Source organism: Petromyzon marinus, unplaced genomic scaffold (genome assembly GCF_048934315.1).
Source record: "Petromyzon marinus isolate PM22_M1 ecotype Great Lakes invasive population unplaced genomic scaffold, UKy_Petmar_22M1.pri1.0 PM_G_Scaffold_9, whole genome shotgun sequence".
In the NCBI taxonomy this organism is placed as follows: domain Eukaryota; kingdom Metazoa; phylum Chordata; class Hyperoartia; order Petromyzontiformes; family Petromyzontidae; genus Petromyzon; species Petromyzon marinus.
Window position 1 is genome coordinate 3,794,261 of NW_027423046.1, and position 72,089 is coordinate 3,866,349.

Consider the following 72,089-nt stretch of genomic DNA (forward strand, 5'->3'; position numbering starts at 1 on the left):
AGATAATAAATTAAATGAAAAATAAAAAAATTGAAAATGAAGCAAAAAACCCACGACGTTTCGATCTCAACACAAGTGGTCTTTATCTTATTAAATTTAATCTGTTATTTTTATTTTCTATCTACGTGACTTTACTGAAAGAACCAACAATACGTGCGTCAATGTATCTATCGGTCAAAGACGCTAAGCGCGTGCCTCTGTAGACTCTGAATGTGTGGAGGGGAACACCTTCACCACGGGGAGAGAGAGACAGAGACACGGATAGCCTCGGCTATGTTGATGATCCTTGATTCATTACTTGGTGAAGTGAGGAAGAATTAATGCTGAGCAGATGAAAGTGGTCAGGCATGGTTCTGGTCACACCACCACCTGTTTTACTCATGGCAGTGTGTGACAGTGTCAAGTTTGTGTATGCAGTAAAGTCTATTAACTCTGTTGAACACGGAGGTTATATCAAAACAATAGTTTATTTGAGTTTTCCACTGGAACTCTTTATACGAATGGAAACAGGAAGTTAACACAGCACACACATTCAGCTGAAGTCGGACCTGTTCATCCCCAGCATTCAAAGACATAGCATGGATTCACACCTGAGTTGCGATTGAACGTTGATTTATGCATTTCTGCATAACACAAATAGTATTGTTTTCAACACCCTTTGCTATGTCAGCTGAATTTAGCTTTCATAAATATTCCTTTTGTAGTCAGACAGCCGAATTTGTGTGCTTAGAGTTTTGAGTTAACATTCATCTTGAAGATATGAAGGCTTCCAGGCATATTAATGACATTTACCCTCTCACTGTGTCCCATAACAGCCCGTGGAGAGAAACCCTTCAGGTGCACTCTGTGCTGGAAGGCATTTGCACGTTCATCAAATCTGATGAATTTGGGAAACTTTTTCACTACATCATGAATATATTAATAAGTATAGACGTGTAAGTCACGTGTGCATTCCTCTGTGCCTGACGTGTAGATGGTGTGGATATTCTTTTTTTCTGTCTGCAGCTGACGCTTCCTCTGCAGAATTGTTCTGATGGAGCAAAGGCACTCAGCGCAGCTCGGTACGACAAGTCAACAATGCGACCAGCGTGCATACAGCACGGACCGGACTGGAAATCTGACACGGCACCAGAGAACTCACACGGGAGAGAAACCCTTCAAGTGTACTCTGTGCAGGAAGACGTTTTCAGATTCATATAATCTTGTAACACACCAGAGAACACATACGGGAGAGAAACCCTTCAGGTGCACTCTGTGCGGGAAGGCGTTTGCACATTCATCAAATCTTAAAGTACACCAGAGAACACACACGGGAGAGAAACCCTTCAAGTGCAGTGTGTTGGAAGACATTTTCAGATTCATGTAATCTTGTAAAACACCAGAGAACACACACTGGAGAGAAACCCTTCAAGTGCAGTGTTTGTGGGAAGGCATTTTCATGGTCATCTGCTCTTGTAAAACACCAGAGAACACACACAGGAGAGAAACCCTTCAAGTGCAGTGTGTGCGTGAAGGCATTTGCACAGTCATCTGCTCTTGTAAAACACCAGAGAACACACACGGGAGTGAAACCCTTCAAGTGTACTCTGTGCGACAAGGCGTTTTCAGATTCATATAATCTTGTAATACACCAGAGAACACACACGGGAGAGAAAGCCTTCAGGTGCACTCTGTGCGGGAAGGTGTTTACAGTTTCACGAAATCTTAAAGTACACCAAAGAACACACACGGGAGAGAAACCCTTCAAGTGCAGTTTGTGCGTGAAGGCATTTGCACAGTCATCCGATCTTGTAAAACACCAGAGAACACACACAGGAGAGAAACCCTTCAAGTGTGCTCTGTGCGGTAAGCCGTTTGCAGATTCATCAAATCTTCGAAGACACCAGAGAACACAAACGCATCAGAAGATCCACAAGGAGCGGAGTCGGAGTCTGAAATCAGCTTGTGAAAGTCAAAGTGCCGCAATGAGCCCATCCCTCATGAAACACGAACCGGAAGAAAATCCCAGCTTGGACACTTTAAAGGTATCAAGGTGAAATATGAAGAGGTGATGGTGAAATGTGAAGATGATTCATTTCCAGAATGGGACCTTCACATTGATGAAGGCAACGTGGAGCAGGAGGAGAATTCTGACTGAGGCAGAGTGAGGCAACTCCCAGCAGTTTGTGGAAGTGGAGGAGTGGGTGGACTTCCTCCTAGACAATACAAAGTCAAGTGGAGACCTGGTAGATGTGTAAGCCAGAGACGATGTCGCTACAATAGATGCACCTTTGTCACAGGCCTTTAATGACAAGAACGTGAAGTTGAACACTTTGTGGGCCCATGGGTTGGGTAGATCTCTAACCAGGAGCAAGAGCCAATAAGCTCCCAAGCATTCACTATGTTATAATAATTGCTTTTACACGGTGCTTGCTTAATCGCCTCAGCAACTCGGAGTTTTGTGTCGTACCTCATCACAAACACTCAAAGAGCATCCCCAAGTGGCAGCTGCCCCTGTGTGGCACAAGGTGGTGGCCCTGCACCGGCCTGCATGTGGACAAGAGCCTGTCAGTAGGGGGCGATGATTGATGCGTCATCTCAGTTGTGTAGTTTGTAGGTAATGTTTAGAATTTGCTACATTTTCACTCAGACGCCAGCATGCAATGGCCTACTCGTTTTGAATGACACAATAGTATGTTTTACATTCACTGTGAAGCAGACTGTGCAAAAAAATTTCAAAGCTTCTTGTTAATACGATGTAACGTGATGCAGTATATTTCACTGCAGTAATTCAATTTTGTTAATATGCCTGTCAATAATTTAGAATGTATACTTGTCTGGTTTTGTGCATACTTGTAACATTTGATCTATAAGGGTCAAACATTTATTAAGTGATGTTAGGACAAAGTGTGTGTGTGTTTGAAAGTAACCTGTACAGAGAACTCAGGTGAGACCCGTTGTTCTTGTGATATAGGTCAAATGGTGTTTTTGTGTTCCACGAAGCATCTGGAGCAACGCATTGTCTTTGAAATAGGTAGCACGCTCGGATCATTCATCAGTTACAAGGCATACCACTTAAAAGTTACACGTATAGGAGGAGGTACATTCTCTACAACACGAATTGTAGTTTTGTCTTACGTGTTGACGTAGATTTTGTCTAGCTAGGACTAGAAATGTGCCTTGCTGATTCACGTCTGGATGTTCGTTACCTATCAATTGAAGCAAACCCCACTGCTGTTGTTGAGACGCTGTGCACCAATAAGGGTCCAACACATTGACGGCCTTCGGGCCAGGAAAGCCACAACATTTGCAAACGAAGGACGCATTCACGCAAGTACCCCATGCTCCGTTTTGAAGTTTTAAAATGAAACATCTTTGAATTGTGTTGTGTTTTGAATTGGATAATTTGTATTTCTTCATTAAAAGCTTGTATCAATTTACATCTGGAAGACTTCATTGAAAAGGACATTTCGTGTGAATTTTCTCTCGTCGTTAAGTAGACGGCCTTGCCGGGGGTTCGGTTCGATGCGGACTTTCATTTGTTTGGGAATGTGGGATCGAGATAAGGCGACACGGAGCTGGCCGTGCGGGAAGACCGCCGTCTGCAGATCGATTCCAACGTAATCGAACGTCTGTCCCTGCGCCTCCGTCGTCCATGCAGGGGGTGCGTAGGTTTGCAGCGCCCCCTGCATGAAAACAACGGAAAGTGCAGCGCTCATCACAGATAGATAAAGTTGTGCGCTTTTATTTAAAATGTTATTCTTTTATAAGGTGATGTTGAAATCGAAAAGTGTTTGGCCAGTTGATGATTTCAATCAGATTTATTCATTTATTATGCACCACATATCTGAGCTTTTGTGGTCCTGTTGAGCTAAAGTTGGAAAAGTCCGTGACTATAACTTCGCTCAATATTGTAAACGTGTTTCTATTATTTAGTTATTGTTTAATACAAACTACTTCAAATAGTGGGTTTCAAGATGTACTTGAATGGCACGTTCGTTGTTCCGGTGTTTAATGGCTTGGACGTCGTGGCAAATGGCTTCCATCGATGTGGAAGTCAATGGTGGATGATAATTTGACATTTAGGTGTTGATTTGGAGTAGATTGTTTAACTGTTGCATATCGGGTGGTGAAATGCTTTGCCGAGTACCTGAACTGTTTGACCAAGTGAATTCATGAAGAGTTCGATACGAGTTTGAGCATTAATATTCTTGCGGAACAACAAAGGTCGGATATTTTAAAGATTCCTGACCGTACGTTTATTGCGACAATGTTCAAGGGGAACACGTGTGGAGGAGAGTTCCAGGTGAGGTCTCCCCTTACCTGGCAACCATGGTGGCTGTCCGCTGATCACTCTCACTCCGTCACAGCTACGAGCTGTAGGGACGGGACGCTCCACCCTGGCGCTGTTTTAATTCACAGCACCACGAGCGGAGAGCCTCATCCCTGCAGTTCCCTCCTGTTGTGCCGCAGCGTTTACCGCGTAACGAGGCAATGTTTTCATGAGCAGTGCGTTCCACTACACACCCACACGAGCGAACCATGTGCAACAGTGTGCGTACATACAGACACGAACAAACACGCGGGTGCACATACACACACGAGCGCTTACTTGCAAACACGGACGAGTGGAGATGCACACACGGGTGTGGTCACCACCTGGCTAGCTACACTAGTCACGTGATAACTAGTATACTAAACTATACACTACACTATACACTACAATAAACACTATTATACACTACACTATACACTACAGTACTATACACTACACTATACACTTATACACTACACTATACACTACTATACAATACACTATTATACACTACACTATACACTACACTACTATACACTACACCATACACTACTATACACTACACTATACACTTATACACTACAATATACACTACTATACAATACACTTCACTATACACTACTATACACTACACTATACACTTATACACTACACTATACACTACACTACTATACACTGCACTATACACTACTATACACTACACTATACACTTATACACTACATTATACACTACTATACAATACACTACACTACTATACACTACACTCTACACTTATACACTACAATATACACTACAATATGCACTACACACTACTATACACTGCACAATACACTACAATATACACTACTATACACTACACTATACACTAAACACTATTATACACTACACTATACACTACTATTCACACTACTATACACTACACTATACACTACACTATACACTATTATACACTACACTATACACTACACTACTATACACTACTACACACTACACTACACTATACACTACAATATACACTAAACACTATTATACACTACACTATACACTACACTATACACTACTATACACTGCACTATACACTACTATACAATACACTATTATACACTACTATACACTACACTATACACTACACTATACACTACACTACTATACACTACACTATACACTACTACACACTAGTGCTGCACTAGTCCCCAAACTGCAAAGACAAAGGCTCCCCAATGTAGACTGACGCACCCACAGACCCACACATGGACCCACGGACTCGCACAGAAACCCACGGACTCATCGACTCCCACTGGGCGTGCGCTGTTAGCGAGCACCGGTGAGGGTCGCGATGGAACAACACCAGGGGCTGGTGTGGACAGAACCACGGCTGGCCGCTCATCTTTCCAATTCTGATGTTAGCACCCCCACCCACATCACCACCTCCTTAATTATGGCTGAGTCCACCTAAGTGACGCTCAGGACTGCTTCAGGTAAGGGGCCGACCTTAAATGACGTCACGTGATTTTAGAGGATTTTTGACCCCCTCCAATCGTCACACAACGTCACAAAAAGTCAGACCCCTCCCCCTCAAATATGACGCCACAAAGCTCTGCCCCCCCCCCCCCCCAAAATATATAAAACATGCTTCAAATCGCTTTAAACTATTGTTGTCATTGTAGTGCGTAGTTAATGTGGCGCTGCACTCTGATGTTGTAGGAGAAAACATTTATTAAAATGTCTAATTATGCAAACCGACACACCTGAAGACGACCGTTTGTGTTATGGTCGAAACGTCGTGAGAATTTTTATTGTTTTATATATTTTATTATTTTGTTGTTTCCCTTCAACGTGACTTTACCGAAAGAACTAAGAATATAAGTAGAACGTGTTGTCTATTTAAAGTTGCGCAATTTGATGTGACGTCACTTTTCTCAAACCCCCCACCCCTTGTCACACATCGTCATAAGCGTCTGACCCCGCCCCCCCCCTCTAGGTGCGTGACGTCATTCACGGACGGCCCCTAATTGTCGCTGGCATTGGCCGTGAGCGAGAATGGCGCAGCGCCGCTAACCGCTACGCCGTGATGGTGCCCTTACCTGCCTGAACGGAGACGCGGTCAGACGATGCGTGAGCCGTTGGTGCGGGCAGGACGAATGATCTCGGGCGTACCTCCTGACGTGGAAGGCGAGGGAGGTCGGAGTGCGCGTGTGAAGAGAGACGGCAAGGGGCGGGAGGAGAGGGGGGCGATCGGACGGAGCGGAAGCAGGAGGACGAGGGCAGGAGAGGCAGCGGAGCCGTGGAGGAGTCTGGGCGCGCTTGATGGTGAAAGTTGACGTGGACGCACGCTGCGGAAGAGAAGAAAATCTTCACGCTCGGCGCCACACACAGCCAGACTTAGCTCACCTCATCCGTCTTGCTGACGATGTGTAGGACGACTAGACTCTGATTGTCTTGTAGCTCTGTGGAAAGAAGGAGAGGTGTCTTGGGTCAAACAAGGCCCTCTGCCACCGGTGTGGGCGGGGGGGGGGGTACCCTAGTGGAGGGCTGAGCGTGGGAGTGAGTCGAGGGGAGGGTGAGTGGTGGTTGACATGAATTTGAATTCTTATACATGCTATGTATTGTAACATTTATTGTCGTATGGGTTTACATATGGTAGAACATATAGGCTATTAGACGAGGACCAATTCAGTACTAACATCGTTAACACAGACCCAGATCGTCATCAGGGACCCACATCGTCAACAGGGATGCTCGCCGCGTCAATAGAGACTCACATCAAAAGGGACGCTCACCTCTTTAATCCGGACCCATATCTTCAATCGGGACCCACATCGTCAACAGCGACCCACAACATGAATATGGACACTCACCTCGTCAGTAGGGACCCACATCGTCAACAGTGACCCACAACATGAATATGTTCACTCACCTCGTCAGTAGGGACCCACATCGTCAACAGTGACCCACAACATGAATATGTTCACGTTTTTGTTTGTTGCGGTTGCACCCGAGTCAAGGGCCGCACGGCTCACAGGGCTCTACACCTGACACGTGAAACTTAAATTAAACTGAAGACGACGTCTCGCCAGCATGCGTCTATCCTCCATGTGTGGTTTCTGTCACACGACTTCCACGATTTCGCCTGAGAGTCTCCCGCCGCGTGCCCCCATAGGTCTTCTCCATCGGTCGCTCGACTCGCGTAGACCGTTCATCCGCGTGGTCCATGTGGTCAAAGAAGAAGTTGGTACCAGCCAAGGCAGCACAACGCCAGTAACACAGACTTATGTTAATGGTCGATAAAAGTGAAGTACAGTACGTCATAACCCACTCATTTCAAATGTTTTGCCTCATAATTCGTCGCTATTGGTCACAAAGAACTTGGAATTGCTAATGCTGTGCCACCTCAGGTTCTAAGGCAAAGTGAAATGTCTGCTCTGGGCCGATCAAGGACACCATTTCTGGGATGAAAGTATCACATTCACGACACGTGATAAAGCATATAAGCAGTATGCACTGCTGTCACCTTAGCAGGTACCCACCACAGTCAGTATGCACTGCTGTAGTGAAAGCAGGTACCACCACAGTATGCACTGATGTAATCATAGCAGGTACCACTAGTCAGTATACCTGCTGTAATCATAGCAGGTACCACCACAGCAGTATGCACTGCTGTAGTGAAAGTAGGTAACCACCACAATATGTACTGCTGTAATCATAGCAGGTACCACCACAGCCAGTATGTACTGCTGTTATAGCATAAAAAAAATATAACGATACTATCATAGAATGTTAACTAAACGAGCATAAATTTTTAACTAATTTAGGATAAACATTAAGCTTAATGAGTATGGATAAATGTACTGCATTAGCATACATATTACAATTAGTTAGCATACCAAAATTAGCATAGGACAACCGTTGACCAATCACTGCGCACCATCGCCGGAGACGCGGCCAGGTTTGCCTCTCGACCAATCGGATCGCTGGCCCTCCCCCCCCTTCCTACTTTGGCACGCGGCGACCAATCAGATCGCGGGAGGACGCTACCATTTTTAATGCCCTACACGCTGAACGCCGCGCGCCATGTGCGTGTGGGTGTTTAGTTTTGTTTTAATTATTTTAATCTTTAAAGTTCGCGACTGTCAAGGTAAGCTACGTTGACTTTTTTTAAAAGCATTTTCTCAAGAGAACCGTTGTTGCTGCTGCTGTTGTGAAAGGCCCGGTACACCCTGAGGCCTTGCCTAGACTAGGACAGCCTTGATGTCACGTGGGTCCACACTCTTTGCGTCTTTCGGTGAAGTCACGGAGGTAGAAAATAAAATTTATTTATTATTGAATTTAATGCATTTTATTTTATACCTACGTTAAATTTAATTTCAAATTTTAATTAATTTAATTAAAATGTATTTTATACCTACGTATTTTTTTAAATAAATGAATGAGTTTTTATAATTTAATTTAAATTTATTTTATACCTACGTTAAATTTAATTTAAATTGTAATAAATAAAATTTTATTTAAATTTATTTTATTTCATACCTACGTTAAATTAAATTGAAATTTTTAATAAATTAAATATATTTTATTTAAATTACATTTTATTTAATACCTACGTTTAATTTAATTTTTAAAATATATTACATTACTTTATTTAAATTAATTTTATTTTATACCTACGTTAAATTAAATGTTTTAATAACTAAAATTTATTTTATTTTAATTACATTTATTTTATTTCATACCTACACATGTACAGTCATTTTAACTGCTCTGATTGCTACAAGCTAAGTGCGGCCTGGAAGCGTATTATTAAGTAATACATTTTACAATTACAATTCCTTATAGAGGAACCCCCTACTAATGAACTGACTACGTATCTATATAATTAAAAGTCCGCACGCAGATACCGCAAAAGCGGACCCCGTTGTCACTGATATAATTTGATGTACGTACAGCAGTTGCTGTACAGCAGTTGCTGTACGTACATCATTAAAATTACACCGATTGCAATATGTCACCAAAGACACAATTTTAATTTGACCCCCGGGTCTGATCGCGTTAACTGTGCAGGTGGCGGGGGTCGAGAGGTTACTTGCACGTGTGTGCAGCTTGTTGAATATTGACGTGCGATGACTTGTGGAGAGGAAGAATTATGATGATGGTGGCGATGCAAGTCTTGAAGTCTGACGTTGTTCTCCGAGTCGTGTAGCCTACCGCGTGCGACTTTGGGGATTGCGTAATGTCATTTTAGTTTCCTCTGTGGAACTTTTTATTTTGTTGATTCTCACGATGTAACTGACGTAGGGCGGGCTTGGGAGCGGCGTTGACGATGTGTTTTGGCGTTGCACCAACCAGCACCTTTGCATTCAGAAGTTGGAGGTGCTTTGATTGTTACAGCGAGAGGTGGAATCATCACCGCCATCGTCATGGGTTTAAGTGGGCACGGAGCCCGTCAAGGGAATGGGTAGGTAGAGGAATGGGGTTGGAGAGTATACACAACTTGCATTTCTAGTCATTTCAACAATTTATGGGCATGCGCATCATTAACAGTGTCCTGATTGATGAGCAAAACAAAATCGCAATTTAATCATGAATCTATTGTCATAAATGAGTCCGAAATATCAATCAATAGTCATGCTCAAAACCGCATTCCTATTGTTATAAAAAATAATTGTACCCCCCATTCATGATGACAATTCCAATGTGGTCATTATGATGCTCAGAATTACACTTATATTCTCAGAATCATGAACATTTATTAAAACAGCAGTGTGCTCAAAATGCTCATTTAACAATTGCAACATGTACACAATCGATTCGAAGATTCTAATCAAAGTAAGTCCTATGTATCGTGGTGTTTTCATGCTTATCCATTATTGCGCGCCCCCCCAAAAAAATATACAAAAGTCTATTTTTATAATGTTTGCATGGTGTACAGTCTGGAAATTACCCCAAGGGCAAATTTCAAGCTTGGTGCGTGTCGGGAAGTACGCTAAACATTTTGAACAGACACACACATTCACAACTTTGCCTTTGATGTATATGCAGATTAGTAATAAATTGTTCATTTAATTACTTTCATGTTGACGGATTGGAAATAGGAATAGCACTGTCTCACCACGGGGCTTATCGCGTGGTATCTGGGCACTTTATTTGAAACGTAAACCCCACAGTGTGTGAGTACAATTCCTCGCAAGTTGCGTCCACAGAGACAGACAGACAATGACGTTTCTAGGTAAGAAATGAATCTACGTGTCGAGTAGAGACGAGAGAGCCAAGAGGTCACCTCGGGAGACGGGGCGGCTTGGCAACCTTAGTCACATGACTGAAGGAGTGTGGGCGTGCCGTGCGTGTGTGTGTACCATGTGTGTGTACTGTGCGTGTGTGTGTACTGCGCGTGTGTACTGTGCGTGTGTGTGTACCGTGTGTGTACCGTGCGTGTGTGTGTGTACCGTGCGTGTGTGTGTGGGGGAGCGGTAGTGTAGCGGTTAGCGCGCTGCGCTATGAACCTGGCGAACCGGGTTCGATTCCCGCTCACGGCCAACACCAGTGACGATTATCTGAACCGGTCCCAGGCCTTCCCTAGGTCGACTCAGCCTCAAATGAGTACCTGGTGCGGTGGATAAAAACATTGCCACTGGGGAGACAAATGCGGTCGGGCGTGGTTGCTGGCCACCCACCCCCTCGTGTACCGTTCCGGCCTTCTCGCTAACAGCACTTGCCCCTACAGTCTGTCAAGGCTATATGGGGGATCTTTGTCTTTGTGTGCGTGTGTACTGTGTGTGTGTATTGTGTGTGTGTGTACCGTGTGTGTGTACCGTGTGTGTGTACACTGTGTGTGTGTACCGTGTGTGTGTGTAGTCTAGCGGTTAGTGCGCTGCTCTACAAACATGACGACCCGAGTTTGATTCCCGCTCACAGCCAACACCCAGTGACGATTCTTTAGGATATGTTCAAACGAATGGTTGTTTGGGTTGCGTTGTGTTCATTAAAGTTACTTGCAATTCAAATACAGGTGTGTTGTTGGTGGTTGTGATGCCAGACGATAACATTGCGAGGAGCAATGCCTGAATCCTTACCCTTGGGGTTCCTCTAGAAATGGCAAAAAGCCACTGAAAGTGGCCACGTGGAGGAGAGGCTGCTACTCTGTACAGAGCTGGACCGGTACCGCCTGGATCTCTGTGGCATGCAGGAGATCCAGTGGACTGGCTCTAGCTCCAATCATCATGAGGGGTGCAGAGTCCTCCACTCGGGGCAGGAGACTGCCAAACAACAAGGAGTGGCTCTTATTCTGAAATAAGAATGAAGGCGGCATGGGAAGCTGGCGGCGAGGTGTGGGAAGCTGTAAGCCCCAGGCTACTTTGGGCTCGCCTCCCCATCAACAGGAGGCAGAGAATGGTGGTGGTGGTGGCTGCTTACGCCCCCACCGAAGATGAACATCAGTGGAGGAATGCAGGCATGCCCGTGGATTCAGATTCCTTCTATGACCTCCTGTCACAGGTGTTAGCTAAAAGTGGCCCCTCGGGATAGAGTCATCCTGTTGGGTGACTTCAATGCCCGAGTTGGTCATGATGCTGGCACCTGGTCTGGAGCGATTGGAACAACTCAATAACAACGGTAGGAGGCTGTTAGACTTCTGTGCAGCCTGTGGGCTTGTCATTGCCAACACGCTGTTCTGGCATCTGTGCATCCAGACAACATCATGGATTCACGCCGGGTCCAAGCAAGAACATCCGCTGGACTATATAGCAGTGGACCAGCGAATGCACGCCCATGTCCTTGACACCAGAACCTACAGTGCTGCTGACCTCACTGACCATTAGCTTTTCATATGTAAGATCTGTGGGCTGGGTAAATCTGTGAGCAGGAGCGAGAGATAATTAAACTCCCAAGCATTCACTACGTTATAAACAACATTTTCACTCATAAGTCGCTTGCCTAATTGCCTCAGCAACTCGGTGTTTCGTATCGAATCTCATCTCAAACAATCGAAGGGCGCCCCTAAGTGGCAGCTGCCCCTGTGTGGCACAAGGTGGCCCTCCACCGGCCAGCACCTGGTATAATTCTCTCGGTAGGGAGCGATCATTGACGCGTCATCTACGTTGTGGAGTTTCCGGATAATGTTTTGGAATTACCACAATTTTGACCGTGACACCAACATGCAATGACCTGTGCGTTGTGAGTGACACAATACTCTGTTTGACATCCGCCGTGAAGAAGAACAGCGCATATTGTGGTGAATGTTACTGGGGTGGCCAGGTGTGCCTGTCGGATTTGAACTTTGAATCTCTGCAACAAATAGAGAATGCGCTACCATATTCCTGGTTCTTTCGGTAAAGTCACGTAGATAGAAAACAAAAAATAAATAAAATAAAAGATTAAAAAATGATAAAATGTAATACAAATAACAAATAAAAAAATAAATTAAAAATAATAATTAAAAGATGCCATGGGTCGACTGACTCAGATGACTGGCCAATGCACCGCCTTTGCCCTCCACTACACACTGTGTGTGTGTATGTACGTACACTGTGTGTACGTACATACATACACTGTGTACACACACACAGTGTGTACACAGTGTATGTATGTACACCTTGTGTGTGTGTACACACACACAGTGTGTACACACACACAAGGTATTCACACTCCCCCAACCCCGTCCACCGCGCTCTTGAGCGTGACGTCACCTCCGCTTGGGTCACTGCCGATATCAATCCAGTGGCAATCCTTATTTGGGCAAAGGTACGCCCAGTGACTGGCAGTTCATTAACATAATGTATTTGTTGAAGCCGTCGAGTGTTTATTGCGACGGGTTCAGCAGCCACGCCCCCATCCCTCGACATATGGCCCGGACTCATTAACATAATTTATTCAATTTTTGATTTAAAGCTTTCGTGACTGCAGTAATTCATATTCTTAGTTTTTTCGGTAAAGTCACGTTGAAGAGAAACAACAAAATAACAAAATATATATAAAATATATATAAAACAATAATATATATTTTGTTATTTTGTTGTTTCTCTTCAACGTGACTTTACCGAAAAAACTAAGAATATAATTTATTCAGTTACAGAGCTGCTCATTGTGGGAGGGGCGTGTTTCTTACCCCAGAAGTGACGTCATGTTACCTGCTTACCCGCGTGACGTCGCAAACAGGAGGCTGCCGATCCACGCTTGCACTGAAGTCCGAGGTGAGAAATTCTCAAGGTGGTCGTGGTTGTTGTTGTTTACCAAGGTAGAGCCTCTCTCTCGTAGGGATGTCAGTTGAGTACCAGCGAGCATGGGAATCGATGTCCAGGTTGGAACTTTACAACGCGGGGCCTAGCCACGCGGGGCCTTGCCTCCTGCCCTCGCCTGATTGCATTCACTTTAATTATCTCGCTTAAGTTTAATTTGTCTTCACCCGGCTCGCCACTTTGTAACTTTGTTTTATTGTAAATATTCACGCAGTTTTTATTTTCTTTTGTTAGCAGGCCAAGCCCGCTTGAGCTGCTATACCGCTCTTGTTATCAGAAGCGACCTGCCCACAACAACACAAGGTGAGGCTTTGTCAACGTGTGTGAAAGTTTTGACATAAAACTTTGGTGACTGTAGGAATTAATATTCTTGGTTCTTTCGGTAAAGTCACGTAGATAGAAAATAAAATAAAAATAACAAAAATAAATTGTAAATAAAGCAAAAAAACACGTCGTTTTGATCGCAACACAAGTGGTCTTTATTTAATGTAATTGTATTATCTGTTATTGTTATTTTCTATCTACGTAACTTTACCGAAAGAAACAAGAATACGTGTGTCAATGTCTATCGGTCAAAGACGCTAAACGGAGTGACGCGCAAACTCCAAATATACAGCAGGCGTCAGGGTCGGGATCGAACCCACGACTTCCTGTATACCAAGTGAAGTAGTTAACATCTCACCACGGAGAGAGACACGCAAACTCCAGTTAGCCTCGGCTGTGTTCGTTGATCCTCAATTAATTACTTGGTGGAGTGAGGAAGCATTCATGCCAAGCAGATGAAGGTGGCCAGGCATGATTCTAGACACGCCACCGCCTGTTTACCCAGTGACAGTGTACAGTTTGTGTTTGCAGTAACGTCTATTAACTCTGTTGAACACGGACGTTATAGCACAACAATATTTTACTTTTGTTTTCCTCTGGAACTCTTTATAAGAATGGAAACTGGAGGTGAACACAGCACACACATTCAGCTGAAGTCGGAATTGTTCATCCCAGCATTTAAGGACATCTGAGCCTGGATTCACACCTCTAAGTTGCGATTGAACATTAATTTATGCATAACCGAAATTGTGTGCTCGGAGTTTTGGGTGAACATTCATTTTGAAGATACGAGGGCTTCCAGGCATGTTTATGACCATTTGCCCTCTCATTGTGTGACATAACAGCCCTGTGATGAATTCGGGAAACTTTTTCACTGCATCATGAATATATGAATAAGTATAGACGTGTAAGTCACATGTGACTATATATGCATTCCTCTGTGCCTCGATACTGACGTGTAGATGGTGTGGATATTATTTTTTCTGTCTGCAGCTGACGCTTCCTCTGACGCTTCCTCCGCAGAATTGGTCTGATGGAGCAAATGCACTCAGCGCAGCTCGGTATGACAAGTCAACAATGCGACCAGCGTGCATACAGCACGGATCGGACTGGAAATTTGACACAGCACCAGAGAACTCGCACAGAAGAGAAACCCTTCAAGTGCAGTGTGTGTGACATGGCATTTGCACAGTCATCTGTTCTTAAAATACACCAGAGAACGCACACGGGATAGAAACCCTTCAAGTGCAGTGTGTGTGGGAAGGCATTTGTGCAGTCATCTGCTCTTGTAGCACACCAGAGAACTCACACGGGAGAGAAACCCTTCAAGTGCAGTGTGTGTGGGATGGCATTTGCACAGTCAGCTGCTCTTATAGTACACCAGAGAACACACACGGGAGAGAAACCCTTCAAGTGCAGTGTGTGTGGGAAGGCATTTGCGCAGTCATCTGCTCTTGTAGCACACCAGAGAACTCACATGGGAGAGAAACCCTTCAAGTGCAGTGTGTGTGGGAAGGCATTTGCACAGTCAGCTGCTCTTATAGTACACCAGAGAACACATACGGGAGAGAAACCCTTCAAGTGTACTCTGTGCAGGCAAATGTTTGCAAATTCATCAAACCTTCAAGTACACCAGAGAACACAGAAGCATCAGAAGATCCACAAGGAGTGGAGTCTTAAATCAGCTTGTGAAAGTCAAAGTGCCGCAATGAGCCCATCCCCATGAAACAAGAACCGGAGGAAAATCCAAGCTTTGACACTTAAAGGTATCGAGGTGAAATGTGAAGAGGTGATGGTGAAGAGGTGATGGTGAAGACCGAAGAAGTGAAGGTAAAATGTGAAGATGAAGATTCACCAAAATGAGACCTTCACATCGATGGAGGCAACGTGAAGCAGGAGGAGAATTCTGACTGAGACAGAGCGAGGCAACTCCCAGCAGTTTGTGGAGGTGTGGGTGGACTTCCTAGACAATACAAAGTTAAATGGAGACCCGGTAGATGTGTAAGCCAGAGACGATGTCGTTACAATAGATGCACCTTTGTCACAGGCCTTTAACGAAAAGAATGCGACGTTGAACACTCAGGTCCTAGGTTCATCCTGCAGAGTAAGAGCGAGCGGATAGTCTTTGTGGACCTGTGGGTTGGGGAGATCTCTGACCAGGAGCGAGAGCCAATAAGCTCCAAAGCATTCACTATGTTATAATAATTGCTTGTACACGGTGCTTGCTTAATCGCCTCGGCAACTCGGAGTTTTGTATCTCGTCTGAAACACTCGAAGAGCATCCCCAAGTAGCAGCTGCCCCTGTGTGGCACAGGGTGGTGGCCCTGCACCGGCCTGCATTTATTATTTTTTTCCGCCTGAGGACGACCGCTTGTGTTACGATCGAAACGTTCTGATCTATTATTATTTTGTCTACCTACGTGACTTTACTGAAAGAACCAAAGAGTATGTGAACAAGAGGCTGTCAGTAGGGGGCGATGATTGATGTTTCATCTCAGTTATGTAATTTGTTGCTAATGTTTAGAATTCGCCAGCATGCAATGGCCTACTCGTTTTGAATGACACAACAGTATGTTTTACATCCACTGTTAAGCAGATGCTGCATATTTTTTGTTTAAATAGCTTCTTAATCAGATGTTATCTGATGCAGGACATTTCACTGCAGTAATTAAATTTTGTTAAAATGCCTGTCAATTATTCAGAATGAACGCTTGTCTTATTTTGTGTGTACATGCATCATTTCATTTATAAGGGTCAAACATTGAATAAGTTACGTTAGGACAAAGTGTGTGTGTGTGTTTTGGAAGTAACCTGTACAGAGAACTCAGGTGAGACCCGTTGTTCTTGTGATACAGGTCATGAAGCATCTGGAGCAACTCATTGTCTTTGACATAGGAAGCACACTCGGATCATTCATCAGTTACAAGGCATACCGCTTAAAAGTTACACGTATAGGAGGAGGTACATTCTCTACAACACGAATTATAATTTTGTTTTACGTGTTGACGTAGATTTTGTCGAACTAGGACTAGAAATGCTCCTTGCTGATTCACGTCTGGATGTTCACAACCAATGGTTGAAGCAAGCCTGACCGCCTGCCCCGCCCCTCACAACCATTTGCGGCCTTGGGCCAGGAAAGTCATGAAAAAAATTGCACACGAACAACGCCTCCACGCAAGCTCCCGATGCTCCGTCTTGAAGTCTGAAAATGAAACAACTTTTAATTGTATTATGTCTTGAATTGTATAATTGTATTTCTTCATTAAAAGCTTATTCATTGAAAACGATATTTCGTGTGAAATTTCTCTCGTCATTAAGTAGACGATGGCCTTGCCGGGGGTTCGGTTCGATGCGGACTTTCACCTGGTTGGGATCGCCGGATCGAGATAAGGCGACACGGAGCGGCTGACCGTCTGCAGATCGATTCCAACGTAATCGAACGTCTGACCCTGCGCCTCCGTCGTTGGTAACAGGGGGTGCGTGTCTCCCTTGTGGAGTTTCTGGATAATGTTTGGAATTGCCACAATTTTGACCGTGACACCAACATGCAATGACCTGTGCGTTGTGAATGATGCAACGTTATGTTTTACATCTGCCGTTTAGCAGACTGCGCATATTGTGGTGAATGTTACTGGGGTAGCCAGGTGTGCCTGTCAGATTTTAACCTTGAACGTCTGCAATAAATAGAGAATGTGCTACCACATTCTTGGTTCTTTCGATAAAGTCACATAAATAGAAAATAACAAAAACAAGAAAATTGGAAAATAATAAATTGATGAAAAGATGCCCATTGGTCGACTGAGATGACTGTGCCCCCCACAGTGTACACACAGTGTACACACACACAGTATACACACATACACACAGTGTACACACACACAGTGTACGTACACACAGTGTGTACACAATAATTTCAGTTTATATATTTTGGTATACCCCTGTGAGCCATTCGGCTCTTGAATCAAGTCCAACCACAACAAACACGAACAAGAAACATCTTAAAGTGACTACTTTGTGTGACTCTGCAAACAGAAAATCCATGAAAAAACAGCAAAATATTCCTGACAAAAGCACCGTACACCAACGCTGTGTGCTAAAAATCCCAGTGGGATGCAATGTCCACGTTGTTGTTGTTGCTGAGTTCAAGGGAGGGAGCAATGGAAAATTAATCTAAATCAACTTAAACTCCAATCCCGCTCTGTGACGTCACTACTCAGCATCACCTCATCGGCGTGAAACGCCAGGGGGAGGTGTCCCTCGATAGTGACGTCATGTCACCAAGGTATTCACCCCACCCCGTCTACCGCGCCCTTGAGCGTGACGTCACCTCTGCCTGGGTCACTTCCGTTATCTGTTCAAGTACAATCCTTATTTGGGCAAAGCTACGCCCGGTGACTGGCGGCTCATTAACATAATGTGTTCGTGTCGACCGTTGCGAGTTTATTGCGACGGGTTCAGCACCCACGCCACATCCCTCCACGTATGGGCCGGGCTCATTAACATAATTTATTTAAATTAAGACCCGCTCGTTGCGGGAGGGGAGTGTTCTTGTACCACGCAAGTGACGTCACCTCCTGCTGCTGCGTGACGTCACGAGGTAACAGAAATTTGCCGCTCCGCGCATGAACTGAAATCCGAGGTGAGAAATTCTGATCGCGGTTGTGGTGGTGGTTGTGGTGGTGGTTGTTGTTTACCAAGGTAGAGCCTCGCTCTCTCTCGTAGGGATGTCAGTTGAGTAGCAGCGAGCATGGGAATCGATGTCCAGGTTGGAACTTTACAACGCGGGGCCTAGCCACGCGGGGCCTTGCCTCCTGCCCTCGCCTGATCGCGTTTGCTTCAATTATCTCGCTTAGTTGAGCAATCTTTGTAAGAAAGTAATCTACCAGGCTATGCGTTTATTGTGTGTTGACCGACTCTCTGTGTTGCATTGCATTACATTTCCAAGTTTTACTCAGTTTGTTTGATTAAGTGTGCTTTTGATTTAAAGCTTTCGTGACTGCAGGGATTCATATTCTTGGTTCTTTCGGTAAAGTCACCACGTAGAAGGGAAACAATAAAATAATAAAAATATAAAATAATAAAAATATGAAACAATAAAATTGTCACGACGTTTCGACTGCAAGAAAATGTTCTTGCTGTGGTTTTTCTTGCTGTGGTTTTCACACCTGATGATGATTGTGTTGCAGTCGAAATGTCGTGATAATTTTATTGTTTTATATATTTTTTTATTTTATTGTTTCCCTTCTACATGGTGATGACTTTACCGAAATAATCAAGAATATAAGTGTGCTTTCTCTCTCTCTCTCTGCGTGTCCTCGTGTTATTATTATTTACTGCAGTCACCAAAGTTCCAAATCTCTTATTGACACAAGGCCGTAATTATAATATATTATAATAATTATAATATATTATAATAATTATAATATATATTGGTGGGGGACATATCCCCCCACAATAATCAAATATGGTAAAAATGCCCCCCCAATATATTGCTATAAAAAATATATTTTTTAAATAATAATTGCTATGCTATGTTAATAAAAACAATTTGCTAAACCTTGGCCACAAAATGTGGACTTGTCTTCATATAACAATGCGTAGATTTGTGTTTATATGATTGTGTTGTACTTTATGAATCCCTAATCTCTGCCATTATATACTATGAAACAAGAAAAGTTAAAAAGTAAAAACAGAGCAATGTAATACAATACAATATTATACATGATTGTATCAAATAACAAAAACATTCCATCCCATGTGTTAGTGAAATTTTTCAATATTTTAGGAAATGTCAGGAAATTAGTTTTCAAATTTAGATTTTTTTTCTGGGGGGGGGGGACCCCAGACCCCCTGGTAGATTTGTTCCCCCCCAATGTTGACTCCATGGCTACGGCCTTGCATTGACTCGCGGATTTCTCTACACCCCTCCCCTCTCTCTCTCTGCCTCTCTCTCTCTATTTAAGGCCTCAACACAGAGGCGTTGTTTCTCTGTGCGTACAGTGAGGGAAAAAAATATTTGATCCCCTGCTGATTTTGTACGTTTGCCCACTGACAAGGAAATGATCAGTCTATAATTTTAATGTTAGGTTTATTTGAACAGTGAGAGACAGAATAACAACAAGAAAATCCAGAAAAACGCATGTCAAAAATGTTATAAATTGATTCGCATTTTAATGAGGGAAATAAGTATTTGACCCCCTCTCAATCAGAAAGATTTCTGGCTCCCAGGTGTCTTTTATACAGGTAACGAGCTGAGATTAGGAGCACACTCTTAAAGGGAGTGCTCCTAATCTCAGCTTGTTACCTGTCTAAAAGACACCTGTCCACAGAAGCAATCAATCAATCAGATTCCAAACTCTCCACCATGGCCAAGACCAAAGAGCTCTCCAAGGATGTCAGGGACAAGATTGTAGACCGACACAAGGCTGGAATGGGCTACAAGACCATTGCCAAGCAGCTTGGTGAGAAGGTGACAACAGTTGGTGCGATCATTCGCAAATGGAAGAAACACAAAAAAACTGTCAATCTCCTTCGGCCTGGGGTTCCATGCAAGATCTCACCTCGTGAAGTTGCAATGATCATGAGAACGGTGAGGAATCAGCCCAGAACTACACGGGAGGATTTTGTCAAAGATCTCAAGGCAGCTGGGACCATAGTCACCAAGAAAACAATTGATAACACACTTCACCGTGAAGGACTGAAATCCTGCAGCACCCGCCCGTCTGAAGTTTGCCAATGAACATCTGAATGATTCAGAGGACAACTGGGTGAAAGTGTTTTGGTCGGATGAGACCAAAATGGAGCTCTTTGGCATCAACTCAACTCGCCGTGTTTGGAGGAGGAGGAATGCTGCCTATGACCCCAAGAACACCATCCCCACCGTCAAACATGGAGGTGGAAACATTATGCTTTGAGGGTGTTTTTCTGCTGAGGGGACAGGACAACTTCACCGCATCAAAGGGACGATGGACGGGGCCATGTACCGTCAAATTTTGGGTGAGAAACTCCTTCCCTCAGCCAGGGCATTGAAAATGGGTCGTGGATGGGTATTCCAGCATGACAATGACCCAAAACACAGGGCCAAGGCAACAAAGGAGTGGCTCGAGAAGAAGTACATTAAGGTCCTGGAGTGGCCTAGCCAGTCTCCAGACCTTAATCCCATAGAAAATCTGTGGAGGGAGCTGAAGGTTCGAGTTTCCAAACGTCAGCCTCGAAACCTTAATGACTTGGAGAAGATCTGCACAGAGGAGTGGGACAAAATCCCTCCTGAGATGTGTGCAAACCTGGTGGCCAACTACAAGAAACGTCTGACCTCTGTTATTGCCAACAAGGGTTTTGCCACCAAGTACTAAATCATGTTTTGCAGAGGGGTCAAATACTTTTTTCCCTCATTAAAATGCAAATCAATTTATAACGTTTTTGACATGCGTTTATCTGGATTTTTTTTGTTATTCTGTCTCTCACTGTTCAAATAAACCTACCATTAAAATTAGACTGATCATTTCTTTGTCAGTGGGCAAACGTACAAAATCAGCAGGGGATCAAATACTTATTTCCCTCACTGTATGTGTGTATCTCTCTGTGTTTCTCTGTGTTATATCTCTCTCTGTGTGTCTCCGTGTCTGTCTTTTGTCTCTCTTTCAAATTGAGCAACCTTTGGAAGAACGTTATCAACCAAGTGGGGTGTTGACTGTTATGTTGGCCGACTCTCTGTGTTGTATTGCATTACATTTCTAAGTTTACTAGGTTTGTTTTCTCTTGCATTTGTACCTGATGATGATTGCTTGTGTTGCAATTGAAACGTCGCATGCTATGTGCACACAGCGTTGGTGTACGGTGCTTTTTGTGGAATATTTTGCTGTTTTTCCCTGGATTTTATGTTTGCACAGTCACACATAGTCACTTCAAGATGTTTTCTTGTTCATGTTTTTTGTTTGTTGTGGTTGCACCCAATTCAAGAGCCGAATGGCTCACAGGTCTATACCAAATAAATGAAACTGAAACTATTAATTAATTAATTAAATTCCCCTACGTGACTTTACCGAAAGAACCAAAGAGCATCTTAAGTTTTCATTTCTCTTCACCTGGCTCGCTACTTTGTAACTTTGTTTTGTTTTAAATATTCACAGTTTTTTTTTATTTTGTACCAGGCCACGCCCACGTTGAGCTGCTGTACCGCCCTTGTTTACAGAAGCAACCTGCCCAGAACAACAACAATATCAACAAGGTGGGGCTTGTCAACAGCGTGGTGGTGTTCACTCTAGACACGTGGCGGTGTTCACTCTAGACACGTGGTGGTGTTCACTCTAGACACGTGGCGGTGTTCACTCTAGACGCGTGGCGGTGTTCACTCTAGACGCGTAGTGGTGTTTACTCTAGACGCGTGGCGGTGTTCACTCTAGACGCGTGGCGGTGTTCATTCTCTAGATGCGTGGCGGTGTTCACTCTAGACACGTGGTGGTGTTCACTCTAGACACGTAGTGGTGTTCACTCTAGACGCTTAGTGGTGTTCACTCTAGACACGTGGTGGTGTTCACTCTAGACCAGTGGTTCTTAACCTTGTTGGAGGTACCGAACCCCACCAGTTTCATATGCGCATTCACCGAACCCCTCTTTAGTGAAAAATAAAATGTGATTTTTTTCAAATTCAAGACGTAGATATGTTTTTTACTGGTACACAAAATGAGCCGTGCATGAACATTACCTTGTTCAAAGAATAAAACCAACACAATGCATAAACTCACAACAAATTACATACCTGGAAATCAATGTGACTTCTGCTGTTGCCTTTGAGAGATCAGTTCAGATATGCGTGGCTTCACCTTGGCAAGTGCCACTCTCATGTCATTTTCACAGCAAAGTCTGTTCCTTTTCTTCGTTTTTATGTCCAGCATCCTCGAAAAGGATTGCTCACAAAGATATGTTGTAACAAATGGTATAAAAAAAATCCAGGGCTTTCTTAGCAATAACTGGATACTTGTTCATTTGTCGACACCAAAACGTTGAGAGCGTTGTTGTTCTGAAGAGTTGCTGTTGAACCTGGCTCTGCTGAATTTCAATGATTTCGTCGAGGAATTCATCATTGACATCTGCTGTTTCAACAGCAAACGTGAACGGCTGTCTCACCCATGCTGGATATGACTCTCTTGTAGGGAAATATCCGTCGAGAGACTTTGCAAGCTCATCTAAGTGCGTGGCAATTGTTTGCTTCAGTTCCGTGGATACAGAAATATCTCCGATTCCAGACACATCTTCGATCTTACTTGCACAGTCGTCCAGAAGCGGGAAGTTTGCGAAGTTATTGTTCTCTGTTCGTCGTTTCCATAACGGTAGTTTTTTTAAAAAAGCCTTCAGGTGTTCTTCCGCTTCCATGATATTGACTCCACCACCCTGCATCTGCTGATTGAGATGATTGAGAGCTGCGAATATATCAGCCATGTACGCTAAAATGAGAATGAACTCAGGATTTTTGAAGCAATCTGCATGGCAGTGTTGGTGCTCTTGCAAAAACAGGGCTAATTCCACACGCATGGCAAAAACACGATTCAGCACCTGTCCCCGGGATAACCACCGAATATTAGAATGGAGCAGAAGTACCTCAAATTCAGAGCCCATTTCTTTACACAGCTCACTGAAGATGCGGTGCCTCAGAGCACTTTTTCGCGCATAGTTCACACATTCCACCACAGTTTTTAATACTTCTGCCATTTTTGGAGGTAAGGTTTTTGTTGCCAACGCATGCCTGTGCAGAATACAATGCGTCACAATGATGTGTGGTGCATCGGCCTTTACTAGCGCACCAAAACCAGACTTTCTTCCCAGCATGACTGGAGCTCCGTCCGTACAAACTGCAGAAACCATATCCCATGAAAGATTGTTGTCTCTGAAGAAGTCATCCACAAGCTTCTTCACATCGGCTGCCTTCGTTGTTGTAAGAGGCTTACAAAATAAAAACTCTTCTTTTATCATGTCGTCTTTCACATAGCGTACAAAAACAGCAAGCTGGCTTAGATCAGAAACGTCTGTGGTTTCGTCGAGTTGAAGGCTGAATTTTGCCGGGCTTGAAATCAGATCCGCGACTACTTGAGCCAAGATGTCTTTACTCATGTCTTCTATTCTGTCACTGACGGTGTCATTTGAAAGGGGAATTTGGGATAATTTACCTTCGGCCGCTGTTCCGAGTATCAGATTCGCCATCTTTAATGCAGCTGGTTTCACAAGTGTTTCACCAATGGTGTGTGGCTTGCCCTGCTTTGCGATCAGGTAAGCAACTTCGTACGATGCTGTCAGGATCGGTTTGTTAACAGGTACAAATCCAAGAGCAGGCAGAGTGGCCCTTTCATCGAATCTGGCTCTCTTCACCCTGAATTCAGCAAGTGTTGTGTTCTTGTATTCTCCGTCTCCATGCAGCTTCAAGAAGTGTTCCTTTAGTTTTGCCGGTGCAAGACTAGAGTTGCTCAACTTGGCGTTGCAAATCATGCAGATAGGACGCTCACTCCCATCACGTTCCGTGATACATGAGAATCCATGTTGTACATATTCGTCCGACCACTTTCTTCTTTTGCCCGACATAGTTAGTATGGATAAAATATTAAAGAAATCACACGACGTACGACAACAACAGTCACACGTTGACTACTGAGTACGCACTAAATTCCCCGCAGCGCTGATTGGCCAAGCAGTGTAGCATGATCATCTGCAGCCAGTGATGGCCAAGCGGGCCGTGTGTGTCATCACAAATTTACACAATAATTCAAGTGTGTCCGGACCTCCGTGGCGGGGGCTCTGCCGAACCCCTGAGATCGACTCACCGAACCCCTAGGGTTCGATCGAACCCAGGTTAAGAACCACTGCTCTAGACGCTTGGTGGTGTTCACTCTAGACACTTGGTGGTGTTCACTCTAGACGTTTGGTGGTGTTCACTCTAGACGCGTGGCGGTGTTCACTCTAGACGCGTGGCGGTGTTCACTCTAGACGCTTGGCGGTGTTCATTCTCTACATGTAGAGGGGAAACCGGGGGATCGGGAAGGAAATCCACACGACCACGGGGAGAGAGACACGCAGCCTCGGCTGTGTTGATTGATCCTCAATTAACTACTTGGTGGAGTGAGGAAGCATTACTACTGAGCAGGTGAAGGTGGCCAGGCGTGGGTCTGGACACACCACCACCTGTGAACCATGCCAGTGTGTGACAGTGGTGGAGCCAGTGGGGGGTGGGGTGGCACGTGCTTCCCCAACGATCCGATAGAAATCCCTCATTTTGATAGGATCATTGAGGTTTATTAGTAACGAGCTTCACTACCCAGCTTCGCCCGGGACTTGGATTCTTGTCTTGGATTAACTTCACATTCCCTTCTATTTCACTGAAAAACCCTGGAAAAAATTGATGCTTGCAAGAAAGAAAAAAGCCGAAACAAATAAATTTACCTAAATCGGATGTTTTCACTCAAGGAAATTCAACCTTAACGCACTTCTACGTAAGGTCGATTTTGGCCACTCGGGGAAGGGAATAATGACGTGACGAGCTGAAAATAGTCACGTTCACTTAGAAATTACAGACAGCGTCAGCCGTGCAAATTTTCACGACGCCAGAGCTCAGCGTTGGAGAGGTTTTTGCTGCTTCGCACAAACAAACAGATGGAATGTTCTGCTTCATATTTTAGATAGCAGTTCTACCCGTTCTTCGAACGGAGGATGTGTGTTGAACTCCGAGAAGCCAGTGGCTTCATCGGCCAGGAGCGAAGCGCCAACTAAAATCTCCCGGCACGCTGTTAACAGCTCTAAGCATTGCAGAGCGCTTGACTCAGAGGTGTTGCGGGTTGACGCCAGACACTTCATGGTCATTTCCCCCCCCCCCCCCAAAAAAAATACAAAATACTTTTTACATTTTTTACATTGTGTACAGTATGGAACATACCCACATGCCAAATTTCAAGTGTGTGGCACGTTGGGAAGTATGCTAAACATTTCGAACAGACACATGTATCCACACATTTCCCTTTCATATATATAGATAAATCAGCATTTTGCGACCCCCACTGCCACCGTGTGGCATATTATTACGTGCCAGGGACTCTATGAGAGGACAACAGACCGAGTCCATAATTGGCAATAAGTAACGGCAAAACAATTGTAAGCGACTCTCAGAATTTTGCGCAGTTGCGTATACAGAGTACACGACTTCCCTGAAGGCAAACACCTTCAGCGAGCGCAATGCCGATCACACGCGTCGAATAAAAAGCAAGGGACAAGTCATTACTTACTAACAACTCCTTACTAACAGCTCCTTACTAACAACTCCTTACTAACAACTCCTTACTTACTAACAACTCCTTACCAACAACTCCTTACTTACTAACAACTCCTATCATTTTTCATTGCTGGAGGGGTTTCCCCCCTTACCTGAAAATCCTGGCTCCGCCTCTGAGTGTGTGACAGTGTCAAGTTTGTGTTTGCAGTAAAGTCTATTAACTCTATTGAGCACGGAGGTTATATCAAAACAATAGTTTATTTTTGTTTTCCTCTGCAACTCTTTATAAGAATGGAGTCAGGAAGTTAACATAGCACACACGTGCAGCTGAAGTCGGATCTGTTCATCCCAGCATTCAAGGACATCTGTGCCTGGCTTCACACCTCTAAGTTGCGATTGAACATTAATTTATGCATTTCTTCATAACACAAACAGTATTATTTAAACACCCTTTGCTATGTCAGCTGAATTTAGCTTTCATAAATATTCCTTTTGTTGCCAGACAGCTGAAATTGTGTGCTCGGAGTTTTTGGTGAACATTCATTTTGAAGATACGATTGCTTCCAGGCATGTTTATAACCATTTGCCCTCTCATTGTGTGCCATAACAGCCCGTGTGATGAATTTGGGACACTTTTCCACTATATCATGATTATATGAATAAGTATAGACGTGTAAGTCACGTGTTACTGTGTATATATGCTTTCCTCTGTGCCTCGATACTGACGTGTAGATGGTGTGGATATTATTTTTTTCTGTCTGCAGCTGACGCTTCTTCTGACGCTTCCTCTGCAGAATTGGTCTGATGGAGCAAATGCACTCAGCGCAGCTCGGTAGAACAAGGCAACAATGCGACCGGTGTGCATACAGCACGGATCGTACTGGAAATTTCACACGGCACAAGAGAACTCACACAGGAGAGAAACCCTTCAAGTGCAGTGTGTGTGGGATGGCGTTTGCACATTCATCTACTCTAGTAGAACACCAGAGAACACACGGGAGAGAAACCCTTCAGGTGCAGTCTGTGTGGGAAGGCGTTTCCACGTTCATCTGCTCTTGTAATACACCAGAGAACACACACGGGAGAGAAACCCTTCAAGTGCAGTGTGTGTGGGAAGGCGTTTGCACAGTCATCTAATCTTGTAGAACACCAGAGAACACACACGGGAGAGAAACCCTTCAAGTGCAGTGTATGTGGGTATCCGTTTGCACATTCATCTACTCTTGTAATACACCAGAGAACACACACGGGAGAGAAACCCTTCAAGTGCAGTGTGTGTGGGAAGGCGTTTGCACATTCATCTGCTCTTGTAATACACCAGAGAACACACACGGGAGACAAACCCTTCAAGTGCAGTGTGTGTGGGAAGGCATTTGCAGATTCATCAAATCTTCAAGTACACCAGAGAACACACACGGGAGAGAAACCCTTCAGGTGCACTCCGTGCGGGATAACGTTTGCACAGCAACCACATCTTCAAGTACACCAGAGAACACAGAAGCATCAGAAGATCCACAAGGAGTGGAGTCTGAAATCGGCTTGTGAAAGTCAAAGTGCCACCATGAGCCCATCCCTCATGAAACATGAACCGGAAGAAAATCCCAGCTTGGACACTTTTAAAGTTATCGAGGTGAAATATGAAGAGGTAATGGTGAAGAGGGAAGAAGTGATGGTGAAGAGGGAAGAAGTGATGGTGAAATGTGAAGATGAAGATTCAACTCCAAAATGGGACCTTCACATTGATGGAGGTAACGTGAAGCAAGAGGAGAATTCTGACTGTGAGGCAGAGCGAGGCAACTCCCAGCAGTTTGTGGAAGTGGAGGTGTGGGTGGACTTCCTCCGAGACAATACAAAGTCAAGTGGAGACCCGGTAGATGTGTAAGCCAGAGACGATGTCGCTACAATAGATGCACCTTTGTCACAGGCCTTTAATGACAAGAATATGAAGTTGAACACTCATTTCCTAGGTTCAACCTGCAGAGTAAGAGCGGCCAGTCTTTGTGGACCTGTGGGTTGGGTCAATCTCTCACCAGGAGCGAGAGACAATAAGCTCCCAAGCATTCACGATGTTCTCATGATAATTGCGTTTACGCTTTGCTCGCTTAATCGCCTCGGCAACTCGGAGTTTTGTATCTCGTCTGAGACGCTCGAAGAGCATCCCCAAGTAGCAGCTGCCCCTGTGTGGCACGGAGTGGTGGCCCTGCACCGGCCTGCATGTGGGCAAGAGACTGTCAGTAGGGGGCGATGATTGATGCGTCATCTCAGTTGTGTAGTTTGTAGGCAATCTTGATTTCGAAGCTTTCGTGACTGCAGGAATCCACACTCTTGAGTTATTTCGGTAAAGTCACCACGTGGGTAGAAACATAACAGATCACGGCGTTTAGATCACAACACAAGCAATCGTCATCAGGTGGGACAACCACAGCAAGAGAAACTGCTGAAGTAGTAGGCGCCTACTCCAGCAGTTTCTTCTTCTTGCTGCTGTGCTTGTCCCACCTGATGACGATTGCTTGTGTTGCCATCGAAGTGCCGTGATCTATTATTTGTAGCGTAATGTTTAGAATTTGCTACATTTTGACCCAGACCCCAGCATGCAACGGCCTACTCGTTTTGAATGACGCAACAATAGTACGTTGTACATACACTGTTAAGCAGACGGTGCGTATTTGTAAAATAACTTCTTGTTAATACGATGTAACGTGATGCAGTCAATATCGCTGCAGTAATCAATGTTAATATGCCCGTCAATAATTTAGAATGAATACTTGTCTGATTGTGCGCGTACATGTAACATTTTGTCTGAGGGTCACACATTGATTAAGTGATGTTAGGACAAAGTGTGTGTGTGTTTTGGAAGTAACCTGTACAGAGAACTCGGGTGAGACCCGTTGTTCTTGTGATACAGGTCAAAGGGTACTTTTGTGTTTCACGAAGCGTCTGCCTCTGGAGCAACTCATTGTCTTTGAAATAGGGAGCACACTCGGATCATTCATCAGTTACAAGGCATACCACTTGAAAGTTAAACGTATAGGAGGAGATACATTCTCTACAACACGAATTGTAGTTTTGTCTTACGTGTTGACGTAGATTTTGTCTAACTAGGACTAGAAATGCTCCTTGCTGATTCACGTCTGGATGTTCGTAACCATCGGTTGAAGCAAACCCCACTGCTGCTGTTGAGACGCTGTGCACCAATAATGGCCCAACACATTGACGGCCTTCAGGCCAGGAAAGTCACAACATTTGCACACGAAGGACGCATTCACGCAAGTACCCCATGCTCCGTTTTGAAGTTTTAAAATGAAACATCTTTGAATTGTGTTGTGTTTTGAGTTAGATGATTTTATTTCTTCATTAAAAGCTTGTATCAATTTACATCTGGAAGACTTCATTGAAAAGGACATTTCGTGTGAATTTTCTCTCGTCATTAAGTAGATGGCCTTGCCGGGGGTTCGGTTTAATGCGGACACAAACAGTGTACACACACACAGTGTACACACACACAGTGTACATACACAGTGTTAACACACTACACACACACACAGTGTATACACAGTGTACACACACACACAATGTACACACACACAGTTTACACATACAGTGTACACACACAGTGTACACACACAATGTACACATACAGTGTACACACTGTACACACACAGTGTACACACTGTACATACACAGTGTTCACACACTACACACACACAGTGTATACAGTGTACACACACACAATGTACACACACACAGTGTACACATACACAGTGTAGACACACAGTGTACACACAGTTTACACACACAATGTACACACATAGTGTACACACACAGTGACGAGTGTCGCTGTCTTCCTGCTGTCTCCACAGCTGCCGTGACGAGTGTCGCTGTCTTCCTGCTGTCTCACAGCTGCCGTGACGAGTGTCGCTGTCTTTCTGCTGTCTCACAGCTGCCGTGACGAGTGTCGCTGTCTTCCTGCTGTCTCACAGCTGCGGTGACGAGTGTCGCTGTCTTCCTGCTGTCTCCACAGCTACCGTGACGAGTGTCACTGTCTTCCTGCTGTCTCACAGCTGCCGTGACGAGTGTCGCTGTCTTCCTGCTGTCTCTACAGCTGCCGTGACGAGTGTCGCTGCCTTCCTGCTGTCTCTACAGCTGCGGTGACGAGTGTCGCTGTCTTCCTGCTGTCTCCACAGCTGCCGTGACGAGTGTCACTGTCTTCCTGCTGTCTCTACAGCTGCCGTGACGAGTGTCGCTGTCTTCCTGCTGTCTCCGCAGCTGCCGTGGCGAGTGTCGCTGTCTTCCTGCTGTCTCTACAGCTGCCGTGGCGAGTGTCGCAGTCTTCCTGCCGTCTCACAGCTGCCATGACGAGTGTCGCTGTCTTCCTGCTGTCTCACAGCTGCCGTGATGAGTGCCGGTGACTCCAGGTTGTCTCTGGCCGCTGCTGGAGCTCACAGGAACATTCTGGTGAGTCGCTTTTAGGGGGGCTCACCGGTGCTCTGTGTACTACTATACACTGTACACTACTATACACTGTACGCTATACTATACACTGTACAGTTTAACACGTAGGCTTTCGCGACCAATATTATTCATAATAAAGTTTTTTGGGTTAGATCGCGTTTATTTATAAATGTGTCGTAACCCTCCACCACCCGACACGGCCAATCAGCAAAAAAAGTGTCACGTTGACAAAAGACAAATAATTCACTACTTCAGCCCACCGGTGTGTTGAAGAGTTAATCCACATTTACAGTTTGAGTACGACGTTTCGCTGGTAAATACATCCAGCATCATCAAGCAATTCGCCAGAATGGTAAAGCCCTCGCTTGCTCCCGGTTTTTATATAGTGTGGCCTGGAAGCGTATTATTAAATAATACACATTACATTTAAATAATTACTAATCTACAACTCATTACTAATCATAAACAATGACTGATTACTAATCGATTATATAATTACAATACCCCCCCTCCGCCTCTAATCGCTGCACCTGATATGAGTTAAGTGATGACGTCACCCTGCTGCTCTATATAAAAACCGGGAGCAAGCGAGGGCTTTACCATTCTGGCGAATTGCTTGATGATGCTGGATGTATTTACCAGCGAAACGTCGTACTCAAACTGTAAATGTGGATTAACTCTTCAACACACCGGTGGGCTGAAGTAGTGAATTATTTGTCTTTTGTCAACGTGACACTTTTTTTGCTGATTGGCCGTGTCGGGTGGTGGAGGGTTACGACACATTTATAAATAAACGCGATCTAACCCAAAAACCTTTATTATGAATACACTGTACACTATACACTGCACACTATACACTGTACACTATACTATACACTGTACACTATACTATACACTGTACGCTATACTATACACTACTATACACTGTACACTATACACTGTACACTATACTATACACAACTATACACTACATTACTATACACTTCACAACTATACACTGTACACTATACACAACTATACACTACATTACTATACACTACACAACTATACACTGTACACTATACACAACTATACACTACAATTACTATACACTACACTACTATGCACTACATTACTATACACTACACTATACCCTACACTACTATAAACTACAGTACTATACGCTACTATACACAATGCACTACTATACACTACAATGTAATATACACTACTATACACTACAATCGGTCCTGGGCCTCCCCTTGGTTGACTCAAAAGAGTAGCTGGTGTAGCGGTGTGTCGTAGTAAACAAAGCCACTGGGGAGACAAAGGCGGTTCGGCGTGGTGCTGGCCACCCACCCCCTCATGTGCCACAGTGCCGGCAGCCTTGATAGGTGCTTCTCTTCGCTAACAGCACTTGCCCCTATAGCCTGCCGAGGCTACACGGGGGACCTTTGTGTCTGTGTGAGTGATGACATGTGGCTCCGTGATGCCTCTGTCCGCTGGGATGCAGCTGAAGCCGGTGCCTGCGATGCTTCGTCTGCTGCAGTCGGTCGGTGTCGAGGGCGACACATTCACGTGGGAGCAGGTGGGTCCCATCACGGCCACCAACACCATCATCATCTGCGTGGCTAGGAGATGTTGACTACCTCGCCTGGTGTACAGGAGGTCGTGGGACCCACCATCATCATTATCAGGGTGGCTAGGAGATGTTGACTACCTCGTCTGGTGTACAGGAGGTCGTGGATTCTATCGCGACCCAGACACCTGCTGTATAATTTGGATTTGCAGGATTATCACAGATGGCTACGTGCGGTGCGAAAGAAGTTCAACATAGTACAGACGTTACACTCACCCACCCACTCACCCAACCACTCGTCCACCCACTCATTCATTGACCTACTCAGCCACCCACTCACCCAACCACTCACCCACTCCATTTACCCACACACTAACACTCACTCATCCAACCACTCACTCATCCACTCACTCACCCAACCACTCACTCTACTCACCCTCTAACCCATCCACTCACCCTCTAACCCATCCACTCACTGACTAGTCCATCTCTTCCGCCCATGCCACTAAATCACTGATCCACCCACCCACTCACTGATTCTCTCACTGATCCACACACCCACTCACTCACCTACTCACTCACCTACCCACCCACTCACCCACTCAATCACTCAACCACCCACTCACTCACCTACCCACCCACTCACCCACTCAATCACTCAACCACCCACTCACTAACTCATCCACTCACTCACCCACTCACTCACCCACCCACCTACTCACCCACTCAGTCACCCACTCGTGTGTGTGCATGCATGCGTGTGTGTGTGCATGTGTGTGGGTACGTCCTACGTAGGCGTACCACTACGTGGGACAATACATCAAGCGGAGACAACTTTACGATGTAGAGAGGCCGTACCTGGTGAGGTGTGGCGGGGACCCCCTGGGGGAGGTGTTTGGTGTGGAGGGATTCTCACTCAGAGATCCCAGGTGAGGGAGATAGAAAGAGGGTGGAGAGAGATTTGGTGGGTGGGTGAGTGAGTGTGGGTGAGCGGATGAGTTATTTAGTGAGTGAGTGGGAGGGAGGGCGAGTGGGGGAGTGAATTATTGAGTGGGTGGGTGAGCTGTTTAGTGAGTGGGTGAGTGATTGAGTGGGTGAATATTCTTTGGTTCTTTCACTAAAGTCACGTAGATAGAAAAATTATAATTTAAAAAGTGAAATAAAAATAAACAAACACGAGAGAGAGGGGTGGAGAGAGAGAGGGGCGGTAGATAGAGCCTGCATCCAAACCCAGCCTGGATCTCCCTGTCTCTCTCTTCCAGACACTCGGTGGCAGCGCTGTTCGTGAAGTCATTCTCCATAGTGACGGCCGACAGCAGGCGAGGTGAAGTTCCCCTCCCTCCTCCTCCTTACTCCTTCCTTCTCACTCCCTCCCCGGGTTCATAGCGCGATGTAGCGCTAACTACAATACCGCTACCCATATACAGTCATACACTCACTCACACACTCACACACACTCACACATTCACTCACATACACACACTCACACATTCACTCACTCACACTCACATATTCACTCACTCACACACTCACACACACTCACACACACTCACACATTCACTCACTCACACACACACTCACTCACACACTCACACACACTCACACACTCACACACACTCACACATTCATTCACTCACACACTCACACACACACTCACACACTCACACACACTCACACATTCACTCACTCACATAATCTCTTCTTTTTCTTCCCCTTCAGCCGGTGTCAACGTCACCACCACCTCCACCACTTCCTCTCCATCTTGCGCTCCAGCCGGTGGTGTTGGTGTGGGTGGTGGTGGTGGTGGTGTGGGTGGTGGTGGTGGTGATGGTGGTGGTGTGGGTGGTGGTGTTGGTGTGGGTGGTGGTGTGGCTGCTGGTGGTTGTGATGGTGGTGGTGTAGGTGGTGGTGTGGGTGGTGGTGGTGAGAGTGGTGGTGTAGGTGGTGGTGTTGGTGTGGGTGGTGGTGGTGTTGGTGTGGGTGGTGCTGGTGGTGTGGGTGGTGGTGGTGTGGTTGGTGGTGTTGGTGTGGGTGGTGGTGCTGGTGGTGTGGGTGATGGTGGTGTTGGTGTGGGTGGTGTTGGTGGTGTGGGTGGTGCTGATGGTGTTGTCGTAGGTGAGTGCGTGGTGTGCCGGAGTGAGCCGCATAGCTGCACGTTAGTTCACGGCGACAGCGGCCACCTTGCCACGTGCCGCCGCTGCGCCTTGGAGCTGCAGCAGCGTGGCATGGCCTGCCCACTCTGCCGCAGGGAGATCCACTCTGTGGTGCACACGTTCCTGTCCTGACACGACACACACACACAGACAGACACACAACAACAACAACCGCCATTCGCCACTAAGTGGCGGTGACGTCACCACGACGCTTATGCCAAGCTATGTGCACCCTGAGGCCACGTGAAGTGTCGAATGCCCGCTGGCAGGAGGTCACGGGGCAGACCCAGGTGCCACGGGTCGACTGACTGAGATCACTGGCTGATGCACCACCTGTGCCCCCTACTGTGCCAACCTGCTGTGCTTTAGCCACCCGGCGCTCCGCTCGTTCTGAGCGTCGCTCCTCCGCCCTCCGTTGTTGTTGGAGGGCAACTACCTCCAACTGCCCAGTAGCATCCTTCACGAGCCTCCACAGAAGCCGATCTTGACACCGCTGGTACCAGTCATCGGCAAGTCCACTCAGCTCCACGTCCTCCTGTACCACATCACTCCATCTCTTCTCTAGCCCGTGCCGCGCCCGCTTAGCCCCCTCGATCCGGCCGAACAAAAGCTGTTTCGGCATGCGGTGGCTGGGCATGCGGGCTACATGACCCAGCCATCGCAGCCTTGCCCGCCGGAGGAGCTCACCGATGGGACCTTGCCCAGATCTTTCAAGGATTTGTGAGCTCCTCACACAATCCAGTCTGGTTAAACCCAGGATGGATTGTAGGCAGGCCAGCCTAAATGTTTCTAACCGGCGAAGATGTTCCATTAGGGGGGGTCCACGTTTCGCAAGCGTAGAGAAGGGAGGGAATGACCGTGGCCGAGAAGACCTGAAGCTTAGTGCGGAGCGACAGACCAGGTAGCTTCCACACAGTGTTACGCAACCGATGAAAAGATATTGCCGTGATGCTGAATAATCCTTGCCAGGACCTTTCCCGGCACACTGAGGAGTGAGATGCCCCTGTAGTTGTTACAGTCTGTGCGGTCCCCCTTCTTAAAAAGGGGGACCACCAGGGCATCCTTCCAATCCTGCGGAACCCGTCCAGTGGTCCAGACCGTTATGATGTCATATAGGGCAGTCTGTGCACAAACGCCACCCTCAGCATTTCGCTTGGGAGATCATCTCTGCCCGCTGCCTTTCCTGGTCTCAGACTCCGGATCGCCTTCAGTACTTCCTCAACAGATGGCACCTCAGCCAACCACTCACAGGGGGTGACTTCTTCCAATATTTGAGGCACCGCAGCCACAGCAGGGTCATCCTCACTTTGTGCCACGATGTTTTCCTGGCTGAGGGATTTTCCCTCCCCCAGGACCTCACAGAAATGCTCAGCAAATCTGCAAACCTGTTCCTGGGGGTCGGAGATTGGATCACCGTTTTTTCCCCTAATGATGGTAATAGTAAACAGACACACACACACAGACACACACACAGACACACACACAGACACACAGACACGCACAACAATAACAACAACAACCGCCATTCACCACTCAGTGGCAGTAATGTCACCACGACGCTTGTGCCAGGCTATGTGCACCTTGAGGCCACGTGAAGTGTTGACCGACCGCTGGCAGGAGGTCACGGGGCAGACCCAGGTGCCACGGGTCGACTGACTGAGATGATATACACACACAGAGACACACAGACAGATACACACAGACACAGATACACACAGACACACACAGACACACACAGACACAGATACACACACAGAGAGACAGATACAGACAGAGAGAGACACACACAGACACAGAGAGACAGATAGATACACAGAGAGCGTTTGTTAATGTATGTCTCATTAAGGACAATTTAATGTTCATATCTTTACCTCAGAATGTAAAAAAAATGTTCCTCAATGTTCAAAATATTTTTTGTTTACCTCAGAATATTTATAAAAAATACTAATGTTATTTTTTTTACCTCAGAATGTAAAAAAGATTTGTTTTTACCTCACAATATAAAATTTTTTTTTACCTCAATGTAGAAATTATATTCTTTTACCTCACTCACACTCTTGAATGCGTTTATTGCCGTTTAACATATTAAACTTTTGCACATTTTACCTCATCGTTTCCTGTCATCACTTTACGAGTTCACCGTGTGTGCACTGTGTGTGTGGGGAGCGTTGGTGCGGCAAAGCAAACCCCTCCAGTGAAGGTCCCCCGTGTGGCCTCTAACAGACTGTAGGGGCAAGTGTCTCTTAGCAGCTCGCAGCAGCTGCGACCACCGTCACGACAAAATTATCTTACATCCACGTCCACCCTCTGTGTATATTCACACGCACGTGGGAGACGCGCTAACCCATCCCTAGCGATCCGAGCGGTGCGTCTTAAGAGTGCGAGGATTATTCTCCTGGCCGCTCTAACGCCGTTCCCACTCGACGAGCGACCTGACGGAGCTGCTTTCACTTGGTGCAGGGCAGGCCGCTCGCGTGGATCAAGATTGGCACAGCAGCTCAGTGGGGGGCTCCCTTACACCCTGGTGGCAATACACTTAGTTTAGTTTTACTTAGGGTCTCTGTTAGTGTGGGTCTCTGTTAGTGTGGGTCTCTGTGAGTCTCTGTGAGTGTGGGTCTCTGTTAGTGTGGGTCTCTGTGAGTGTGGGTCTCTGTGAGTATGGGTTTCTGTGGGTCTGTGTGGGTCTCTGTGGGTCTGTGTGGGTCTCTGTGAGTGTAGGTCTCTGTGAGTGTGGGTCTCTGTGAGTGTGGGTCTCTGTGAGTGTGGGTTTCTGTGGGTCTGTGTGGGTCTCTGGACCACTGGACGGGTTCCGCAGGATTGGAAGGATGCACTGGTGGTCCCCCTTTTTAAGAAGGGGGACCGCACAGACTGTAACAACTACAGGGGCATCTCACTCCTCATTGTGCCGGGAAAGGTCCTGGCAAGGATTATTCAGCATCGCCTTGCCAGGCACGCTGAGGAGAGGCTTGCGGAGCCCCAATGCGGTTTCAGGAAAGGGCGGTCCTGCACAGATGCCATATTTTTTGTCCGTCTGCTACAGCAGAGGTGTAGGGAATTCCAACAGGACCTACATCTCTGCTTTATTGACCTGGTCAAGGCCTATGATACCATCAGTAGGCCTGGGCTCTGGGTCGTTCTTCGTGCTTTTGGAGTACCTGACCCTCTGCTCACGATCATTAAGGACCTTCATGATGGTGAGCGGGCCCGGGTAAAACTACGTGGCCGGGAGTCAGAGCCATTCCCTGTACACCTTTGGGTGCGACAGGGATGTCCTCTGGCTCCCACATTATTTAACATCTATTTTGACCACGTAGTTCGTGAAGCCTTCAATAGCTGTACCGGGGGAATCTCCATATGGTACAGATATAATGGGAGGCTGATCGATGCCCGGATGCGGTCAAGGGATGGCTCCCTATTGCTCAACCACGTTATGTATGCTGATGATTTGGTAATAGCTGCTCAGTCAGAGGAGGAGTTGGAGACGCTGCTGCTGAGACTGGAGCGTGCCACTAAGAGGTGGGGCCTTACCATCAGCCCCACCAAAACTAAGCACCTGCCTGGGTATTTTGTACCATCGGACACTCCACCCCCACAACTCCCAATCGGTGATGGGGCAGTTGTGGAGAGAGTGGAGAGTTTCCCATACCTGGGCATTGTGCTTATGACTGGCTCCAGTTTAACAGCAGAGGTCTCACTCCGAATCAGTCGAGCGGCAATATCTTTTCATCGGTTGCGTAACGCTGTGTGGAAGCTACCTGGTCTGTCGCTCCGCACTAAGCTTCAGGTCTTCTCGGCCACGGTCATTCCCTCCATTCTCTACGCTTGCGAAACGTGGACTCCCCTAATGGAACATCTTCGCCGGTTGGAAACATTTAGGCTGGCCTGCCTACGATCCATCCTGGGTTTAACCAGACTGGATTGTGTGAGGAGCTCACAAATCCTTGAAAGATCTGGGCAGGGTCCCATCGGTGAGCTCCTCCGGCAGGCAAGGCTGCGATGGCTGGGTCATGTAGCCCGCATGCCCAGCCACCGCATGCCGAAACAGCTTTTGTTTGGCCGGATTGAGGGGGGTAAGCGGGCGCGGCACGGGCTAGAGAAGAGATGGAGTGATGTGGTACAGGAGGACGTGGAGCTGAGTGGACTTGCCGATGACTGGTACCAGCGGTGTCAAGATCGGCCTCTGTGGAGGAGGCTCGTGAAGGATGCTACTGGGCAGTTGGAGGCAGTCGCCCTCCAACAACAACGGAGGGCGGAGGAGCAACGCTCAGAGCAACGAGCGGAGCGTCGGGTGGCTAAAGCACAGCAGGTTGGCACAGTAGGGGGCACAGGTGGTGCATCAGCCAGTCATCTCAGTCAGTCGACCCATGGCACCTGGGTCTGCCCCGTGACCTCCTGCCAGCGGGCGTTCGACACTTCACGTGGCCTCAAGGTGCACATAGCCTGGCACAAGCGTCGTGGTGACGTCACCGCCACTTAGTGGCGAATGGCGGTTGTTGTTGTGTGGGTCTCTGTGGGTCTGTGTGGGTCTCTGTGAGTGTAGGTCTCTGTGAGTGTGGGTCTCTGTGAGTGTGGGTCTCTGTGGGTCTCTGTGAGTATGGGTCTCTGTGGGTGTGGGTCTCTGTTAGTGTGGGTCTCTGTGGCTCTCTGAGTGTGGGTCTCTGTGGGTGTGGGTCTGTGTGGGTCTTTATGAGTATGGGTCTCTGTGAGTCTGTGTGGGTCTCTGTGAGTGTGGGTCTATGTGGGTCTCTGTGAGTATGGGTCTCTGTGGGTCTGTGTGGGTCTCTGTGAGTGTGGGTCTATGTGGGTCTGTGTGGGTCTGTGTGAGTGTGGGTCTCTGTTAGTGTGGGTCTCTGTGGGTTTCTGTGAGTGTGGGTCTCTGTTAGTGTGGGTCTCTGTGGGTTTCGTGAGTGTGGGTCTCTGTTAGTGTGGGTCTCTGTGGGTTTCTGTGAGCGTGGGTCTCTGTTAGTGTGGGTCTCTGTGAGTGTGGGTCTCTGTTAGTGTGGGTCTCTGTGAGTCTCTGTGAGTGTGGGTCTCTGTGGGTTTGTGTGGGTCTCTGTGGGTCTGTATGGGTCTCTGTGAGTGTGGGTCTCTGTTAGTGTGGGTCTCTGTGAGTGTGGGTCTCTATGGGTCTGTATGGGTCTCTGTGAGTGTGGGTCTCTGTTAGTGTGGGTCTCTGTGGGTTTCTGTGAGTGTTGGTCTCTGTTAGTGTGGGTCTCTGTGAGTGTGGGTCTCTGTGGGTCTGTGTGGGTCTCTGTTAGTTTGGGTCTCTGTTAGTGTGGGTCTCTGTGGGTCTCTGTGAGTGTGGGTCCTGTTAGTGTGGGTCTCTGTGGGTCTGTATGGGTCTCTGTGAGTATGGGTCTCTGTTAGTGTGGGTCTCTGTGGGTCTCTGTTAGTGTGGGTCTCTGTGAGTGTGGGTCTCTGTGGGTCTGTATGGGTCTCTGTGAGTATGGGTCTCTGTTAGTGTGGGTCTCTGTTAGTGTGGGTCTCTGTTAGTGTGGGTCTCTGTGTGTCTCTGTGAGTGTGGGTCTCTGTTAGTGTGGGTCTCTGTGGGTCTCTGTGAGTGTGGGTCTCTGTGAGTGTGGGTCTCTGTGGGTCTGTATGGGTCTCTTTGGGTCTCTGTGAGTGTGGGTCTCTGTGAGTATGGGTCTCTGTGAGTGTGGATCTCTGTAAGTGTAGGTCTCTGTGGGCCTGTGTGGGTCTCTATGAGTATGGGTCTCTGTGGGTCTCTGTGAGTGTGGGTCTGTGTGGGTCTGTGTGGGTCTGTGTGAGTGTGGGTCTCTGTTAGTGTGGGTCTCTGTGGGTTTCTGTGAGTGTGGGTCTCTGTTAGTGTGGGTCTCTGTGGGTTTCGTGAGTGTGGGTCTCTGTTAGTGTGGGTCTCTGTGGGTTTCTGTGAGTGTGGGTCTCTGTTAGTGTGGGTCTCTGTGAGTGTGGGTCTCTGTTAGTGTGGGTCTCTGTGAGTCTCTGTGAGTGTGGGTCTCTGTGGGTTTGTGTGGGTCTCTGTGGGTCTGTATGGGTCTCTGTGAGTGTGGGTCTCTGTTAGTGTGGGTCTCTGTGAGTGTGGGTCTCTATGGGTCTGTATGGGTCTCTGTGAGTGTGGGTCTCTGTTAGTGTGGGTCTCTGTGGGTTTCTGTGAGTGTTGGTCTCTGTTAGTGTGGGTTTCTGTGAGTGTGGGTCTCTGTGGGTCTGTGTGGGTCTCTGTTATTTTGGGTCTCTGTTAGTGTGGGTCTCTGTGGGTCTCTGTGAGTGTGGGTCCTGTTAGTGTGGGTCTCTGTGGGTCTCTGTGAGTGTGGGTCTCTGTTAGTGTGGGTCTCTGTGGGTCTGTATGGGTCTCTGTGAGTATGGGTCTCTGTTAGTGTGGGTCTCTGTTAGTGTGGGTCTCTGTTAGTGTGGGTCTCTGTGTGTCTCTGTGAGTGTGGGTCTCTGTTAGTGTGGGTCTCTGTGGGTCTCTGTGAGTGTGGGTCTCTGTTAGTGTGGGTCTCTGTGGGTCTCTGTGAGTGTGGGTCTCTGTGAGTATGGGTCTCTGTGAGTGTGGATCTCTGTAAGTGTAGGTCTCTGTGGGCCTGTGTGGGTCTCTATGAGTATGGGTCTCTGTGGGTCTCTGTGAGTGTGGGTCTGTGTGGGTCTCTGTGAGTGTGGGTCTGTGTGGGTCTCTGTGAGTGTGGGTCTCTGTGAGTGTGAGTCTCTGTGGGTCTCTGTGAATGTGGGTCTCTGTGGGTCTCTGTGAGTGTGGGTCTCTGTGGGTCTCTGTGAGTATGGGTCTGTGTGGGTCTCTGTGAGTGTGGGTCTCTGTGGGTCTCTGTGAGTGTGAGTCTCTGTGGGTCTCTGTGAATGTGGGTCTATGTGGGTGTGGGTCTATGTGGGTCTCTGTGAGTGTGGGTCTATGTGGGTCTATGTGGGTCTCTGTGAGTGTGGGTCTCTGTGGGTCTCTGTTAGTGTGGGTCTCTGTGGGTCTCTGTGAGTGTGGGTCTGTGTGGGTCTCTGTGAGTGTGGGTCTGTGTGGGTCTCTGTGAGTGTAGGTCTCTCTGGGTCTCTGTGAGTGTGAGTCTCTGTGGGTCTCTGTGAATGTGGGTCTCTGTGGGTCTATGTGGGTGTGGGTCTATGTGGGTCTCTGTGAGTGTGGGTCTATGTGGGTCTGTGTGGGTCTCTGTGAGTGTGGGTCTCTGTGGGTCTCTGTGAGTGTAGGTCTCTGTGGGTCTCTGAGTATGGGTCTGTGTGGGTCTGTGTGGGTCTCTGTTAGTGTGGGTCTCTGTGGGTCTGTGCGGGTCTCTGTGAGTATGGGTCTGTGTGGGGCTCTGTGGGTCTCTATGAGTATGGGTCTGTGTGGGTCTGTGTGGGTCTCAGTTAGTATGGGTCTCTGTGGGTGTCTATGTGGGTCTCTATGAGTATGGGTCTCTGTGAGTCTATGTGGGTCTCTAGAGTCTCTGTGGGTGTCTGTGTGGGTCTCTGTGAGTCTCTGTGAGTCTGCGTGGGTCTCTATGAGTATGGGTCTCTGTGGGTGTCTATGTGGGTCTCTATGAGTATGGGTCTATGTGAGTCTATGTGGGTCTCTATGGGTCTCTGTGGGTGTCTGTGTGGGTCTCTATGAGTCTACGTGGGCCTCTGTGAGTCTCTATGAGTCTCTGTGGGTGTCTGTGTGGGTCTCTGGGTGTCTGTGTGGGTCTCTATGGGTCTCTATGAGTCTCTGTGGGTGTCTGTGTGGGTCTCTTTGGGTCTCTCCCTCCCCCCCCTTTAACCCCTGGCCGTCGCCTCCCCCTCGGGTGCGGCCACGCCCACACCTCATCCAATCAGGAGTCCCTGGCTCACGGACGTTGCGTCACCTCCGGCTTCCGGCGCTCAGCATCACTTCCGGGGCGTGGAGAGTCCTGGGAGTCGGCGGCTGCATCACGTGACGACTCCCACGTGGCTGCGTGCTGCCCGCTCCGTCCGTAGTTACCGTGAAAGACTTGAAACTTGCTGTATTTAGACTATATCGTGACATATTGAGGCGTTAAAACAATCACGGTTTGTTAATTGAACGATTTCCCTTCCCGCCGTGTAATAATGGACAGTGTTTGGTAAGACTTTGTTTTGTTTTTCATCATAACGGGACACATTTTTTACATTATTCCACATGCATAGCGGGGCTAGGGTGTGAGCTTGAGACGTTTGGAAGCCGGTTTAGCATGAGCACTTTTAAAATTTCGTCAATAATGTAATCGGTGTTGCTCAAGCAAATACATTATGAAGTTTGCACACGTGTCAGTAACAAATTGCATTTTTTTACGCATGCAAATGTAGTTTCTTTTCCAAGTGTTGTGAAAATGCTACCTTTATTCTTAATGCTCTGTTGAGCACGAAGTGCCCGTGGCATAACCTGTGGTAATCTCCATATATATAAAAGGCAAAGTTGTGATTGTGTGTTTGTGCTTCTCCACATGCAACAAACTGGAAATTTGCCATGTGCGTACTTTCCAGACTGTACACCATGCACAAATTATGAAAATACACTTTATTTTTTGGGGGGGGGGAGCTCAATAATGCATTTAATTTTTGCACGGCAAGTGAGCTGTGACGTCAAATCTGTCACGTGAACACTTGTGTGTGCACCCAGCACGTGCCTGTCCGAGTAATAAACTCCACTCGTGAACACTTGTGTGTACCCAGCACGTGCCTGTCCGAGTAATAAACTCCACTCGTGAACACTTGTGTGTACCCAGCACGTGCCTGTCCGAGTAATAAATTCCACTTGTGTGTACCCAGCACGTGCCTGTCCGAGTAATAAACTCCACTCGTGAACACTTGTGTGTACCCAGCACATGCCTGTCCGAGTAATAAACTCCACTCGTGAACACTTGTGTGCACCCAGCACGTGCCTGTCCGAGTAATAAACTCCACTCGTGAACACTTGTGTGTACCCAGCACGTGCCTGTTCGAGTAATAAACTCCTGAGCACGAGGCGCGAGCGACGGACCAAGACATGGACAGAAGCGAGTGGTGGCAAGGCGAGTTGGCAGACGACATCTACCGCGTCCTTCGAGAGAAGGTATCCGCCTCTTTCATCAATAGGCCTCCTACACGCAGACACAAATCCTACGAACTGATTTACACGGCATGTACGTTCGAGTGCTCGACTCGCAGCGAGAGGGTTGCAAGTTCAATCCTGGCCAGCGGGTCGACCCGGCCCCCTATCTCTCCGGGGACTATAACACGAGCGATACGGTACCTTGTGGAAGAATAAAAGTGGCTGTGCTTTGGAGGTACAGATCTCCACACCTCGTGGTTTTTTTTCATCGTAGGCTGAGGACTACCGAATGAGTTCTTCGCCATCTTTCACTCGCTTGAACAGGGAGACAATTTTGGCCGTGGCTTTTGTCATTCTTGGTTTGCGTGACGGCGAAAGTTAAATGCTGTGGCCCACCGTAACCGGGCGCGTCGCCTCCTTAGACCCCCAGAATAATCTATTATCGTTTCAAAACACCTCTTGACCTCTTGACCCAACTCCACAGCGTCCCAACTGCCCTCCCAACCCCCGTGTCCTCGTTTTTTTTCCCCCTCGCAGGAGCTGTCGCTGCCTCGGTTTTGCGCACGCTCGCCCCAGCTGCACCTCCGTCGCCACTTCGTCGACCTCCTGGCAACGCTGAGCGAGCGCCTGCAGCTGAGTGTGGCCACGCACCACCTGGCCATCGCAATGTTAGACGTGTTCATGGACCGCCACGACATCACCGTCCGCTGCCTCTACACCTGCTCAATCTGCTACCTCATTATAGCAGGTCGGTCAATCGCTCACGTGACCCACCCACCCACCCGATCACTCGCTCATCTCTCGCTCGCACGCTTGGTCGCTTGCTCACCGTCGGCATGCGTGTCCCTGACACCCTGCGCAGCCAAGTTCGAGGAGATGGATGAGCACGTGCCGCGACTGGACTGGGTGAACCGGCTGGAGGTGATGATCAAGCAAGGGCTGAGTCTGTCCAAGGAGGAATTACAGCAGACGGAGGTAGCTGCATGCCCCTGTTAATTCGGCATGCAATGTTTCACCCCCCAGAACCGTTCCGTGCATTGTCATGATTCAAGGTCGCGATTTGATTCAAGAAACCAATTGTTTTGTCTTGTTACTTTACAATCTTACTCTTTGGGTCTGTCGGTAAAGTCACGTAGATAGAAAAATAATTAAAAAAATTACGACGTTTCGATGGCAACACAAGCAGTCGTCCTCAGGTGATTGCTTGTGTTGCGATCGAAACGTCAAAGACCCAAAGAATATGAACACATCATCTCTGTTTCATGCCAACTAATTATTCTGTAGACAATTTGAATGTACAGCCCGAATTTGAATATAGAAGCGTGTCTTCTTACTAGATAACAGGAAGGCAAAAGCTGCAGAATAACATTACCACAGCAGACCTGACAAATGAACGTGGAGTGGTGCTCATTTATTTGCACGGCGCTGGAACAAGTGCAGGAAATTCTCCCTATGGTGGGGCTCAGTCTCTCCATAAAACAATCACCCCGTGACGATTTGCTTGCGTTGCGATGGAAACGTCGTGATATTTTTTATTAATTTTTCAATCTACGTGGCTTTTACCGAAAGACCCAAAAGAATATGACGGCCATTGCATTTACCCGTGCAGACGAAGGGCCGAGTTGACTCCTTGACCAGACATTTGAACTGTTTGCGAGCCATGCACCAACCCGACTAGTTAAGCAACCATTGGAAAGATGTTCTAAATCGAACCAAACATTAAACTAATTTTCAATGGTACAGTATATTTTTCAAGTAGTGGTACCCCAAACTTTCGCAGCTCTTAAATTCCCTTTTCACACCATCAATAGGTAAACTCCCCCCCCCCCCCCGCGCCAACTGGCAAGTGCACCCGCACGTACACCACTTCTATGCTAAGTCGGCCAATCAAATGCTAATTTTTATGCTAATTCCTTTGTCAAGGCACCTTGTTTCCTTGCGCACAGCTTAAAGGTCGCGGTCTGAGCGTGGCTGTGTTTCACTCCAGCGCTGTCCTCGAGACCGCCTGATCCCTTCACCTGATGAAGGCCACTTGTGTTGTGGCCGAAACGTCGTGATTTTTGTTGTTTTATTTTTTACCTACGTGACTTTACCGAATAGAACCAAAGAGTATGGATCCTTGCAGTCACGAAAGCTTTAAATCTAGAATAGTTAAATAAACCCTCCAGGCAACACACAGCAGCGTGGCGGACTGAATGCTTCACGCAGTGGTGGCAGCTGTGCCGTGCCAGCCCACTCTCCCGTCTGCCTCCCCCCTGCACAGTTCCTGCTGCTGTGTACACTCGACTTGAACCTGTGCACGCCCACAGCGGCGCACTTCGTGGACTACTTCCTGTGGCTGTCGCGGCGTGAGGATGCCCCGGCTGGAGGCTCGTCCTACCGGCACGCGTACACGACCAAGTACACGGCCCACTTCCTTCAGCTCGCCCTGCAAGGTGCTCGCAGAGCTGTAGAGGAGCGCTTCGTAGGCAACGCTAAGGTGACCAGCGAAGAAGGGACAGTGCCTGAAACGTCACCGAATATATATTTTTTTCCAACGTCGGAATGTTGATATTCTTTGCTCTTTCGGTAAAGTCATGTTGAAGGGAAACAATAAAATAATAAAATATATATAAAACAATAAAAATTCTCACGACGTTTCGACCATAACACAAACGGTCGTCATCAGGTGTGTCGGTTGGCATTAATTTATTTATTTTAAAACAGGGTATTTATTTAAAAAAACGTCAGCGCCACGCGCAGCGATTTGGCAGTTTATTTAGAAGGACGAGTCCATCTATGTTCTGAAAAGAGGAAGGGGGAGACGAAAAATTAATGTATGCTGTCTGAAAGCCACCGTAAGCGTGAACAGGTCTTAATTGATTGTTCACGCTTACGGTGGCTTTCAGACAACATACATTAATGTTTCGTCTCCCCCCTCCTCTTTTCAGAACATAGATGGACTCGTCCTTCTAAACAAACTGCCAAATCGCTGCCCGTAGTGCTAACGTTTAAATAAATAAATAAACACACACAAACACCGTTAATAAAATAAATAATTTGATGCGAACCGACACTTCTTTCAAATGTTTCTTGCCGTTGCTTTTCACACCTGATGATGACCGTTTGTGTTATGGTCGAAACGTCGTGAGAATTTTTATTGTTTTATATATTTTATTATTTTATTGTTTCCCTTCAACGTGACTTTACCGAAAGAGCTAAGAATATGAATTACTGCAGTCACAAAAGCTTTAAATCAAAATTTTAGTCGGAATGTTTGTTCAAATGTTCAGGGTGCCGTTGGCCCAACGTTCCTCGTTCACTGGGTGCTTGTGCGTTTAAGCGTCTGTGTGTGTGCCTGTCTGTCATTCCTGTGTGCAGGGTAGAGGTGGCGTAGCGGTTAGCGCTACGCTGCAGCTACGACCCTGGACACCCTGGTCCAACGCCCGCTCACGGCTATCACCGGTGACGATTATCTGAACCGGTCCTGGGCCTCCCCTAGGTCGACTCGGCCTCAAATGAGTAACTCAATGTGGTGTGTAAACATCGCCAGCACTGGGGAGACAAAGGCGGCCGGGCGTGGTGCTGGCCACCCACCCCCTCGTGTGCCACAGTGCCAACCTTCATAGGTGCTGCTACTCGCTAGCAGCACTTGCCCCAAAAGTCTGTTAAGGCTAAACGGAGGGTTTTTGTCTTTGTGTGTATGCAGACCACGTATTCCTGAGTTTCCGTCCATCCGTGGTGGCGGCTGCAAGCATAGCATTGGCCCGTATAGAAGTGAAGCTGCCCTCTGCGTGGACTCTGTACATGCAACACTTCACTGGCCTTGCCTGGGAGATGATCCTGCCGTGCGTGGAGCAGCTGATTTGGTGATTTGCACAACAAAACAACACAAAGCTCTCCTAAGTGACCGTTTAAGAGACCTATTAAGGCTGAGTTGTGGCTCACGAGGCAGCAACGTGCTCTTTTCTCTCCACAATTTATGTTTACAAACCAATACCGGTTACCCGTTCAAGCCGAATTTACCCAAGGGAAATTGAATACAGGTTATGCGTCGCTGCCCGAACCATCACTGCTGCCCAAACCATCACTGCTTTAAGATTAACTGTTAGTCACAGGAAAGTGAAAGTTGTCTCCCAGGTCAAATGAGCGATGTCGGTGGGACCGAGGTAGTCGTGTCGATTCAACAGTCACACGGTGGAGGCCAGTGTCTCCAGAGGACAAATACTGTTGTCAAGTTGGCATGACGAGAGACTACTAAAAAAACAACGAGTATGCCATTTTCTTTGGTTCTTTCGGTAAAGTCACCACCACGTAGAGTGAGAATAAAATAATAAAATAATAAAATTCTCACGGCGTTTCGGCCACAACGCAAGCGGCCGTCTTCAGATGAATGGTACAGACCTGTTTGCGTTGTGGCCGAAACGTCGTGAGAATTTTATTGTGTTATTTTAATATTTTATTCTCATTCTACGTGGTGGTGACTTTACCGAAAGAACCAAAGAAGATTAATCCTTGCAGTCACGAAAGCTTCAAATCGAAAAGAGTATGCCATTGTGCAACAGATGGCAAATATTTTAAACAATATCCATGACGACTAAATGAAGCTGATATGTGGATTCCTGTGCGTGCGAATTTTCACGTCCTAGTCCATCACGGATGCCCTGAGACTCGGTGAGGTGCTCCAGCATTACCCATGGTGCCTTGTGACTCATTGGTAGATGGGCCCTTATGGTTGAGGTTTCTCATCACCTTGCTGAATTAAATAAGCAGACGAACGCTAAACGATTAAACATTCCTCTGGTGCTGTTGCTGGCTTCTTAGTATTTTGGGCCTGTGCTTAGCAACCGTTATTTAAACATAACAACATTAAGTTACACACTCTTAATTTTTAGAGATTGGGGAGTATGGATTTCAGATTTTGCCCCAGGGTTGTTTCCACTTATGTTATATTGAGGACAAACTACTACAAACGACAGTACTATGCAGTGGTGTTAATTACTGCAGTACATCCTAGATGTTTTTATTTATGTTAAATTATTATATTGCTGTCAAGGGCACGGTGTGATATTAGGTTCAAGGATTACAAGATGGCTTGAACCTAACATGATTAGACCCACATGCATGGACCTGTGTGTGTCAAGATGGGCTTGAACCTAACATGATTAGACACACAGGCATGGACCTGTGTGTGTCAAGATGGGCTTGAACCTAACATGATTAGACACACAGGCATGTACCTGTGTGTGTCAAGATGGGCTTGAACCTAACATGATTAGACCCACAGGCATGGACCTGTGTGTGTCAAGATGGGCTTGAACCTAACATGATTAGACACACAGGCATGGACCTGTGTGTATCAAGATGGGCTTGAACCTAACATGATTAGACACACAGACATGGACCTGTGTGTGTCAAGATGGGCTTGAACCTAACATGATTAGACACACAGGCATGGACCTGTGTGTGTCAAGATGGGCTTGAACCTAACATGATTAGACACACAGGCCTGGACCTGTGTGTGTCAAGATGGGCTTGAACCTAACATGATTAGACACACAGACATGGACCTGTGTGTGTCAAGATGGGCTTGAACCTAACATGATTAGACACACAGGCATGGACCTGTGTATGTCAAGATGGGCTTGAACCTAACATGATTAGACACACAGGCATGGACCTGTGTGTCTGTTCTAACTCTACGTCCTCCCCCTGTGTTCGAACTCTTCAGTAAATACAACTTCAACAGGAAGCAGGTCATGGAGCTTCAGGAAAATCCTGCTGTCCACTCTGAGCAGCCCTCCCACTCAGCCTCAGCCATACCACGTGTGCCTCGTCACCAGTCAACTCAACAGCAGCAGCAGCAGCCGCAGCCACTACAGCAGCAGCAGCAACAGCAGCAGCAGCAACAGCAGCAGCAACAGCAGCAACAGCAGCAGCAGCCACAACAACAGCAGCAGCCACAGCAACAGCAGCAGCAACAGCAGCAACAGCAGCAGCAACAGTAGCAGCAGCAGAAGCCACAGCAGCAGCAGCAGAAGCCACAGCAGCAGCAGCCACAACAACAGCAGCAGGAGCAACAGCAGCAGGAGGAGCAGCAGCAGCCACAGCAGCAGCCACAGTAGCAGCAGCAGCAGCCACAGCAACAGCAGCAGGAGGAGCAGCATCTGGTGCCCAAGTCGGTGCAGACGCCACCTGTGGAGGTGGGTCAGGAGATGGAGTCGCCGCCGCCGTTCAGCAAAGAGACCCTTGGCAACATTTGGGATGACCAAGAGTTGGCCGCGCAAGCCGCGTGTCAGCAGGAACCTGGCCATCGAGCCGCACAACAGATACATCAGCAGGCCGTGCGGTGATTGATGTTGCATTTTCGGCAGGGCACCGATTTCAGGAATGCAGAACGCGGAGCGAGTTGTCGGTCAAACCTCAGCTCGTCAGAGCTTTGGTCGGCAAGCTGTGGGGGGGGTGGGGGGTGTTCAAGGAGGCTGTAGATTCATACTCTTTGGTTCTATTGGGTAAAGTCACGTAGGTAAAAAATAAAATAATAAAATTCTCACGACGTTTCGGCCACAACACAAGCGGCCTTCATCAGGTGAAGGGACGAGACTGTCTGGAGGACAGCGCTGGAGTGAGCTGTAGATTACCGGCAACGAAAGCGTTGCAGAATCTTCGCGACGGTTGCAAATTTCAGTTAATGAGGCGTCGTGCCGCACGCAATCCCGTGACATCGCAAACCGACTTCCACTGTATAATTTCGATTTGAAGCTTTCGTGACTGCAAGGATTCGTCTTCTTTGGTTCTTTCGGTAAAGTCACCACCACGTAGAATGAGAATAAAATAATAAAATAACACAATAAAATTCTCACGACGTTTCGGCCACAACGCAAGCGGCCGTCTTCAGGTGAAAGGTACAGAACTGTCGGGACGACAGAGCTTCAATGAACGATGTTAAGATTCGTAGCGACTTCTCCCAACCAGCTTAAAAGTCGCTACGAATCTTAACATCATTCATTGAAGCTCTGTCGTCCCGACAGTTCTGTACCTTTCACCTGAAGACGGCCGCTTGCGTTGTGGCCGAAACGTTGTGAGAATTTTATTGTGTTATTTTATTATTTTATTCTCATTCTACGTGACCTTACCGAAAGAACCAAAGAGGATGACTTCCACTGGTCAAGAGGCCAGCCGAACGCCGACAAATACTGGGTCGGCCTGCAGTTAAAAGCCACGCTGTTCGGGCCCGGCTCCGCTCTGGCCATTTTATGTTTGGCCATGAATTCAAATGGCCAAAGAGACATAGTAAGAAAATGTCTTCAAGCCTAAGTGAGCATTGGTTGATGCTTATTTTCACGGGAGTTTCTCAGCCAGTGAAGATATTTTTTAAGGACATGTCTGTGAAGCTATCGTTGCCGTTCCACAAAGCGGTACTTACTGCGTCAATCCCGGAGGAATAATTGGTCGCGAAAGCCTACGTGTTAAACTGGAATAATTGCAGAATCTACCTCTTGTGTGGGAATTGAACTGGTAACTATCTGGTTATAGGTTGGACACTTTTATCACTGCGCTACACTGAACAACATTACCAAATACACTGAACATAATGTGCTATCTGTTTAGCCGTTAAAATAATTGAGAAACAAAAAAACCATGCGTGCAATTTGTACCAATCTCATGTCTCTGTTTCGGGGCATAGTTTTATCCCAAAGCCACCCAGACACTTCCACTAAACAGTGCGAACTGTGTCTGCTACTTGTTTTTATATATTGCGACCTTATCACTTATGCACCTCTCAGAAAGAACGTGTATTAATGAAATTACGTGTAATTATAGGGATGGCAAAGTCAGGTTCGCAGTTTTCTGCATCGACATGTGAAAGATGCTCCTCCGGACAGGTGTAATGCTGTAATTTCATTGTGGATAATTATGTACACTTTAAATGGGCACATTTAATCCTGTGTGTGACTGGGTGACAGCATTTAGAGTCAGAATTATTTCTTGCATGTGAGGCAAGGGAATAATTCATTGTTTTAGACTAATAATTTAGAAAAAAATTATGTTACTGATAAAACTGTCTTCCTGCTCAAACGATCATGGCATGATATTCGTATTTGTGGTCCTGATACAGTGTTGATAATTCCTTTAATATCACCATCAAAGAGTATTTAAACCTGTAATTGACGAAAAAATCCGATCATAACAGCGCAGGTTGTAAAATCATGTTTTACTTGCAAATAAACACGAACGGTTTCTTCTTAAGCAGTGCATTGTGGTTCTCTTACCTTTGGTCACTGTCAAAATAAATCTGAGCAAATCTGACCGACTGTCAGTTAGAACCAATACAGAGATGGGTAACTCTAGGCCCATTTGGTCATTGATCAGATTCATCAGTGTGGTATCATCACCTTTACAGAGATGGGTAACTCTAGGCCCATGTAGTCATTGATCAGACTGATCAGTGTGGTATCATCACCAATAGAGAGATGGGTAACTCTAGGCCCATGTAGTCATTGATCAGACTCATCAGTGTGGTATCATCACCAATACAGAGATGGGTAACTCTAGGCCCATTTAGTCATTGATCAGACTCATCAGTGTTGTATCATCACCAATACAGAGATGGGTAACTCTAGGCCCATGTAGTCATTGATCAGACTCATCAGTGTGGTATCATCACCAATACAGAGATGGGTAACTCTAGGTCCATGTAGTCATTGATCAGACTCATCAGTGTGGTATCATCGCCAATACAGAGATGGGTAACTCTAGGCCCATGTAGTCATTGATCAGACTCATCAGTGTGGTATCACCACCAATACAGAGATGGGTAACGCTAGGCCCATTTAGTCATTGATCAGACTCATCAGTGTGGTATCATCACCAATATAGAGATGGGTAACTCTAGGCCCATGTAGTCATTGATCAGACTCATCAGTGTGGTATCACCAATACAGAGATGGGTAACTAGGCCCATTTAGTCATTGATCAGACTCATCAGTGTGGTATCATCACCAATACAAAGATGGGTAACTCTAGGCCAATGTAGTCATTGATCAGACTCATCAGTGTGGTATCACCAATGCTCACTGCAGTGAAGACTGCCTCTGGCAAGCCACACATGTAGAGTTACCACTTTCACACCGCGGGGTCAATTAGCTGGGCTAATTCAAAGCTGCTTAAGAAAAATACAATACAAACTCAGCGTCTGATGTCACGCTACTGCTAAGGCAAGATGAGCCCATCATAATAGTAACACTGTGTGTATGTACACCTATGTTAACCACACTGTGTGTGTACACCTATGTTAACCACACTGTGTGTGTGTACACCTATGTTAATCACACTGTGTGTGTACACCATGTTAATAACACTGTGTGTGTACACCTATGTTAATCACACTGTGTGTGTGTACACCTATGTTAATCACATTTTGTGTATGTACACCATGTTAATCACACTGTGTGTATGTACACCATGTTAATCACACTGTGTGTATGTACACTATGTTAATCACACTGTATGTATGTACACTATGTTAATCACACTGTGTGTGTACTGTTAGGGTCGCCGGCCCCCGGGATCTCTCCCGCCTGCGACCCTGTCCGCGAAGGACCGACGCTCCCAGACTCCCCACTAGTGTGGGAGCTGCCGCCGCTGCACTCCTCACCGGGCGGGGAAAGGTCGCCGCGCTCCTGTTCCCCCCCCTGTGCTGTCCCCCCCCGAGTCCGGGTTTCCTGCCGATGAGGCATCGCCCTCGACCGCCCTGGGGCCCGCTAGCGCTTCGCTGGCACCCGAACGCGACGCTCCCCGCCCGCGCAGTCCCACGCACCAATCACACGCGGGTAACCGGGGGTTAGAGGTCGGAGGGTAAGCGACGTCGTTCGTACCCACTCTGGCGATTGGGGGGATTGGGTTAAATGGGTTTAAAGGGCTATGCGATGGGCATGCGTGCGAGCTGGGTATCCGCTCGCAACGGGGGAGTCCGCCGCCGACGGTTTGTAGCGCCCACACCCCACGCGGCGCCGCTCCACACACGCGGCGACCACCGCGAACAGCGAGCGCACCCACGCTTCCACTCTCTTTCCACACCCTCGCAAAAACCACACCAGTCCGTTATGTAATCGCTGATGATTTATTCCACCGGGTCGGCGAGCCCTTATTTAACCGAGTTAGTCGGGATCGGCGGGGCAGGACCAATCTATCTCTCGATAGTCGGCACTATACTCTACCTGTCGTTCTCCCCTTTACCCTCTCCGGTTTTCTTTTTAAGCTAAGTCCCAACTCCCTCTTTCTCTCCCTCCCTTACTCACGGTTGCACTATACTCTACCTGTCCTTCTCCCCTTTACCCTCTCCGGTTTTCTTTTTAAGCTAAGTCCCAACTCCCTCTTTCTCTCCCTCCCTTACTCACGGTTCGTCGTCACTGCCGGCTGGTCCTCGCGGCGCGTCGATACGTCCCACGGACGTTCGCGCGGCTGGACTCGGGAGTTGACGGGCCTGGGGTTGACTCGAGTAGCCAGAGACCCTTTTTCCTTCGCCCTGACTCGCTTTATTCTTTCGACATCAAAAGGGCTACCTGGTGCCGACTCGCGGGCCAATCAGCTCGCTGGGATCACCCGCCAATCGGTAGGCCCATCTGTATCCCTGCATCCCCCGGGCCGTTGCTTTCAGCGACGTCCGCATCTAAATTTACCTGCTCAGCGGCCATCCAGCCAGAGGGCGACCCTGCTTTCCCGCCGCTCGTGGCTCTGCCCTCCTCCCTACCTGCCCTGCCGACCCGTGTGCGTGAGGTGCGTACTAACCGCGGTGGCGGGGCAGCCCCGCCGTGAACATGTCATTTCTACTCAAGTCACGGCGCCACGGTGTGTGTTAGCGTCGGAGGAGACCGTCCAATTCCCTGGCCGCAGGAAACCGTGAAGATTATCCCTTTACGAGGGCTTCTGGGTGAAAACCTGTCGGCCAGGGTGTCTCCCCACGCGCTCTAATGGTGGGGGGAGTGCGTGCGTGCGTGTTCCGGTGGGGGGGGTGGGGAGGTGGTGGGGTGGAGCAATGTCGGCCTCGTCGCTCGGGGCGGCGAGATCGCAGGTGGGCCACCCGCCGATCGGCTCCGTGGCGGCGGCATCACAGTACACCATGTTAATCACACTGTGTGTGTGTATACACCATGTTAATCACACTGTGTGTGTACACCTATGTTAATCACACTGTGTATACACCATGTTAATCACACTGTGTGTGTACACCTATGTTAACCACACTGTGTGTACACCTATGTTAATCACACTGTGTGTGTACACCATGTTAATCACACTGTGTGTGTACACCATGTTAATCACACTGTGTGTGTGTACACCTATGTTAATCACACTGTGTGTGTACACCATGTTAATCACACTGTGTGTGTACACCATGTTAATCACACTGTGTGTGTACACCATGTTAATCACACTGTGTGTGTACACCTATGTTAATCACACTGTGTGTGTACACCATGTTAATCACACTGTGTGTGTACATCTATGTTAATCACACTGTGTGTGTACACCATGTTAATCACACTGTGTGTATGTACACCATGTTAATCACACTGTGTGTGTGTACACCATGTTAATCACACTGTGTGTATGTACACCATGTTAATCACACTGTGTGTGTGTACACCATGTTAATCACACTGTGTGTGTGTACACCTATGTTAATCACAATGTGTGTGTACACCATGTTAATCACACTGTGTGTGTACACTATGTTAACCACACTGTGTGTGTACACCTATGTTAATCACACTGTGTGTGTACACTATGTTAATCACACTGTGTGTATGTACACCATGTTAATCACACTGTGTGTGTACACCATGTTAATCACACTATGTGTGTACACTATGTTAATCACACTGTGTGTGTGTACACCTATGTTAATCACACTGTGTGTGTACACCATGTTAATCACACTGTGTGTGTACACCATGTTAATCACACTGTGTGTACACCATGTTAATCACACTGTGTGTGTACACCTATGTTAATCACACTGTGTGTACACCTATGTTAATCACACTGTGTGTGTACACCTATGTTAATCACACTGTGTGTGTGTACACCATGTTAATCACACTGTGTGTGTACACCTATGTTAATCACACTGTGTGTACACCATGTTAATCACACTGTGTGTACATCATGTTAATCACACTGTGTGTGTACACCTATGTTAATCACACTGTGTGTGTGTACACCATGTTAATCACACTGTGTGTGTACACCATGTTAATCATACTGTGTGTGTACACCTATGTTAATCACACTGTGTGTGTGTACACCTATGTTAATCACACTGTGTGTGTACACCTATGTTAATCACACTATGTGTGTGTGTGTACACCATGTTAAACACACTGTGTGTGTGTACACCATGTTAATCACACTGTGTGTGTGTGTACACCATGTTAATCACACTGTGTGTGTACACCTATGTTAATCACACTGTGTGTGTGTACACCATGTTAATCACACTGTGTGTGTACACTATGTTAATCACACTGTGTGTGTGTACACCTATGTTAATCACACTGTGTGTGTACACCTATGTTAATCACACTGTGTGTGTACACCATGTTAATCACACTGTGTGTGTACACCTATGTTAATCACACTGTGTGTGTACACCTATGTTAATCACACTGTGTGTACACCATGTTAATCACACTGTGTGTGTGTACACCTATGTTAATCACACTGTGTGTGTACACCATGTTAATCATACTGTGTGTGTGTACACCTGTTAATCACACTGTGTGTGTGTGTACACCTATGTTAATCACAGTGTGTGTGTGTGTACACCTATGTTAATCACACTGTGTGTGTACACTATGTTAATCACACTGTGTGTGTACACCATGTTAATCACACTGTGTGTCTACACCATGTTAACCACACTGTGTATGTGTACACCATGTTAATCACAGTGTGTGTGTGTACACCTATGTTAATCACACTGTGTGTGTACACTATGTTAATCACACTGTGTGTGTACACCATGTTAACCACACTGTGTGTGTGTACACCTATGTTAATCACACTGTGTGTGTGTGTACACCATGTTAATCACACTGTGTGTGTGTGTACACCATGTTAACCACACTGTGTGTGTACACCATGTTAATCACACTGTGTGTGTGTACACCTATGTTAATCACACTGTGTGTGTGTGCACCTATGTTAATCACACTGTGTGTGTGTACACCATGTTAATCACACTGTGTGTGTGTACACCATGTTAATCACACTGTGTGTGTACACCATGTTAATCACACTGTGTGTACACCATGTTAATCACACTGTGTGTACACCTATGTTAATCACAGTGTGTATGTACACCATGTTAATCACACTGTGTGTGTACACCTATGTTAACCACACTGTGTGTGTACATGTTAATCACACTGTGTGTGTACACCATGTTAATCACACTGTGTGTGTGTGTACACCATGTTAATCACACTGTGTGTGTACACTATGTTAATCACACTGTGTGTGTACACCATGTTAATCACACTGTGTGTGTGTACACCTATGTTAATCACACTGTGTGTGTACACCATGTTAATCACACTGTGTGTACACCATGTTAATCACATTGTGTGTGTGTACACCATGTTAACCACATTGTGTGTGTGTACACCATGTTAACCACACTGTGTGTGTACACCATGTTAATCACACTGTGTGTGTGTACACCATGTTAATCACACTGTGTGTGTGTACACCATGTTAATCACACTGTGTGTGTACACCATGTTAATCACACTGTGTGTGTACACCATGTTAACCACACTGTGTGTGTACATCTATGTTAACCAAATGCCAACGTTGGCTCAACGTTGCATGTTGACTGGGTTTGAATTAAAATGTTGTGTTCTCGATGGAGTAATTTCTGGCCCTCATAAAAAAATTTCAACGCTTTTACCGAACTTGATTCCCCTGTTTGTCGTGGTCAAATTCTTGTAATAAAAATGTAGTCTACTTCCTGTCGTCCAATCAATCACACATGTTGCACGCGGTGACAATGCATATCCTGTATTAAAATCGGCATCAATCAATTCATTGCCTCCTTTCCAGCAATTAAAAATAAGATTTACGGACAGCATCTTTAAAAAATTTTGTGCAGGTGGGAAAAACGCCGCGGTCCCTAAACTGCGGAATCGTCTCGCGCGACGAGCAGGCGCCGCGTGTCTGAGGCGCGCCTGCTCCGTGTGCGTGGTGTTAACGAGTTACGGACAGCATCACACACACAAAAAAGTAGCACGTTGAAGATTAATTTATAAAGTAATCAATCAATTAAGCGGCACTTTTAAAGCAATTACAATTTTTTTGTATGGACGGATTATTTAATTTAATGTTTTTTTTGGCTAGGTCAATGAAACGCCGCGGTCCCTAAAGTGTGGAATCGCCTCGCCGGGGAAGCAGGCGCCACGTCCTTCTCTCACGGCGGTGAGTTATAAACTATTTATTGTTGTTATTATTGTTGTTGTTGTTAATCTTTAAAGCTTGTGATCAAAACGACGTCCACTTCCCGTTGCCCACTGGACTTCTTCTTCTTCTTTACCTTTTAGCGCACTTTAAAATAAGAAAGCGTTGTTTAATAATAAAACGTTGTTGTTGTTATTGTGTGTAAGGCGTTTCCAGGGTAGTCCTCGACTTACGACGGAGTTGCGTTACAGCGACCAACACCGTAACTCGGAAATATCGTCCTTAGCCTAGCCGGGAGTCTTAAAGAATGGTGATTATTTAGCAAAAACAGAGATAATTTACAGTAGTACTGTATAAACTATATACCGCATGTATTTATTACAATACTGTATTGCACAGTGAAATGTAAAGTTAAACAAACAAGGTAAATTCTTAGACTATGAGCTGCAATTTAATATAAAGTTTTTTCCAGGAAACAATCCTATCTAAGCTATAACAACTTTAAACATGCATTGAACATAGCGTATCGTATGTTGTACTGTACTCGCCAAGATTCTTACCTCGCACGTCGCTGCGTTTGCCTGCCACGCGAAATTTAAAATATCTTAACAATTTTGTCTTAGCGTAAGATCGTAACATCGAAATAGCGTAAGTCGGGGATCGTCGTAAGTCGGGGGTCGTCGTAAGTCGGGGACCGTCGTAAGTCGGGGACCTCGTGTGCTGCCCTGCAGGCTGTCACCACGTGTGATGTCACCACGTGTGATGTCACCTCGTGTGTTGTCACCACCACGTGTGTTGTCACCACCTCGTGTGTTGTCACCACCACGTGTGATGTCACCACCACGTGTGATGTCACCACCACGTGTGTTGTCACCACCACGTGTGATGTCACCACCACGTGTGATGTCACCACCACGTGTGATGTCACCACCACGTGTGTTGTCACCACCTCGTGTGCTGTCACCACCACGTGTGATGTCACCACGTGTGCTGTCACCTGTTAATGAACTCCGCTTTCAAATCCAATTAAAATTAGTTTTATACATTTGTGGCGGCCCATTGTAAAACCTCAACACACTGAGATGTCTCAGAATATTGAAGTCAGCAACCCCCCCCAAAGTCAAAATCCTGGCTCCTAGCCCACTGACCCTCCTCCACCTACAACACGTGGAGATCCCTTTATACAGCAGTGGCTTGGCAAAGAGTTGCAAATCATTATTGTTTTATATTTTTATTGTTTCCCTTCTACGTGGTGACTTTACCGAAAGAACCAAGAATATAATAATAAAACAATAGTAATATAATAATAAAATATTATAATAACATTCAATATATAATATAAAATATATAATATATAATAATTAAATATTTTAATCGAATATTGTAATAGTAATATAATAATACATTTTGATTTAAAGCTTTCGTGACTGCAGGCAGTGGTTCTTAACCTTGTTGGAGGTACCGAACCCCACCAGTTTCATATGCTCATTCACCGAACCCCTCTTTAGTGAAAAATAAAATGTGATTTTTTTCAAATTCAAGACATAGATATGTTTTTTACTGGTACACAAAATGAGCCGTGCATGAACATTACCTTGTTCAAAGAATAAAACCAACACAATGCATAAACTCACAACAAATTACATACCTGGAAATCAATGTGACTTCTGCTGTTGCCTTTGAGAGATCAGTTCAGATATGCGTGGCTCCACCTTGGCAAGTGCCACTCTCATGTCATTTTCACAGCAAAGTCTGTTCCTTTTCTTCGTTTTTATGTCCAGCATCCTCGAAAAGGATTGCTCACAAAGATATGTTGTAACAAATGGTATAAAAAAATCCAGGGCTTTCTTAGCAATAACTGGATACTTGTTCATTTGTCGACACCAAAAAGTTGAGAGCGTTGTTGTTCTGAAGAGTTGCTGTTGAACCTGGCTCTGCTGAATTTCAATGATTTCGTCGAGGAATTCATCATTGACATCTGCTGTTTCAACAGCAAACGTGAACGGCTGTCTCACCCATGCTGGATATGACTCTCTTGTAGGGAAATATCCGTCGAGAGACTTTGCAAGCTCATCTAAGTGCGTGGCAATTGTTTGCTTCAGTTCCGTGGATACAGAAATATCTCCGATTCCAGACACATCTTCGATCTTACTTGCACAGTCGTCCAGAAGCGGGAAGTTTGCGAAGTTATTGTTCTCTGTTCGTCGTTTCCATAACGGTAGCTTTTTTTGAAAAGCCTTCAGGTGTTCTTCCGCTTCCATGATATTGACTCCACCACCCTGCATCTGCTGATTGAGATGATTGAGAGCTGCGAATATATCAGCCATGTATGCTAAAATGAGAATGAACTCAGGATTTTTGAAGCAATCTGCATGGCAGTGTTGGTGCTCTTGCAAAAACAGGGCTAATTCCACACGCATGGCAAAAACACGATTCAGCACCTGTCCCCGGGATAACCACCGAATATTAGAATGGAGCAGAAGTACCTCAAATTCAAAGCCCATTTCTTTACACAGCTCGCTGAAGATGCGGTGCCTCAGAGCACTTTTTCGCACATAGTTCACACATTCCACCACAGTTTTTAATACTTCTGCCATTTTTGGAGGTAAGGTTTTTGTTGCCAACGCATGCCTGTGCAGAATACAATGCGTCACAATGATGTGTGGTGCATCGGCCTTTACTAGCGCACCAAAACCAGACTTTCTTCCCAGCATGACTGGAGCTCCGTCCGTACAAACTGCAGAAACCATATCCCATGAAAGATTGTTGTCTCTGAAGAAGTCATCCACAAGCTTCTTCACATCGGCTGCCTTCGTTGTTGTTGTAAGAGGCTTACAAAATAAAAACTCTTCTTTTATCATGTCGTCTTTCACATAGCGTACAAAAACAGCAAGCTGGCTTAGATCAGAAACGTCTGTGGTTTCGTCGAGTTGAAGGCTGAATTTTGCCGGGCTTGAAATCAGATCCGCGACTACTTGAGCCAAGATGTCTTTACTCATGTCTTCTATTCTGTCACTGACGGTGTCATTTGAAAGGGGAATTTGTGATAATTTACCTTCGGCCGCTGTTCCGAGTATCAGATTCGCCATCTTTAATGCAGCTGGTTTCACAAGTGTTTCACCAATGGTGTGTGGCTTGCCCTGCTTTGCGATCAGGTAAGCAACTTCGTACGATGCTGTCAGGATCGGTTTGTTAACAGGTACAAATCCAAGAGCAGGCAGAGTGGCCCTTTCATCGAATCTGGCTCTCTTCACCCTGAATTCAGCAAGTGTTGTGTTCTTGTATTCCCCGTCTCCATGCAGCTTCAAGAAGTGTTCCTTTAGTTTTGCCGGTGCAAGACTAGAGTTGCTCAACTTGGCGTTGCAAATCATGCAGATAGGACGCTCACTCCCATCACGTTCCGTGATACATGAGAATCCATGTTGTACATATTCGTCCGACCACTTTCTTCTTTTGCCCGACATAGTTAGTATGGATAAAATATTAAAGAAATCACACGACGTACGACAACAACAGTCACACGTTGACTACTGAGTACGCACTAAATTCCCCGTTGCGCTGATTGGCCAAGCAGTGTAGCATGATCATCTGCAGCCAGTGATGGCCAAGCGGGCCGTGTGTGTCATCACAAATTTACACAATAATTCAAGTGTGTCCGGACCTCCGTGGCGGGGGCTCTGCCGAACCCCTGAGATCGACTCACCGAACCCCTGGGGTTCGATCGAACCCAGGTTAAGAACCACTGACTGCAGGGATTCATATTCTTGGTTCTTTCAGTAGAGTCACCTGCACGTAGAAGGGAAACAATAAAATAATGAAAATATAAAACAATAAAATTGTTCTTGCTGTGGTTTTTCTTGCTGTGGTTTTCACACCTGATGATGATTGCTTGTGTTGCAGTCGAAACGTCGTGATAATTTTATTGTTTTACATATTTTTTATTGTTCCCTTCTACGTGGTGACTTTACCGAAAGAACCAAGAATAATATAATAATAATATAATAATAATAGGGGTTATTCCTCTTTTTTTTCTGGCAATAAAAAGAAAGCCGTCCCTTGGTGTGGACCAATCAGTTTGAAGGACAATGCATCAAATATTATCATAGTATTTGTGTTTTGTTTACATTTTGACTGCAGGTATTGTGGTTAATGCAGTAACATGAATCCTTGTTAAAAGGTTTCAGTTTTGTTGCCAGAAAAAAAGGGGAAACCCCCCTCCCCCTATTATTGTTATTATTGTTATTATTATTGTTATTATTATTATGATGATGCAGTGATCACCTTTGTGTTGGGTGGTTTTGACTGTAGCCGCGGCGAGGATGACCCAGAGTCTGCGTGAGGATTTTATGGTCCTCCTGCATAGACCCAGATGTTGATGAGGCCTGTCAACCCCCCTGCCAGCACCACCACCACCACCATCACCACCACCACCATCACCACCATCATCACCACCATCACCACCATTACCACCACCCTCACCATCACCTCCATCACCACCACCATCACCACCATCACCACCACCATCACCCTCACCATCACCACCACCACCATCACCACCATCACCACCATCATCACCACCATCACCACCATCACCACCATCACCACCACCATCATCACCACCATCACCACCATCACCATTACCACCACCATCACCATCACCTCCATCACCATCACCACCACCATCACCACCCTCACCACCACCACCACCACCCTCACCATCACCACCATCACCACCACCATCACCCTCACCATCACCACCACCACCATCACCACCATCACCACCATCATCACCACCATCACCACCATCACCACCACCATCACCACCATCATCACCACCATCACCACCATCACCATTACCACCACCATCACCATCACCTCCATCACCATCACCATCACCACCACCATCACCACCCTCACCACCACCACCATCACCACCCTCACCACCACCACCATCACCACCACCATCACCACCACCATCACCCTCACCACTGTTGTATACGGCCCCTTTTTCCACATTTAATATCCATAAGACTATTTACGGATGCATACACATAGATTTATTTTTCCCTTCTTTCGTGACAAACAATATATTTTTTTAATAATGAATAAAACCCGTAAGCCAGAAAAACGAAAAACCAGATGTCGGTCATGAACAGGCCATATATATATAAAGAAATAATACAACTCTCAAGGCGAGGATGTAACAGCTATCGGCGAAAATCTCCAGATGAACAAGAGTTTGATGGGCCCCTTAGGAAAGGTCCCTCCGAGGTCAGAACACCAAGAGAGTAGACACGGAGGCGCCAACAGGCTAAATCGTATACATTTTTTTTGTTTCTTATTTGTCGGTAAAACAAAAATATATAATTAAAAGGCAACAACAAGAATAAGATCAAATTAACGGTCCTAACGCTCACTCCAATTAAGACCAGGCCACCAGATACATCAGTGAATTATTATCCGATAATTAATTCGCTATCAAATGATTTTCACCTTTAATACTTACTGTTAAAACAAAGCTTGGAGACAAATACCGAGTCACATCAAAGGTTTTCCAGAAGGAATGAGACAACGGGCAAACTTGCGAAAGAGTTTAAACAATATCCCAAGCAACCCCGACCACCTTTGTCTCTCGCAACGCGGAGAAGCAGGAATTACACCTTATCACGAGGGGCCATCTGGAAAAGCCGGCCGGGTTTGATGAGGAGGCACACCCCACCCCACACACGGCAATCAGGCAAACAAAGTTTTAAAGAAATTGCAATATAACATTAATAATAACGTGTTCACCTTACACGACATTCCATTATAGAACCTTACAGAACCAAGGGATATGGATTCCAACAATCAAGAAACGGACCTCTTAAACTCAGGATGATAATTATTTTTCTTTTTAATAATTCCATCATAACAATTCGAACCTCGGTAAAACCGAGAGGTGTCGGGAGGACGTAGTTACAAACACGAGTCTTGGCAAACATGGGACCAAATGGTATTTGAGAAATATAAGTCGAAAGTATAAAGAGATAGGTGCTCCCGACCACCTTTGTCTCTCCCGAAGAGCGCGAGAGAGGAATTTCACGCCAGGGCAAACAGATCGTTATCGCAGGAACCATCTGCCACACACGGGACTTAGTAGTGGCCCCACCCCACCCTGCACACGGGCAGCAAAAGAGCGAGCGTGCTTTAAGTTAAATAAACTGTCACACATTTATAAACACAAAGTGACGAAAATTAAAAAAACTAAGTAAGAGCCAAGGTAACGGGGTGGATTAGGCTGGTAGAATGTGGAGTCGAAATGATATTTGCAAAGTATAGAGAGATGGGAAGATCCCGGCCACCTTTGTCTTTCCCTGCAGCACGTGATAAAATGCATACGCTCAGAAGAGCATCTTCACTTGGAAACATATCAAATACTATGAATCACAAGCATGATCATAACTGTGTATGATAAGATACCAACTGTGATGTGAAATGTTAAACTTAAAAAAAATCGTAACCATTTCTTTGTGCGTCGAAAACGTGTACGAAAAGGGGGGGGAACCCGCCCCTCTCTCTGGGTGGATGGAGTAGACAACCAGACGCCTTCAAGATGAATCGAAGTGTCTGTTGTCTTGATGTTTATGGCTTGAGGAAAGACCCGAACAGAACCGTGTCATAAATGACACACACAAACATACACACTGACACACGAACCCCCCCCCCCCACCACCGACATACGATCAGATCAAAGATAGCTCCGCCTCGTGAGGGGGAGCCGAGAAGGAGAGAGATTTTTGGCATAAAAAGGAGCCGTTTCAGCATTGAAATCAACTCATCAGCCCTCGGGGGCAGCTCAACAGAAGAAGACTCATCTCAACTCAGCTCAACAGAAGAAGACTCATCTCTACTCATCTCAGCAGAAGACCCGCTCAACTCATCTCAGCAGAAGACCAGCCATCACCGACGCCGGAGACGCCTCTACAACTCGCCGAATTGGCGAGTGTCGCCGATTGGCGACCCGCTGCCGCTGTTAGCGGCCAGCGCCACCACGAGCGAATCGTGAGCCTGCAATCTACAACCGCCGACGACGGAGCACCAGCGTGCCAGCTGCTCGCAGACGCACTGCGCGCATTACCTACCGTCCGCGTACAACCGCACCGCTGCGGGCGTGCTTCTATCGCCATCTACCAGACGGTCATCGCAGCTACAACAACGTATCTACTCGTTCACCAACGTCCGTCGAGTCCGAACCAACTACTGAAAGAAGAATCAACTGATACGTATGATGCACTGCCCCCCACTACACGACAAACCAGACGTCTGCTTGACGCAAAGAATCGATTCCGAACATTGGCCTACTCTTTCACCACTCATACCATTCAACACACACACGGGTCATTAACAAAGCCTAAAACCTCAAGCCATTGAATTATCCGTGATTGTGGAAACATCGCAACGACCGAGTGAATAATCCATCGTTTTTAAGAGTGTTCATAATTTTCCTCTGTAATATTGTGCTGGGGCTGTACTTCTAACCGCATAAATTACCAACTGACCCATTAACAAGGATTAATTCTTGGCACCTCACCACGGAGCGCCGCTCGCGGGGGTGAAGAGCGGGTTCAACCGGTTCCCTGTCAAGGGTCTGGCCACAATTAAAAGATTTGCCCGAGATAAGGATCTCAAAAGGAAACATCGCCACCCATTGAGTTGCGTTGAGAAGTCGATTAGAAATACTTGAGTCGTTCGTTAATATTTTTCTTTCTACATAATCTTGCTGGTATCCACGAATGAAATAACGAATTCAAACGCATATTTGTGCCTCCAAGAATAATACTGGTTGGAGTGCCCTTTCAACGAGTAGCGTTGCATAATAATCAGTCATCCTATTGTTAACAACGTGACAATAATTGCATTAAGGGCCGCGCATGATCAATGACCGAATGCTGTGTTGTGTGACAATTCAAGTAACGAAGCATTGCGGCCATCGAGTGGTGTTGATAAGGCAATTAGAAGTATTTCAGTCGAACGCTTTGAATTCATAATCGTTATGAATCAATGAACGAACATCAACGTGGTACTGTGCTGACGATTTCAAGCATAATAACTTCGCATATCAGAATGTATTAAGGATTGGATACGAATCAAAGACCAAGTGCCGTGTTGTGTAACAATTCAAGCATACGAGTTTGTATATTATAAAGTTAAGGTTTGATAGAATAGTTCACATGTTTTTAATCTCTCTCTCAACAACCGATCGATTGCGTTACGCGTCGGGAATTAACCACAGGTGCCGCTATCGAGGTGAAACAACGCAATCGTGATGGTATCATGTTAACGCTGTGTTGAAATTCCAAAATCCCGAGATTGAGTTTTTATATTATCCAAAAATTAAAGTTAGCTAGAAATAAAATTGACTAAAGCAGAAGGTTTGTGTGTGATTCTTCCTGAAATTCTGCATAATATTGTTCTGCGTATGAGATCTGAATCCTGGGGACCTATCATAAGCACGCTATCACCACACATAATCCATAACACACATAATTCATAATGTTCAATCGAGAGTAATCGTATCCTTATCGATAATACGGAATTAAAGAGCAGAGTAGAATCGACTCTCTCTCATTCACGCTCACAACGCCTGCGTCACTGCATACGATTAATTGCGTTATTCCAATTCATAACACAATCCTCGTCACCGAGGCTCGACCTGATAATCCATAACGACCTGCATTGTCCTGACCACGCCCACTCGCATAAATTAATACAATTATATCTGGAATCAGCATAATTTATGCGCATAATTACAATAATTAACATAATTTCCGATAAATTATGCAAATCTCAAATTTCATTTAATTTTCATTATTTTCATCAATTTTCATAACACCTATATATACAACATATTGGGGGCGTCGTCCGGGATCTCTCGCAGACAGTTTATGCTTGAACTAAGGAACAAATCACTGTTGTATTAACCAAGGTATTATGATCTATATATACAACAGTGTACTATAGTGTAGTGTTTACTGTAGTGTAGTGTGTACTATAGTGTAGTGTATACTATAGTGTAGTGTGTACTGTAGTGTAGTGTATACTATAGTGTAGTGTATAGTGTAGTGTGTACTATAGAGTAGTGTATACTATAGTGTGTACTATAGTGTAGTGTATACTATAGTGTAGTGTGTACTATATACTATAGTGTAGTGTGTACTATAGTGTAGTGTATACTATAGTGTAGTGTATAGTGTAGTGTGTACTATAGTGTAGTGTATACTATAGTGTGTACTATAGTGTAGTGTATACTATAGTGTACTGTATACTTCAGTGTAGTGTGCACTATATACTATAGTGTAGTGTGTACTATAGTGTAGTGTGTACTGTATACTATAGTGTATACTATATTGTAGTGTACTGTATACTACAGTGTAGTGTGTACTATATACTATACTGTAGTGTGTACTATAGTGTAGAGTGTACTGTATACTATAGTGTAGTGTGTACTATAGTGTTGTGTGTACTATAGTGTACTGTAGTGTGGTGTGTACTGTAATGTAGTGTGTACTGTAGTGTGGTGTGCACTATAGTGTAGTGTGTACTACAGTGTAGTGTGTACTATAGTGTAGTTTGTACTATAGTGTAGTGTGTACTATAGTGCAGTGTGTACTGTAGTGTAGTGTACTGTATACTACAGTATAGTGTGTACTATAGTGTAGTGTACTGTATACTACAGTGTAGTGTGTACTATAGTGTAGTGTGTACTGTAGTGTAGTGTACTGTATACTACAGTATAGTGTGTACTATAGTGTAGTGTACTGTATATTACAGTGTAGTGTGTACTATAGTGTAGTGTGTACTGTAGTGTGGTTTGTACTATAGTGTAGCGTGTACTATAGTGTAGTGTACTGTATACTACAGTATAGTGTGTACTATAGTGTAGTGTACTGTATACTATAGTGTAGCGTGTACTATAGTGTAGTGTGTACTATAGTGTAGTCTACTGTATACTACAGTGTAGTGTGTACTATATAGTATAGTCAAGTGTGTACTGTAGTGTAGTGTGTACTGTAGTGTGTACTATAGTGTAGTGTACTGTATACTACAGTGAGGAGTGTACTATATGCTGTAGTGTAGTGTGTACTATAGTGTAGTGTGTACTGTATACTATAGTGTAGTGTGTACTGTGTACTATAGTGTGTACTATAGTGTAGTGTGTACTGTATACTATAGTGTATACTATAGTGTAGTGTGTTCTATAGTGTCGTGTGTACTATAGTGTACTGTAGTGTAGTGTGTACTGTAGTGTGGTGTGTACTATAGTGTAGTGTGTACTGTAGTGTGTACTATAGTGTAGTGTACTGTATACTATAGTGTAGTGTGTACTATAGTGTAGTGTGTACTGTATACTACAGTGTATTGTGTACTATATACTATAGTGTAGTGTGTACGATAGTGTAGTGTGTACTGTATACTATAGTGTAGTGTGTGCTGTATACTATAGTGTATACTATAGTGTAGTGTATACTATAGTGTACTGTATACTACAGTGTAGTGTGTACTATATACTATACTGTAGTGTGTTCTATAGTGTAGTGTGTACTGTATACTATAGTGTACTGTAGTGTGTACTGTATGCGATAGTGTAGTGTGTACTGTATACTATAGTGTAGTGTGTACTGTATACTATAGTGTAGTGTATACTATAGTTTAGTGTATACTATAATGTGTACTGTATACTATAGTGTAGTGTATACTGTATACTATAGTATAGTGTGTACTATAGTGTAGTGTATACTATAGTGTGTACTGTATACTATAGTGTAGTGTATACTGTATACTATAGTATAGTGTGTACTGTAGTGTAGTGTGTACTATAGTGTATACTATAGTGTAGTGTATACTATAGTGTAGTGTGTACTGTAGTGTAGTGTGTACTATAGTGTGTACTGCAGTGTATAGTGTAGTGTGTACTGTATACTATAGTGTATACTATAGTGTAGTGTATACTATAGTGTAGTGTGTACTATAGTGTGTACTGCAGTGTATAGTGTAGTGTAATAACGCGGGTTTGTGACAGTGTCAGGGCCGCTGACGGCAGGGGGCAGTGCACACGTGGGCGTGAGGAGATCACGTGGGGAGCCCAGGACAAAGCTCTGCCCCCCCCCCCCCAAAAAAAAATATAAAACATGATTCAAATCGCTTTAAACTATTGTTGTCATTGTAGTGCGTAGTTAATGTGGCGCTGCACTCTGATGTTGTAGGTAGAAAACATTAAAAAGTCTATTTAATTAAGGAGAACATGTTGTCTATTTAAAGTTGCGCAATTTGATGTGACGTCACATTTCTCAAACCCCCCACCCCCCCTTGTCACACATCGTCACAAATGTCTGACCCCCCCCCTAGGTGCGTGACGTCATTTACGGACGGCCCCTAACTGTCAACAGCCTCCACACGGAACAGGCAGTGACGTCACGCGTAACAGACCCAACATAGTGACATCACGCATAACAGACCCAACATAGCAGTGACGTCATGTGTGTACAGACACAACACAGCAGTGACGTCACGCGTGTACTGGACCCGACACAGCAGTGACGTCACGCGCGCACCGGACCCGACACGGCAGTGACGTCATACATCGCTACGCATATATAAGGTATAATACAGTTTAGTGACGACGCCTACCTCGCTGCTTTCTCGGCACTTGACGTTGATGGCACACCCGCCTTAGCGCAGTGTCAGTGGGTTCACTCGAGGAGGAGGGTGCAGCCCCTCGTGCTACTGCTGGTCCGTCGTGCTCCCCACCCGCCCCTGGTCCATCATGGCCCATGCACCTCCTACGTACATCGTGCTCAATTCTACGCTAATTCCTTTGTCAAAGCGTTTTGCTTCCTCCCACACAGCTTAAAGGACGCGTCCTGGGCTTGGCTGTTTTCACTCCAACGCTGTCCTCGTGACAGCACGGTCCCCTTCACCTGATGAAGGCCACTTGTGTTGTGGCCGAAACGTCGTGATTTTTTGTTATTTTATTTTTTGTTGTTTTTTACGTGACTTTACCGAATAGAACCAAAGAGTATGGAGGGTGGAGCTCTGTAGACCCCCTCTAAAGGGGATTCCCAAGCTGCCTCTTCCACGTTGGTCAGATGTCTTGGAGGCGGTGGCAGTACCACGCGGTTTACTCCACCACACGCGATCTCTTGATTCATTCACTGTTGTGATGGACCCGTGGATACTGCTCTAGACGAGACTGTCTGGAGGACAGCGCTGGAGTGAAAAAGCCACGCTCAGATTGCGACCTTTAAGCTGTGTGAGAAGAAACAAGTGCCTTAGAGTCGCGGCATCTGAGCGTGGCTTTGTTCACTCCAGCGCTGTCCTCCAGACAGTCTTGTCCCTTCACCTGATGAAGGCCGCTTGTGTTGTGGCCGAAGCGTCGTGAGAATTTTATTGTGTTATTTTATTTTATCAATTTATTATTTTATTCTCATTCTACGTGGTGGTGACTTTACCGAAAGAACCAAAGAAGATGAATCCTTGCAGTCACGAAAGCTTTAAATCGAAAAATAAAATGTTTCGCTCCGGATGAGTATTATCTGCGTTTTGATTTAGCGTGCCGATCTTAAAGGTGCATTGAGAAATGTGATGCTCCGACCGATGCTCCTGTTGTTTGTGGAGTAACTCATGTAGCCAGCTATGGCTCTAGGATTTGGTGTTACATGTTGTTTATGTAGTTTATTGTTAAAAATTCGGTCACAGTCCCTATGATCACTGTTACGTTGCATTTATGGCTTTATTTTGGTGATTTCGAAAAGTTTTTTGGTTTGACCATGTTTTTGTTTATTGTAGTACGGAGTTAGACTGATGGCCTCAATCTAAGTTGTCTTTTCTAGATTTAAAGCTTTCGTGACTGCTAGGATCCATACTCTTTGGTTCTATTGGGTAAAGTCACGTAGGTGAAAATAAAATAACAAAAAAATTTAACAATTAATTGTCTTGTGGTTGTTGTTGTTGTTTGACTTGCATCCCACTGGGATTTTTGCACACAGCGTTGGTGTACGGTGCTTTTTCCAGGAATATTTTTGCTGTTTTTTTTTTCCCATGGATTTTCTGTTTTTACACAGTCAACACATAGTCACTTTAAGATGTTTTTCTTGTTCGTGTTTTTGTTTTTTGTGTTTGTTGTGGTTGCACCCGATTCAAGAGCCGAATGGCTCACAGGGCTATACAAAATAAACTGAACTGATTGCAATTCCAGAATTCCACCAAGGATCTCAATCTGCGACGGTGCAGAGTTAACAGTGACAAGGAGATTGGTAAAACAGACCTTGAACGCCATGTCAGACAGCACCTTGCTGAGGCCGTGAAGGCTAGCTGGCACATGTCTGTGTCTTCTTAGGGCTGTAGCCCAGGCAATGGACGTACTGCAGTCTCCAGAATCAGATCAAAATGCAGTCTGCCGTGTGTTAACATTCACGACAGCTGCGTTTCATTAGGGATTTTGCTTTCATTTTTAATATTGCTGCTTCGGCCAATCAGCACGTTCTAGTAATCGATGCTCGATTCCTATTAAACATAAATCGATTCTTCCACCGTTCAACAAAGGTGGGCGGTGGAATCGATTATATGAAACTATCATCGATTCCACGAATCGATTATCCATTGTTTTGTTTGGGGAGCGGTGGGTGTAGTGGTGAGCGCTGCGTTGCGCTACGAACCTGGCGACTTGGCTTGGGCAAGGTGAGGTAATTTACCTTTGTCACCGGGTAAAAGTGTAAAGGTAAAGGTGAAGTATTATCACCCGGTAAATACGGTGCCTTGTTTACCGCCACAAAGCTCCGTGGCCCTGTCCGTGGCCTACATTTAATAAGTAATATTTAAAAAAATGTTTTATTAAAAACACGCTTTAATGAAATGTGCGAGTAGTAATGTCAGAACTACCTATGAGATCTTCACTCAAAACTGCTCTAGAGGAGTTGTACACCCCTAGCTGCCACTGCTATTCAGTGGCCTAACATATGGCTCTAGATTTTGGTGTTATAATTTTTTTACGTAGTTTATTGTTAAAAATTCGGTCACAGTCCCTATGATCACTGTTACATTGCATTTATGGCTTTATTTTGGTGATTTAGAAAAGTTTTTTTTTTGGTTTTGGCCATGTTTTTGTTTTTTGTAGTACGGAGTTAGACTGATGGCCTTAATCTTAGTTGTCTTGTGGTTGTTGTTGTTGTTTGACTTGCATCCCACTGGGATTTTTTGCACACAGCGTTGGTGTTCGGTGCAATTTCAGGAATATTTTTGATGTTTTTTTTCCCCTGGATTTTCTGTTTGCACAGTCACACAAAGTCACTTTAAGATGTTTTCTTGTTCATGTTTTTTTGTGTTTGTTGCGGTTGCACCCGATTCAAGAGCCG

The 72,089-nt window shown here is 45.9% G+C and overlaps 2 protein-coding genes across 2 annotated transcripts; both read left to right on the plus strand.

Moving 5' to 3' along the window:
• Positions 1 to 32,016: 32,016 nt before the first annotated feature.
• Positions 32,017 to 42,148, plus strand: LOC142921841 (E3 ubiquitin-protein ligase Mdm2-like). Its single transcript, XM_076063176.1, has 5 exons — positions 32,017 to 32,115; positions 32,902 to 33,035; positions 33,369 to 33,430; positions 33,826 to 33,960; positions 42,048 to 42,148. The coding sequence occupies exons 1-5, from the start codon at positions 32,017 to 32,019 to the stop codon at positions 42,146 to 42,148; spliced, it is 531 nt and encodes a 176-aa protein (XP_075919291.1).
• On the plus strand, positions 42,120 to 51,489 carry LOC142921809 (cyclin-J-like). Its single transcript, XM_076063145.1, has 7 exons — positions 42,120 to 42,313; positions 43,158 to 43,281; positions 43,798 to 44,008; positions 44,123 to 44,235; positions 45,524 to 45,695; positions 46,949 to 47,108; positions 48,971 to 51,489. Exons 2-7 carry the CDS (start codon positions 43,216 to 43,218, stop codon positions 49,245 to 49,247), a joined length of 999 nt encoding a protein of 332 aa, XP_075919260.1. The 5' UTR covers positions 42,120 to 42,313; positions 43,158 to 43,215; the 3' UTR covers positions 49,248 to 51,489.
• The last annotated feature ends 20,600 nt before the right edge of the window (positions 51,490 to 72,089 follow it).

Bases quoted from the DNA above. Each gene is read 5' to 3' on its own strand.
- LOC142921841 (XM_076063176.1), top strand. From the start codon at position 32,017: ATGCCTCTGTCCGCTGGGATGCAGCTGAAGCCGGTGCCTGCGATGCTT. The intron at 32,116-32,901 runs GTGGGTCCCATC...CGTCCTACGTAG, and splicing joins ACACATTCACGTGGGAGCAG to GCGTACCACTACGTGGGACA. The intron at 33,036-33,368 runs GTGAGGGAGATA...TCTCTCTTCCAG, and splicing joins TTCTCACTCAGAGATCCCAG to ACACTCGGTGGCAGCGCTGT.
- LOC142921809 (XM_076063145.1), top strand. From the start codon at position 43,216: ATGGACAGAAGCGAGTGGTGGCAAGGCGAGTTGGCAGACGACATCTAC. The intron at 44,009-44,122 runs GTCGGTCAATCG...CACCCTGCGCAG, and splicing joins CTGCTACCTCATTATAGCAG to CCAAGTTCGAGGAGATGGAT. The intron at 47,109-48,970 runs GTGATTTGCACA...CGAACTCTTCAG, and splicing joins TGCGTGGAGCAGCTGATTTG to TAAATACAACTTCAACAGGA.